At 40.7% G+C, this 72,089-nt stretch overlaps 1 protein-coding gene across 2 annotated transcripts; it reads left to right on the top strand.

The window, feature by feature from the left end:
- The first annotated feature begins 22,749 nt into the window (after window positions 1-22,749).
- On the top strand, window positions 22,750-57,006 carry SLC25A36 (solute carrier family 25 member 36). 2 transcript variants are annotated; one of them, XM_052802919.1, is made up of 7 exons: window positions 22,750-22,914; window positions 33,250-33,420; window positions 38,398-38,475; window positions 41,223-41,323; window positions 49,152-49,218; window positions 51,762-52,051; window positions 52,784-57,006. In XM_052802919.1, the coding sequence occupies exons 1-7, from the start codon at window positions 22,874-22,876 to the stop codon at window positions 52,975-52,977; spliced, it is 942 nt and encodes a 313-aa protein (XP_052658879.1). In that variant the 5' UTR covers window positions 22,750-22,873; the 3' UTR covers window positions 52,978-57,006. The 2 variants fall into 2 exon arrangements, with proteins under 2 accessions (XP_052658879.1, XP_052658880.1); XM_052802920.1 differs by lacking the exon at window positions 22,750-22,914 and adding an exon at window positions 23,698-23,776.
- The last annotated feature ends 15,083 nt before the right edge of the window (window positions 57,007-72,089 follow it).

Here is a 72,089-nt window from a genome sequence, read left to right as displayed (position 1 = left end):
GCATACTGAACTCAAAACATAGCACTGTACCAGCTACTAGGAAGACAGTTAACTCTACCCCAGCTGAAACCAGGACAGGAGGGGAAAAGTCTTAGCTTATCTGCCCTATCTTCCTGGAAACACAGGATGGGTCCCTGTGTTAAATAAGGTTTTAAATATTTCTAGGAAAAGCAGAAGGTTTTAACTGAACCTAAGCCTTACAGATTTTGCTGATAACAGAAATAGTTTTTCACATTCTTAATTCTTCAAAGTACATCTCAACATAGCTAATGGTACAGCAGTGTATTCAGTACTGCACTACAACTTAGCCAAACTCAGACTTAGCTCTTTACTGTTCCTTACTATCCTGTAGGAATTATAAGGATATCTGCTTTTAGATTTAAATTTCCAAATATCAGACTGGCAGTTTTAATAGCAAAATTACATATCATTAAGACTTTGTTCTGCTACATTTATATTTAGCATAAATTCAGGCATACTGCATGTAAATGCATGCCTGCAAAAAAGTAAGTTTATCACAATCTAGTCTTTGATATTTTGACAAAAATTTGGAGCCATACCTTTAATGCTGATGAATGTGCATATCTGACTATGTAAGTGCCCAAAGTATGTTGCCTTTAAAAATGCATGTTTTACAGGATGTCATAAAAAGGGCATCAAGCAATAGAAAGAAAGGTAGCAACTGGCTTCCTCTGCACTGAACCTTCAGGAATAACTCAAAAAGCCTTTTCCAAAAGCATCTACATAGTTATGGCTTTGGAGTCAGCAGGTGTGTTTGAACCACTTTCTTAAAGCTTACTAGTAGGAATGTTTTAAAAAGGAAAATGGGAAAAATATCCTATGCACTGAGCTAGTCTTGTCCAATGTAGCCACAACTTCATACTGCTTTTGCAATATACAGGTATCTACTTCCACTACAAGCAATAACTTAAGTAGACCAATATTACAGTTAAAACAAAAGTTCATGCATTTATTGAGTTATAATAGTACAGAGCAGCCACTTCACAGTTTCACTGCAGTTTTCTCCACAGTCTCGATTGTGGCTACCACAGAGTTAAAACAAGGAGTGTGCAGAGAGCTCCAAACACGAGAAATCCAGTTTGCAGTGCTAATTCACCTGGGGACTCTGCAGGAACAGTTCCATCTTCTGCTATAATATGTTAATATAAATGGATGTGTCAGACATTAAACATAATCTGCACGCTTGCTGTAGGCACTTCCACTTGCAGGGCACTAAAAGAAACATTGTTAGACCGGGACTCCATTTGCTCCAAGCCTTGCCTCCATCACTGACTGGACGCAGGAAGAAGAAGCCTTCTTTCTTTGCATACTTGTCCTGTGTTTGGAGGAACGGACAGGCAGGAAGACAAAACACATTAGCGCAGAGATAGGAAGGCTTTTATTGGCTTAGCAGAAATGCAGCCTGTCTCTTTGCTCCTGTCAGGAGGTAGAAACAAGCATTTCTGCTAACCTCTGTACAATCAGTAAGTTTCCACTCTCTAGCAGCATAACAATGCATTTTTGCCTCCAGGAGGAATGTGAGAGCATCGGGTGAATAGGAGTGGTGCAGAGTCCAAAGGGCTCCAGCAGACAAACCAGTCGCTCGTATTGATGAGAGCAATATAGCTAGATAAGTTGAAAACATCATTGGAAGGAAATGGATTTTGCTTATCAAGGCAAATACAAGAAAGCGAACTATTACCAATTATAACTGCTCCAGTTCTAGCTCACGGAAGCACTCAGCACTGAATGACTTTTTTAATCCATCAGGCTTTATCTGAGCCTAAATGCCAAGGAAGGAGGACAGGCAGTGTGTCAGGCCTGAGCTTAGCTGTCCCACTTCTCCCTGAAATTTCTGTAAATTTAGAACTTCCTAAAAGCTGTCCTTCTCTTCTTGTATGAGATTTAGTAACTTCTTTGCTCTTCTGTGTGGCAAAACTGAAAGTTAACTGGTTAGACTCCCTGCATAACATCTAATTCTATCATGTTCCCATTTTTTTAACGTTACAGCGCCTGAAAATGACACAAAATGTTTATGGCAGCCACTGCAGTCTGTCTTGAACCAACTGTAGCTTTTAATTTCCTGCACTGTGATTCCTGTAGGAGGAAGAAGCTTTCGGCAATACCAGACACAAAGTCTTGTCCAGCAGAACAGGTCTTGCCATGGATGGCTCAGCTAACCTGTGGTATGGCACCATAAGTATTTGAACACCTTGCCAAATGTTTTTTTTATATAGAAATCCCAAATGCATTTTGGGGTGATAATTTAGTTATTGCAAAGGTTACCACTCATTTCCTTCTGACGTTCATCTTAAATATTTGACAGTGCTAGCAATGTCATTCTAACCTGCTAGTCCGAAGCAATGCTAGTGAGAAGCAAGCTTTACCTCTATAGGCATTCCCTGATGTCCACAATGAACTGCTACAACAGTATTGTAAAAAGGCTGTTTTGGCCTTGTATCTTGACTGTCCCCTCAGTAACTGAAGATGAATAACTGCGCATTCTGGTGATGACTCAAAAGTATCTCATCAGCCTTGAATACTTCACTGCTAATGGTGTTACTGACTTGTACTGTGCTGAATGCCACACTTGACTGATGACACTACAGCTTTTGAAGACTCTGGGTTTAAGGTGCTGAGCAACATTTTTGTGGCAATGCCAACATCAGTTTCATGTAGGTCCCTGTAACTGAATACAGATGGTGTAGCATATTACCAGTACATGTTAGGACAGGCAGAAAGGTAGCTAAGGTTCAGCTCAGTTGAGCTGGAGGCACATTTTTGTTGGAATGAAAGCTCTAACAAGAATCACAGTGGTATTCCCTTAGCTACTAGACTCTACTAAATATCCACAGTGCCTCTTTCCCTCCATATAAAACATGCAGAGAGCAAGGCCTTGTTTCTGTTCTGGGCCTTGCCCGTTATCTGTGATTAAAAACTGAAGAGCTGCCTCACACTTTATGAGGGCTGATAGCGCACCTCTTGGAAGCTGTGGGTAGCAACAAACTAAGCAGCCAGTCTAAGGAGCGGTGTTATGCAGGAGCATGTTACATTGGTGTTACTGGAATTCTCTGCTGTCAGTGTCTGTATGCTCAAAGGACAGAGTAATTTCCAAAGTAAAGAGCTAGCTTCTCCCACTGCCCCTATGAAGTTTGATCACTTAGTTGGCCTTCAGGGTATAGCTTTGTCAAACATATTTCTGTTGAAGCATTCAAAGAGTACTGCAGATGACATAACTCCTGACTGCAACTCTCTAATTCAAGTATACCCTTAAACACATGTATTGGTTTTGTGTGGCAAGGTTTTGGTAGCGGGGGGGGTTACAGGGGTGGCTTCTGTAAGAAGCTGCTGGAAGCTTCCCCTGTGTTCGAGAGAGCCCATACCAGCCGGCCCTAAGACGGACCCGCCGCCGGCCAAGGCCGAGCCAATCAGCGATAGTGGTAACGCCTCTGTGATAACATTTTTAAGAAGGAAAACAGTTGGGACGGCGGTATTCGGCAGCCGGAGAGAGGAGTGAGAACATGTAAGAGAAACAACCCTGCAGACACCAAGGTCAGTGAAGAAGGAGGGGGAGGAGGTGCTCCAGGCGCCGGAGCAGAGATTCCCCTGCAGCCCGTGGGGAAGACCATGGTGAGGCAGGCTGTCACCCTGCAGCCCATGGAGGTCCATGGTGGAGCAGATATCCACCTGCAGCCCGGGGAGGACCCCACGCCGGAGCAGGTGGGTTCCTGAAGGAAGCTGTGACCCCGTGGGAACCCCGCGCTGGAGCAGGCTCCTGGCAGGACCTGCGGATCTGTGGAGAGAGGAGCCCAGGGAGCAGGTTTTCTGGCAGGACTTGTGACCCCGTGGGGGGCCCACGCTGGAGCAGTCTGTGCCTGAAGGACTGCACACCGTGGAAAGGACCCATGCTGGAGCAGTTCGTGAAGAACTGCAGCCCGTGGGAAGGACCCACGTTGGAGAAGTTTGTGGAGGACTGTCTCCCGTGGGTGGGGCCCCACGCTGGAGCAGGGGAAGAGTGTGATGAGTCCTGCCCCTGAGGAGGATGAAGCGGCAGAAAATAACGTGTGATGAACTGACCGTAAACCCCATCCCCGTCCCCCTGTGCTGCTGGGGGGTTGGTAGAGAATCCGGGAGTGAAGTTGTGCCCGGGAAGAAGGGAGGGGTGGAGGGAAGGTGTTCTGAGATTTGGTTTTATTTCTCATTACCCTACTCCGGTTGATTTGTAATAAATCGAGTTAATTTTTCCCCAAACTGAGTCTGTTTTGCCCGTGACGGTAATTGGTGAGTGATCTCTCCTATCCTTATCTCGACCCACAAGCTCTTTGTTATATTTTCTCTCCCCTGTCCAGCTGAGAAGGAGGGGGAGTGATAGAACGGCTCTGGTGGGCACCTGGCGTCCAGCCAGGGTTAACCCATCACAACACAATTAAAAACTCCCATGACATTGTGGTAAATATGTTACAATACATTTAGGCTGAAATATATTGCTTAGTATGTTGAAGATGTTTCTTACCCTGCGTCTAATAGCTCTAGTTGATTTGCCCTTTCCATTCTTCTGGGCAGGCTCCAAGCTGGGGGACTTGCTGCTGGTGCAACAGCTACTCTGCTCAGCTACCAGGAAGGCCAAGTGGGAACAAATATGACAGCTCTTCTACCTCCTACTGTCACTGCAGGACCAAAGCAGTAAAAAAAGGAAGCCAAAAGGGTCTACCAAAAAAAGGTCTATGCAACAGTAGCGATAGAAGCCAAAATAGCAGATGTTCCGCCCCCTATTTTTCGGTTATAGGCTGGAGTAAAGGGAATTGTATCTTTTGCTTAAGTACCTTTCTACCAGCTCTTTCTGAAGGAGGCAGAAGTCCGTGTATCTAGAGAACTTATAGTATAGTGTCTATCTAATATTAGGCAATTTAAAGAATGCTCAACACATCCTGATTAGAAATCAAGTGAGCTAATCACCACAGCAGTAATGCAGCATTATAGCTGGTCTCTTATGCCCAGAAGCACTTAATAAATCATTTTACAGGATATAGTGAAAAAAAGTACAATCTAGATAGCTAGCACAACACTGCAACAGAAGGAAGGACCCCTGCACCTCCCAAATCACCTAAGAGACCCAGTGCGTAACGTCACATAGCAGAATCTGTATTCTTGTATTGTTGTATTTCATTGGTTTTTGTTTCTAGTGGGGCTGTGGCTGGAAGGAAGTGCACAGCAAAACTGGGACACCATTACCTAATTCATCCTCTCGAATTGTGCCTCTACTTTTCAACAGTGACTCACTAATAGCCTAGGTATGCTAATATTTACAACCCACCCAAATAATTTTCAACCTCTTACCCGACTAGTAACTTTTCTTGAAGATGTTTTACCATACAAGCCTATAGGATTCCCTACTTTCAAGAATTACTTTTGTTGATAGCATTAATATCTGTTCGTTGCAGACTAGTCTTAGCCAAGACAATACGGCCTGCTTTTTTTTATAGTGACAGTTATCTGCAGCTCTTTGATTTCATGTTGAACTGAAGATATGTTTAGTATTTCTGAAGACTAAGCTCTTCAAGGAACTGCGTGTGATACATAATAGAGAAATAAAAACAAATTTTAGATCATATGTGTGTGATTTGTTCTAGGATGAATTAGAAAAGATAAAAAACAAAAGTCCTCAAATGTTTTATTCTTTTTAAAAGTCACTTTGGAAATGACTGAATAGCCTAGGAATGGAATCTTTACAGTTATGATTACTGAGAACATTTGGCTTCGTAAACTTTACTGTCTTCGCCCTCATCTGAAATTCTCTGTGCTTGCTTTAATCCCAGCAGTGATTTTTCTTACTTACAAAAGGCAGAAATAGTAGTCTGGCACCTTAGGCTGACTGTTAAAGGGGAGGGGGATTTGTAAGGAAGATCCAGATATCTATCTGCAAATTAACTTTGGTGCATTCACTCAGCCCTTGACAGTGCCTAACTGTACGCATTCTGGGAGCTCAGTTCTCCACAGCACTCTTCTAATTTTATGTCGGTATAAGAGGCTGTTAATAAGGCTGAAACATGGACAAATCTTCTTAGTCCCATTCTCTCCAAAAAGGCAAAAGATTAAAGAGGGCAGTTATAACTGCGAATAACAATCTGAACACTTATTTTTAAAAAATCTGCTTTATCTAACTCACACTGAAGAAAGCACTGCTTTTACACATGTTGGCTGGGATATGGTGTGTAGTCCGGCTGTCCTGGGTAATACTGGCACAACCCTGATCTGCCTGCTTATAGCCCTGACCAGTGCCCACGCGTACTGCAAGCAAGCAGGAGCCTGGCTGGTGAGTGTTCTCTGCTTTTCTGCCTCTGTAATTCTTCTGTGCTCTTATTGATCTAGGGGAGAAAAGGCGGCCCCACAAATAAACAATGATTGATCCTCACATTCACCTGAAGGCTCAGCACAGCAGCTCTAGTCTCATTTTGCGGCTTTTCAGTGCTGCAGCAAGAGAGGAAAAGAACGTGGTAGCTCTTTTCACACTAGACTGTTCTAGGTGGTGACAACCTACCGTAGGAGAAGGAGGAAGGTGGCACAGCCACTCCCACCCAGAGAGACAAGCACATGTCATTCATACAGTATTCTTGAACAGACTGCTGGCTGGAATAATCTCCAAGTAATTCTTCACTATTTAGTGCTTTGTAGAATTCAATGAAAGAAAAACCTCTGTTGTAGTCAGAAAGTTAACCCAAAAAACAACCAATCACCCACACAATCCAAGTGAATTTATCTACAAATCCAGACATCTCTGTATGAATACCCTTTGGTATCATTCGGTCAGCCTTATTCCTGACTGTAGCTCTCTACACAAACCTCCCTCTTGAACAAGGAAACATATGTGGCTCCATCTGTCTCACAGCCGGCTATGCCTTCTTGCACTATAACTGTGCAGTATCAAAAACAAAGAAATCACCATCAACTACCAGAGAGTGTTGCATTTTGGCTCACTTTTCTAATAAGATATCTGTAAATTTTCTGAGCTGCAACCAAATGACCGCTTCTCTTGTGGAGCAGAACACGACCCCATAAACCCCCTTATGTACGTCCTGCTCCTCTGCAAGCCCAACACTACAGGCTCTTATAATCAGAGCAACCAACCTGCTATCTACTGCCAAACCACTTCTCAACAGATGTTCTGATTCAGCATATACTTTACCTGTTAAACAACAGCCTCAATGGTGGCACTTCTGACTACTGGAGGCATCATTATTTGGGGCCTAAAAAACAAGGCTGGGAGCCAAAAGATCCCCTTTGCCCTGGAAAGAGATACACAGAACAAAACCGCATCTGAGGAGATGAAACCATGGTATTTCCCAAATCTATTGGATTACAAGGCAGTGGAGGAGAAAAGGATATTTATATGAAACAGCCTGGATAATAAAGATCAGTGGATAAATACTGTAGTTCCACCCCACAGGAGAAATTATCATTGTTGACAAAGCCATGTAGGAGATAGCAAAATGACGTTCAGTTTTGAGCCTCATGAACTAGAAGTGGCACATTGTTTTAGGTTAGCTCAGCTTTATTCAAATTTAAGTATTTCTTTCAAACATATGTTGACGGCGAGGCCAGCAGCGGCAGCGCTCAGCCGGCGGATAAGCGTTAGATCGAGGCGGACCGGGAGGTTCCCGGGGAAGAGCGGAGGGACCCGTCCAGAGCCGGCGCCCCTCGCGAGGCAGGCTGACGCGGCGTGGCCGTTACCAGGGGCAACCGCGGCAGATTTAAACGGCCCCGAGGAGCGCCGGCGAGCAGGGCGTGGCGCGGCAGAAGGGGCGTGGCGCGGCAGTTGCGCGGGTAGGGCGCAGCCCCTCTTCTTCCCAGTTTAAGGCGGCTACTCAAGCGGTGGGCGTCGGCCCAGGGGGAGACCCAGGTATGGTTGCCACTCGGACGAAAGCCGTTGCTAGGAAAAATGTGGTGACGCAGACAGAGCTCCCGTGTAAACATGCAGCTGTCCAGGTCTCTGGCTGCAGGGAGTGCCTGAGTCTATCACCAGTGCTGGAGGGCAGCAGGGGCACGTCCTGTGTGAGGTGTGACCAGGTGGATGATCTGCTCAGCCTGGTGGCAGAGCTGAAGGAGGAGGTGGAAAGGTTGAGGAGTATCAGGGAGTGTGAGAGGGAGATAGATTGGTGGACCCACACCCTAAAATCCCTGAGGCAGAGGCAGCAGATGGAGGCTCCGCAAGAAGCAGAGGACCCCCTGCCCTCTTGCCACCAGGCAGGAGGGGACGTAAGAGATGGAGGGGAATGGACACAGGTCCCTGCTCAGGGAGGCAGGCGAATCCCCTCCTGGTCTCCCTCACCTTCCCAGTTGCCCCTGCGCAACAGGTATGGGGCTCCAGAACTTGAGGACCAGGTCAATGAAGATCAGGGTGTAGGTGAAGGCCTATCTGGGGGGGTGCCTAGGCTCAGTCAGGCAGCCCCACGCATTCTCACAGCCTCTGAAAAAAGAAAAAGGAGGGTAATTGTCGTAGCCGATTCCCTTCTGACGGGGACAGATGGCCCAATATGCAGACCTGACCCATCCCACAGGGAAGTCTGCTGCCTCCCTGGGATCCAGGTAAAAGACATTACTAGGAGATTCCCTGGTCTGGTTCAGCCTTCTGATTATTACCCGCTATTAGTTGTGCAGGTTGGCAGTGATGAGATTGCAGGGAGAAATCCAAAGGCAATCAAAAGGGACTTCAGGGCACTGGGGCGATTAGTGGAAGGATCGGGAGCGCAGGTAGTGTTTTCCTCAATCCCTTCAGTGGCAGGGAAATATACTGAAAGGAACAGGAAAACACCTGGTTAATACGTGGCTCAGAGGCTGGTGCCATTGGTGGAATTTTGGGTTTTTTGATCATGGGGAGGTTTACATGGCACTGGGCTTGCTGGTGACAGATGCTGTCCAGCTGTCTCAAAGGGGGAAAAGGTTCCTCGCTCATGAGATGGCAGGGCTCATAGACAGGGCTTTAAACTATGTTTGAAGGGGGGAGGGGATAAACCTAGGTGTACCAGAGGTGAGCCTGGGGGTGGCATGCCAATGTTGGGGGTGGATTCGATAGCCCAACTCAAATGCATCTATGCCAATGCACGCAGCATGGGCAATAAACAGGAGGAGCTGGAAGCCATTGTGCAGCAGGATAGATATGACTTAGTTGTCATCACGGAAACATGGTGGGACGGCTCCCATGACTGCAGTGCTGCAGTGGATGGCTATAAGCTCTTCAGAAGGCATAGGCAAGGAAGGAGAGGTGGTGGGGTGGCTCTCTATGTTAGGGAATGTTTTGACTGTACAGAGCTACCTGACTGTGATGACAAGGTGGAGTGCTTATGGGTAAGGATGAGAGGGAAGGCCAACAAGGCAGGTATTGTGCTGGGAGTCTGTTATAGACCGCCTGACCACGTTGAAGAGACGGATGAATCATTCTACAAGCGGCTGGCAGTAGTCTCAGAATCGTGTGCCCTTGTTCTCGTGGGGGACTTCAACTTTCCAGACGTCTGCTGGAAGTACAACACGGCAGAGAGTAAGCAGTACAGGAGGTTCCTGGAGTGTGTGGAAGATAACTTCCTGACACAGCTGGTAGGTGAGCCAACCAGGGAAGGAGCCTTGCTAGATCTACTGTTTACAAACAGGGAAGGACTGGTGGGAGGTGTGGTGGTCGGAGGCCGTCTCGGGCTTAGCGACCGTGAAATGATAGAATTCTCAATTTTTGGTGAGGCAAGGAAGGTGGTCGGCAAAACCACCACTATGGACTTCTGGAGGGCAAATTTTGGCCTCTCCAGGACACTGGTTGAGAGAGTCCCTTGGGAGATGGTCCTGAAGGGCAAAGGGGTCCAGGAGGGATGGACATTCTTTAAGAAGGAAATCTTAATGGCTCAGGACCAGGCTATTCCCGTGCACCGCAAGATGAACAGCTGAGGAAGACGACCGACCTGGCTGAACAGGGAACTTTTGCTACGGCTCAAGAAAAAAAGGAGAGTTTATCATCTCTGGAAGAAAGGGCATGCAACTCAGGAGGAGTACAGGGATCTTGTTAGGTCATGCAGAGAGGAAATTAGAAAGGCAAAAGCTCAGCTAGAATTCAGTCTGGCCACTATTGTAAGAGACAACAGAAAATGTTTTTACAAATATGTTAACAATAAAAAGAAAGCCAAGGAGAATATCTATCCTTTAATGGATACAGAAGGGAACATTGCCATCATACATGAGGAAAAGGCTGAGGTACTTAATGCCGTCTTTGCCTCAGTGCCTTTCTGTATTGGGTTTGTGTGGCAAGGTTTTGGTAGTGGGGGGGTTTACAAGGGTGATTTCGGTGAGAAGCTGCTGGAAGCTTCCCCTATGTCTGACAGAACCAATACCAGCCAGCTCTAAGATGGACCTGCCACCTGCCAAGGCTGAGCCAATCAGCAATAGTGGTAGTGCCTCTGTGATAACATATTTAAGAAGGAAAAAAAAGTTGCAGGGCACACAGAAATGGCAGCCAGAGAGAGAGTGAGAACATGTAAGAGAAACAACCCTGCAGACACCAAGGTCAGTGAAGAAGGAGGGGGAGGAGGTGCTCCAGGTGCTAGAGCAGAGATTCCCCTGCAGCCTGTGGGGAAGACCATGGTGAGGCAGGCTGTCACCCTGCAGCCCATGGAGGTCCATGGTGGAGCAGATATCCACCTGCAGCCCGTGGAAAACCCCATGCTGGAGCAGGTGGGTGCCTGAAGGAGGCTGTGGCCCCATGGGAAGCCCATGCTGGAGCAGGCTTCTGGCAGGACCTGTGGATCTGTGGAGAGAGGAGCCCATGGAGCAGGTTTTCTGGCAGGACTTGTGACCCTGTAGGGGACCCACACTGGAGCAGTGTGCTCCTGAAGGACTGCATGCTGTGGAAAGGACCCACACTGGAGCAGTTCATGAAGAACTGCAGCCCATGGGAAGGACCCACGTTGGAGAAGTTTGTGGAGGACTGTCTCCCATGGGAGGGACCCCACACTGGAGCAGGGGAAGAGTGTGATGAGTCCTGCCCCTGAGGAGGATGAAGTGGCAGAAATAATGTGTGACGAACTGACTGTAAACCCCATTCCCCATCTCCCTGCACCACTGGGCAGGGGTAGGTAGAGAATCCAGGAGTGAAGTTGTGCCCAGGAAGAAGGGAGGGGTGGAGGGAAGGTGTTCTGAGATTTGGTTTTATTTCTTATTACCCTACTCTGGTTGATTGGTAATAAATTGAGTTAATTTTCCTCAAGCTGAGTCTGTTTTGCCCTTGATGGTAATTGGTGAGTGATCTCTCCTGTCCTTATCTCAACCCACAAGCCCTTTGTTATATTTCCTCTCCCCTGTCCAGCTGAGGAGGGGGAGTGATAGAACAGCTTCGGTGGGCACCTGGTGTCCAGCCAGGGTCAACCCAGTACACTTTTCCACCTCTAAAGAAAATAAAGTTCAAATACAGAGGCTCTTCTCACCCACTCTCTTAATTAAAAGTCTGTACCATTATTATAGTTGGGCTGTTCCTTCCTTTCTTTGCAACAACAGGTGGTTGTTAGTAACTAGAACTTGATTTATAGTAACTGTTAGTAAATTATAAAAAAATAATTCAAAATATCTCCTCTAATGGAAGACAGACATAAACCTCAAGTTACAGAGCATACCTCCCATCAGACTCCACTTCCTGTGAAAATGTGGCCAAATATCTCAGAACTTCAACCTTGTGCTCTAGTCTGCATAAAACAGTAACAGACAAGGAATCAAACTTCTACTGATCTATCCTCAGAACATGAAGGACAAGAAGAAATAAAGTCAGTACTGTACTACACAGCTGGATTTGGGAACATTTGTATTGTTTGGAGATACTTGAAGCACATGTATATTATATAATCACACACAGATGGTTTTGTGAATGTGTAATAGACTGCTGCTTCACTCACATGGCAAACTAGAATTAAGGTAACATTCAAATATAACTGGAAGAACATTGTGGGAAAGAATAAAGAGTATATTCTTAGGCAGAAATTCTTGTCTCTTGACAGATGGAAATTGAAAAGATTCTTTTTAAAAAGAAAGATGGAAACTTTCATAGTATGATTAAAAATAGGGGGTTTGAAATATAGGTCACCAATCATGCTGGGTTATTGTCCTAGGTTCAGCTGGGATAGAGTTAATTTTCACAGGAACCTGGGAGGGGGCACAACCGGGACGGGACATCTGACCTGAACTAGCCAAGGAGCTATTCCATACCATGTGCCATCATGCTCAGTATATAAATGGGGAGCGGGCTGGGACGGGGGGAGGGGTCTCTCGCTCGGCTTTCGGTGGGGGAAGTGGTGGAGCGTCGGGTTCCGGGTGGTGAGCAGTTGCACTGTGCATCACTCGTTTTGTATATTCTTTTATTAGTACCGTTGTTGTTGTTGTAACTTCTCTTTTTGTGTTGTCCCAGTAAATTGTCCTTATCTCAACCCTCGAGGTTCCGGTTTTTTTTTTCTTTTCTCCTTTCTGATTCTCCTCCCCATCCCACCGGAGGGGGGCGGGAGGAGTCAGCGAGCGGCTGCGTGGTCCTTTGTTACTGGCTGGGCTGAAACCACGACAGTTATACAGAATTTCTACTTCATTTATGGGGAGAAGTACATCCTGTTAGACATATGTTTTTATTATGAAATCAAGATAATCAACGAATTTTCCTCATCACTTTTTCATAGATAAAAATTAAATATAGTTCTTCCAACCACAGTTACTAAGAACCTAACTCCAAGTCCAGTCGAGACTTGAAAGACTAACTTGTTAAAACCATCTCCATTAGACCTCACTGCTATCACATCACAAAAACCACTGCTGTTTCCACAAGGCCAAATTCATGCAAGCTGCAGTTTCACCAAGGCTAAGGGACTCACAGCATGATATGAATGCAACTGCTTGAGGCTCATTGTGTCTGAACTTATAAAAAACGTGCAAAAGATTTTCCAGAGTATTTTCAAAGAAATAGGGGAGGATATGTAATTTGATTAGATTGTGTTTGATTAGAGAACAGGTAAAAAAAAAAAAAAGAAAGAAAAAGGTGAGTTTGTGCTTCACAGGAGAGGAAATAACAGCTCTGAGAAAGGAAGAGTTACTGGGGCTTTGTATCTGGGGCCGTGATGTATCCCCAGAACTTACATGAGCCTACGTCTGCTACATAAACTCCAGAACAAGTGAGGATTTCATCTGTTTGACCTGATGCCCTGTCCTAGAGCTACCATTAATTGCTTATCATAATCTTGTTGAGCTGTTCTCAAAGTTCAAGTAAATCAGTATTCCATAAAGTCTTGAATAAAACAGATCAACTTATAAATTTCATTTTTTGCACTGTTAAACATCTTTTAAACTGGCATTGCTTACACTGTAAGTAGGTTATCTCAATTTCTTAGAAGTGCCTTTTCTAGGCAAAGAATCACTCCCACAGGTTGTTTTGGGGGCAGAAAATCAACTACAATTTAATAATCTATCATCCTTTAAAAAAACCAAAACAAAGCAACACAACAAACTCTGTTGCCCCCCCCCGCTTCCTGGAAGTAAATGAAGAGACTGTCAGAAGAATCTGGAACATGACAAGCCCTTTCCATAGCCTGCAGAAAATAATGAAGACTTCACATGTTGAAAATAAAATCTGAAACAATATTTGCCTCATTAGGATAAACAACCTATCAACAATGCTCAACATCCTCCATTTGTAGCAGCAGCTAATGTAACAGTTTTCGTTTTAGTTATAGTTGCTACACTTCAAAACTGGGGCTCTGAGCTTTGTGTCATATGCTTAATATCCAGGGTACAACCCAGGAAAAAAAGACTATACTGTACAGCTATGAACCAAAACTTTAAATGTACTATCTCTTGAAAAAAGCAAAGCCTCCTTGCAATACTTCCTTAATTAGTTCATTACCAATAATGAAGCTTAGCTCCCTAATGTACACCTGAGTCAGCAAACTCCTTGCCCAGGTTTAGACAAGCTAGAGAAATAACATCTCCAGATGGAAATTAATTATTAAGCCACATTTATCAAGTGAGGGCAGCAAGGTGGCTGACTCGCTAGGCAACTGCTAGTGGCCCGAAAACACTTCTATAGCCTTCATGCATGTCTAAGATGGTTGGATTTGCTCAGTTGTCCAAATCACGCTGCTTACATTAAACCTTAAAGGCCAACACACCACAGAGACCAACATGTGCTGCTGTGATCCCTCCTATTCACTTATACCCAGCCTTTTCCAACAAATACAACAGTGAGATGTGGTTAGTAACCACAGTACTACTAAGTTCCTTGGTTTTGGTTACTCCAGCTGTGCAAAACCTATGCAGTCACACATTCACCTTTTCTAAATGAGTTGGTCTTCCTTCTGCCTTTTCATGAAAAACTGCAGAGGTTCTGCTTCATTCTATTCAGGAGTGAGTATATTTCTCAAATCTTTTAAACGTTTGACATCAGGAAGCTAATTTCTGATCCATTGGACATGGTTTATGCACCACTCTCAAAGTAAGGTAAGGACAGAAGCCCATGCTTTAGAGATGGGCTGAAGCAGAATTGCGTAATGGATTTGCATCTTTCAAAAGAAGGATGCCTTCACATGGTAACCTACCTGTCTTGTCACAGTTTGAGACTCATCTGAGCATAGGGTGCATACAGCACTTTAAATCTTCCACTGTAGACTCCAAGTGCTGTAGAAAACCACTCTCACTTCTTTTCAACCTGGATTTATTCATGACCTCTGGTAACTCTGCTAATATTGACCTTTAGCTTATGTAGTATTTTACTTTTCTGGTCCCTGTAGTTTATTCCCTTGACGTATTTATAGGCAGCAATCATATCTTGTCTTAGCCTTTATTTGCCCAGCCTAAACAAAACAAATCTCTTAAGTGTTTTCTGATATGATAAGCCATCCATTTTCCAGATAACCTGAATTGCTCTTCTGTACACCTGATTCAGTTTGAATACACCTGTCTTGAAAACTGACAGCCTAAGTCATGCAAAGTGTTCTCCACAGCTCTCACAAGGGCCAAGTACAATAGAATTAACTGCTTCCTTGTCTCTCCAGTAAGTACCTGGATGTTCCCAATTCTAAAATCCAATTTTCGACGCATAGGGCTTATACTTTCCCTAACAAGCACCTTCAGGTATTGATATGACCTATCCTGCCTTCAATCTTTGTTTGCAAATCATCCTGCCTTCTATTCTTTCTCAGTCTTACATATACCACTCTCCCAGTCCTCATTTTCATGCCATTGATATCCCCACCCCTTTTTTTTTTTTTGAAGATCAGCTGCTCCTCTCTTCTTTTTTCCCTACTTATTATCCTTTTCCCTGTCCTCTTCTGCTTTATCTTCTGGATAGTTCTAAAGAGATTCTGTAAGCTGCAAACTTCAGATAAACAAGCCACCGAGCAATAGACATACAAATATATGTGTCCTCAAGGAACAAAGGCTGCTCCATTCTCAAGAAAAAGAAGGCCTACACAAAGTATAGAGGAAGCTGTTTACCACAGTATCCCTGCTGGCTTTCTTGGTCAAAAGGTTATTTCTAAACCCATCAGTGATCTATTCAATGGCTTCAGTTAAACATCTGACTTGTCTCATTCTGCAAGTACTGACTTGTGAAATGGACTTAAAAATATATTCATATACAGATTGATAGAAGAGTATTAATAAAATCAGAGCACTTCTTTAATTTCTCAGAGTTAGGTGGTCAGCTTTAGCTAGGATGGAGTAGAGGTCCTCCAACTTTACACCATTACACCAATTCACTCCTTCCATTTCAAAAGAGCAGTACAAACACACTCCTTTTATTCACTTTCAGAATCAGTACACTTTATGAGCTAAAAAACATTCCTTGTAAAGTCTTGCTATGATTCCAGATCCACAACTTAAAATATGCCGAATTCCTGGCAACAAAAAACCTAATCTCATCATTTATGTTGATAGTATTTATCACTCAAGTCTGAGTCGCACAAGTCAGAAAATGAGTTATTTATGGTACAATCTTAAGATTTGGGGGTTTATATGTCTAAAGTTCCCTTCATTGAAAAGCTCTCTGAACATATTAGCAGAGAGAAAAAGAACATTGTATGTGAAAGCATAACCATCATTTTCCCCCATTTTGAGCAGTTTATGGAAACAAACTTGATAAACCATCAGGAAAATGGTATCTAAATGAAAAAAAACCAAACAACAAACTCTCTTGATCTCATATACCATCTACTAAAGAAACCCATCCAGTTTCTTCCCAGAGGCTTACTTTACATCTAAATTTAACCCTTCTGCTAGGTCTTCATTAGCAGTAATGAAGCAGTTCAATTTCTCAGCATCATTAATAAACAGTAGGTCAAGTCTCATTTCTCAGCCAGACACATAGGGAAATTGATGCTGGCTGTTTAATGAGCTGTCCTTCATCCATTCACAAATCTTGAATCAAATTACTTTTAAAAATGCACTTAATGGAACAGAGAAAAAGAGTATGAAAACAGGAAGCCCTAGTCACCCACTACTCCTTTTCCAAAGCACAAAAGTTGTAATTTAAAGTCTCATTTCTGACTTCCTAGTGAGAGCAGCTCACTATTTTCCCCCTTGGAGTAACACCCCACTCACACTTCCTTGCTACCAAGTCCTCAGGCTTTATCTCACTTAGCATACTTGTGTGTACCTCATCTGAGCTGCAGCTCACCCTGCAGTACCAGCTACCTTTAGCCATTCCCACTTTGTTTATCCTACCAATTTCCTCATTAGGTTCTTAAGTAACTTCTGCTGTTTAGTGTTTTTACCACACAGAACTATCTGCGCTCTCTGACACCTTACTTGCTAAACTGTCACCTGCACCTCCCTCTTCTCTTTAATCTAGGACTCTTGCACTCTAAGGCTCCAAGTTTACACTTAGCTTAGTTTAGACCCTTCCTCCACAAAGGAACTACTCAGTATTTAAGTTCTGATACAAAACTGATAAATCCTCTGTAGAAGTTGATGAAAACATGCCTACTGCTCAAAAAAACCTCAACGGAAAACTCTTGAACACAATTCTTGTCTTTCATCTTCTTATAATTAATCTAGCTTGTAATCCTTACCTTGTTCTTTGCAATTCTTCACTTCACAACTGACCACTATCCACTGTAAATGAATTGATACTGAAGCAGAAAGGTAGTTGTTAAACATGCAGGTGATAAACATGAAGGGACCTCATCAGCTCAAGGGCCCACTAACTTGCACAAAGACTGTGCAAGAAGACAAGTTCTCTGTTATTTTCACCAACAAGGCAGTGAAAACAGACTTGAACATATATGAACCTTCAAGCCCATCTTAGTTCCCACTGATACCTACTCTCACCTTCCAAGATGCAGGCATTTTGCTTTGCCTAGCTGATCTAAAGAGTAGTTGGAGGAGGCAAGTAGCTAAGAATAGTGCTGGGGAATACCTTTTGGACATGCCTGCTCTGTGCTATGTATGCTATAATGAAAGGAAGGAGAATAACTCTGGGCCCAGAAATGCTATACATGACTGACTGAAATGAAAATCTATTGTATTCAGATGAAGAACAAATACATCAGAAATAACATTCCTAATAATATTACTGCTGAAAGCAGTGGAAATTGCAGGCATAGCCTCCTTCTGTAATGACATCCATGAGAGGGGAACATTACAAAAGTTCAAATGCGAGGATTCCCTAATGGGATAGCTTCCCAGTACTTAATCCCCTGGAAACCCCAAACACAACCATCTGTGATAACACTTTAGGCATAGACACTTTGTAACTCTGTACTGACTCTGGCCCTGCAACAGGGTACCTATGGGTTTAAGCCCTGGAAAACCCTGCCTTTCAGCAGGCATATTCCTTCTCCACTCCCACATCATTCCCTGTGCAGTACATGATACACTCAGTCTTATTCCTTCTGAAAGAGACAAAGGAGAACCTCTCACATCCTCAGGATAGCTCACACCAAGTGCAAGTACACAAAGTATTATTTTGTGAAACTTAAAGAAAATATGGTGTATTCTACCAAATGAAAAGTGCTCTGAAAATGTCTCAAATCATATGGGTTGAGTTCTTAGAAATAAAAAATACTTTAAAAGGAGAAAATGAAGTTAGTGGCCACAATTCTGTGAATAGTCTACATTCATTCATTCTTCTATATGCTCTTGAAGTATTAGGAAGACTAAAGGAAGTGAATAAAAACTTAAATTCACAGGCTTGAATTCTGAGTATTTGTAATTTTTAATTCTACACATCTTATAATTCCTGAATACATGCATTTAGACGGAATACCTTAAGAAATCTACTCTAGCTTTTCATCATGATTGGAGAGAAACAGAGCATGGTGGATGGAATGGTCATTTGAAGAAGGCATAAAAGAGATTAGGGAACAGTAGTTCCTAGGAAGAGGAAAAGTAGCATACCACAACTGTGAGTCTTACTGTGTTTTGAGCAACTTCCATAGATTGCCTTGGTCAAGGGAAGTTGGTTTCTTCCATCTCACTACTCAGCATCTCAGGGCTGGCAAGTTGATAACATAAGTTGTGCCTCGCGAGGCCCGGAAAGCATGGCTGACCTCTGCCTCCAGCTCTCAGGAGCACCAGAGGCCACAGACAGCATGCTTTATTCATATGTTATTGCCTGAGCCAGGGCCTTAGGTGAGCTCTGTGTCACTGTCTTCTGTTCCCCAACCTCAGTTCTCCATTCATCAACATGAAAGGGGTTTTGGGTTTGGTTTTTTATTTTGTTTTGGTTTTGTTTGGTTTTTTTCATTCACACCAACTTGAGGAATTTGTCAGACTGAAGGATCCTTCCTACTTTTCAAGTCCCCCAGGGATACAGATTTCCCTTTCTCCACATGACCATGTAATACATACATCCATTACAGCACGATATAAATAAATAATTTTATCTCACAGCAGGAAAATGTTGTAGAAGGAGAAGGAAGTGCATTAAAATGGTTCAGAATCAAAACTCCCAACTGAATAAACCTTGTTTTCACATTTCTTGAAGGAAGAAAATATATTTCTGTGAGCTTGGTTAGGAAAGGGAATAATGTATCGCTTAGATAAACAGAGCGTCTAAGAATGTTAAATATTTTAAAATAAGTTGCTTAGTACAAATACTATTTCACAGGGGAATTGTTTTCTATTGGTTTACGAGGGCTAACCTTGGCACTGGCAAAAGATAGCAAGTGCTTGTTTAAAGTACACTAAAGGGTAAACAGAGCCATGACTACACTAAATCTATGTTTCAAATGTGGAGTTATGATCTCATTTCCTGTGTATTTTAAACTTGTGTAATGTTGTCATATAAATATTAGAAAAACAGAGGGTCATTACAATCATAATAATAAGAGGAAGAATGCAACACAGTAGTCCCGAATAGAAAGACAAATGCAATTTTTAGAAACCTAATTGAAAAATAGCAGCAGAAATTCTGCTGCATGGAAAAAATATATTAACCCACCTTAAGCTACCATAAAAGAACAGGAAAAAATAGCTATATCATGAAAGGTAGAAAAGTTTCTGTATTGCTCTTTTTTACACAGAAAGCCATTGATGAAATTTAAGAGAGGGTGTTTTCTGTTCAAAGACTACAAGAGGAAAAGTGCAGCACATGCTATGTGGATGGTATCCTGAGAAAAATTCAGAGCTAGAAAACATAGAAACAAGGGCTTAATTTTTTGTCATGCATTTTTCTCCTTATTGCAACTTTGTTGAGTCCTATTACACGCCTTAGTTACACCAAGCAGGTAGGAAAACTAAGTCCAAAACCCAACAGAACGTTTGGTTTTTTATTTTATGATTTCTGAAGAAACAAGAGGTAAAAATGACAGAGGATTCAGTAGAAGACTTATGCAGGTCTTGCAATAAAATTATGGAAAAAATAAGAATCTTACAAAGACTCAGATGAATAAGATCTTTTGAAAATGGGACCTCATGCAATTTGGATGCTTTTATTTATGTTCTGGGCTGTCAAGTGTGATCCCACATGGCATTTCCTCTCCACACTTACCTCCCCCTGATGGATGAAAGGGGAAATTCTCTCTAAGAATCCATATCCATCAAACATTATGGGATATGCAGTCCAGCCAAGCATAGAGAATAGAAGAAAAAGTATTCTTAAAGACAGTTCTCAAGAAATGCTGCAAATCATTTTGAATCAGAGTGCTTCAGACTCCTAATAAAAATTGAAAATATTTCAGTTCAGGCCTTTTAAATGTTTCAATGGAATATCTAAAGTTTCTATAAAAAGATAATTTTTTTAAAAAATTACAAATCTTCTAATAATGTAAATACAATATTTCAATAGCGCTACTTATTCTTACTATTCAATAAGCATTCATAAAAATCATCACATGACATTTTTCCATTTGTCACAGTGCAAGCCATAAGTGTCAGATCAAGTTAGTAGCTCCCTGATTAGGAGGTCCCCTACACAGAGACAGAATAAAGCAGAGTCTTTGTCTGGTATTTAATATTCTTTTGAGTTTACTGGGACATGTGCTCACTGGATGGCATCACATGGCCTGCAGAAAACCCATCTTCTGTTCCCTCTTAAGCTCCTGAGGGAACTGGAAAAAATTTGGACTCATGACCTCAAACGAAGTATTTGGCCTATGACCCTTTATCTTTCATGCAGCATTTAATAAAATCACTGGTAGAGTTTTCCAGTGCGCTCAGAATAATTTATCTGTTTTAATTAACCTGACTATATTTACTCTTTCCCGTGTGACACCTTGTGCCAAGCTGCACATGATCCTTTCTCACTTTTTGAATGTTAAGTTTAACATGTCTCATGTACGTATACTACAGACTTCTGAAAGTCTTGCCTGGCTTTCTATTTTGGAACAATTCTCACTCATTTGTTCACTAGTTTCAACCACATGCTGTGTGGAGTAGCAATGCAGAACACCCTGCAAAATCATTGTCCTACTTTTATTTGTCTCAGTTCAATGTAACCACTTTTTCCCCCAGCACCTCCACATCTCGCATTTCTCCAAGCCTTCTCCCACCCAACCTCCTCCTCAACTCCCACCACTCTTGCAAAATTTCATATTACGTTTCTAGCTTACTTGTGTCTTCCACATCAGCTCGTCTTCTTATAGGAGGCTTTCTTGTTTTAAGAAATGACTGCTTCAAAATGCATGCTTGTTTTATTAATACAGAGAATAAAAACTGTTGTGCTATTATGAAATAGCTCCTTATATTTTGGAATAATTTTGTATTTATTACGTGGACATTCATGACAATTTAACTAGTCACTTATTTGCTTTTAGGTGCTTGGACTTTCAAAACGTTGACTTGGACAAGGTTTATACATGTGATGTTAAGAATTTTCTTGCGTCACAGTATTTATTTTCCCTTACCCATCTATTTTTTAAGAAACACAAGACAAAAGTCATCCAGTGAGTCATGACACTCACATCAGAAACACTCCCAAAGAGTTGATGTTTGGGTGCCTCTTTGAGTACATGCATGGCTTCAGTGGCTGAGTGTGAGAAATACACTCACGCTGAATTTCATGAATTTTACAAGTTCGTTATAGAACAAAGGCAAACAGTGCTGGGTGCATGGTCAAAACCAGAAGCGCACTGGTTATACCCAAACTGGCCTTTTTATACACTGTGTTTGTGGCGTTTCCAAGGGGTTATTTTAATATTTCAGGTATCTATTAACATAACTCCACCCCAGACCACCCCCACTTGCGTGTGTCTCTTGTGGTTCGGAGGGGCCTTTGGGGATCTGCAAGGGATGAAGTCAGTAGTCTTCCTCTGGCTGCACTTTTCACCCTGTCGTTTTCCTCCAGTTGCACTTTTCAATATTTTCACATTAAACTTCTGTTTTTCCTTTGTTCTTCTCGTATCTTTCATGTCAAATAATCTTTGACCCCAAAAATGCTGTTCTCATGCTAACAAATCACTCCTTAACTTCTTGTGTTCTCAGTTTCACTCGTCCTTGAGTCTGTATGTCTGTTTTTCTGTGTTTTCACAAATCTATCTACACATCCTTTAATTACTTGAGTTACAGGATGTCTTATGTCATCAGAAGAAACTATATATTCTGCTTGTGCCCATTTATTGCCTACAAACTATAAAATACAATTGATGTCTGGAATACATCAACTACATATTTCCCACGTTAAGGCCTAATTTAGTGGCAGTGAGGCAAACATCCTTTCGGTATGTAGCTTATGCAGTAGTTAGGCAAATTTCAATGTTCTCGTTTTGCGAAAGCCAATATACATTTCACACTGAGGATATGACCTATAATGCAAAAACTAAGGCCACTGCACGCCTTGCTGACACCACTGCTTTCGGGCGCTGAAGGCCCAGGGATCGTTTTTCACGTCCCTCTTCCCCTGTTTTCCGCAGCTGCTGCACGTGACCTTCCCTCAGGGCCACCCGCGCCTCAGGAGGGGAGCCCGCGGCTGTGGGCCCCAGCGAGCTCCGCACACAGCCCGCCGGAAGGCAGGGCAAAAGGAGCGGAGACCCCCAAGAGAGGCGTTTACAGCAGGGACCCCCGAGGGCCTGGCCCCTTACAGCCACCCCACGCGCGCACAGCTGCCGCCTCGAGACAGCCGCTCACGGCCTCCTCGCTCAGCTTATGAGGCGGAGCGAGGCGGTGACGTCGCACCCCTCCAGCCAATGGCGGACTCTGCTTACCTCGGGGGGGGGGCTCGTTGCCTATTCATGAGGAAGGCCCCCACGCCCGGCGGTTGCCGCAGCGGCTCCGAGCGGGAGGCGGAGCGAGGCCGCTGGCCTGCCCTCCCCCCTCCCCCCGCAGGAAGCCTCGCGGCCGCGGTGCGTATTTATGCTGAGCCCTGCAAAGAGCGGCTCGGTCGAGCGCGGGGCGGAAGCGCCCGGCAGCCCTCCTTCCCGCCCGGGCGCAGGCGACGAGAATGAGCCAGAGAGACACCCTGGTGCATCTCTTCGCCGGCGGGTAGGTGAAGCCGCCGTCCGGCGGGGGAGCGGGCGCGGTACCGATCCTGGCCCTTCCGCGCGGGCTGTCAGGTGGGGGCGGCCGCCCCCCCCCCTTCCTCTCCCACCGGCTCTGCTGCCCCAGCAGAGCGGGACGTGTGGTGGGCGCCGCCCTGCGCCCCATCCCCCGGAAATAGCTTCTGCGGGGTTTTCCCGGACCTCCTCCCAGTGGCTGTGGGGCTCTTGCCCCGCTGCTGAGCCCGCCGGCCCCGGCCTGGCGTAGGAGGTGGGCGGGCGCGCTGGTGCGGCGGCCGGGGGCTCGGCCGCGGCCTGGAGCGGCTGCCCGGTGGCGTCGTGGGGGCTCCGTGGGAGGGCTGCGCAGGCGCCCCCGGAGCGCTGCGGGATGCTGCCGCCCCTCCTCTGTGCCTGGGGGGGGGGGTCCCCGCCGTGGGGAGGGGGCCGCTGAGGCGGGGGGCGGTAGGCCGCGCCGAGGCGCTCCCGGCGCGCCGCTTCCCGCCCGGCGCCCTGAGGCCCTTCCCGGGCCTGCCCCGGGCCGGTTGCGCGCGTTTGGGCCTAGGTCTGTGCGGGGCTCTGGCCGCCCGGGCAGGCGGCCCTGGCCCTCGCTGGGAGCCTGAGCGCGCTGCCGGCGTGCGGTGCCTGCCAGGCCCGGCCCCGGGTGTTGCGTTTTGTCACGGGGCACGTGCGGGTGGTAGGTGGGCCCTTGGGGGAAGCGGGGTTGAAGGTTTCCCTTAAAAATAACTCCTTCCCTCTGATCGCCATTCCAGGAGTTTGTCCGTTATCTGGCGTTTCCGCGGAGAAACACACTGAGCCCCCTCTGCGTGGGCTCCCCCACCGCACTGGAGAGGCTGCCCAAACATGCCGCCGTGCGTGTTGCTTGAATGCATTTCAACGCTCTGGTGTGTACTGCTTTTAGGTGTGGGGCTTGACATGGTCATGCAGCTTTCCGCCCACGAAGAAGAAATTGGAGGGACGAATATAGCTAGACATGAAGATGTGGCACATGTAGCCTTGGTTAGGTTTGAGGTAACTCTTGTACCTTTGCAGGTGTTAGTCTCTCTTCATCTTTTTAAGCTTTGTAATGCTCAGGATGTATGCGGTTACACAGCCTGTGGCCCCTCCAGGTGTAGAGTGGGAGGAGCACCTAGCTTAAAAGAGAAAGTTGGAGATCCTGTTTGGCTTAACTATAAAAGTGTGTTTGGGTGGTGAGCATGGCTGTGCTGAAGTGGGAGAAGTGGCAGACTGAGAACATGCTTTGCATCCCATGAGAGAGCTTGAAGCTTAGATTTCCGTTTGTGTTCCTTCTTGACAAAATGAACTCACTGCCTCTGGACTGGGGTGTTAAGGTGGAAGAATAATACAGTGTTTCCTTTGAGCAGGTCTGGGTGAGTTTGCAGTGTTACACACCTGACTTAGAGTTTATGTGGGTGCTTCTTCACCCCCCGAATTTTTGGCACTCTATTTAAGAGGAGAGTGATTGTGCAGCTGGAGGCCCAAGATGTAGTAGTGTGTAGTCTTCCTTCAGACTTCACATCCTTGTAAACGTTCAGAAAAGCAGTAGAAGGAGTGCTGCCTTATTGTAGTGCTTTTACTTGATAGCTCTGCATAGGGGAGATTACTGTGCAGAATCGTGTAATGGTAGAGAAGGTTTATAAACTTGTAACTTAAGACTGGATGAAGATTGCTCAGCTCAACTTGTTCATTCCTATTTTTTGCAGAGGAGTCCGGTCTACAGTTAGCTGCTGGCCAGTTGGGTCAAGGGTTATACTGTGAGGAAAAGGCTGAATGACGTTCCCTCATGTGCCAGCCACACGTTTCCTGTAACCTTAGTTCAGCAAAGCTATTGGTGTGTATTTGTCACATTTAGCAGTAGAAAAGTTAGTTAGGGTCATCTCATGACTTCTTTGTGAGCATGGTGAACTACAGATCACCTGAGTGATCTTCAATCTTCAGTGAAACTTTAAGAAGAAGGAAGGAAGCTTTTTCCTGTAGTTTTCACTAGAGACTATATGGAAATAACAGGACTGTCTCAATCTGCTGGCCTTTTTTTGTAATGTCTAAGTTCAGTCTTCAATTTCTGCTTTCTGTAATGAAATTGTAACTGATGACATTGCTGTTTTAGTAGTGTAGGTGGGGCCATCCTGGGGTTTTTCTGTAGCTGCCTAGGTTGTTTCATGACCAATTCAACAACTGTCTGCAATGCTTCTGGGCCATTACAGGTTTATGTTGGAAGTTAGTTTTATATTTATAATAATTTTTTCCCCTCATTCCTTTTTTCCTATCTCTGCATCCTTATCCCTTTCCAACAGGTTTGATAGACTCTTAGCAGTGCTGGCCACTGGGGCAGTGATGGTGAGGGAATTACTCAGCAGTTACTACTTGCTTTGTTTTTTCTAAAGTAATTCTTAGTCAAGTAGTTCCATTTTTAAGAATCCCATCTGTGTTTAATAACTGCATGTTAATTGTAAATACAACCAATATTTTGTCACATAAATACTAAGTCTAAAAAGAAACAATTTAGTACTCATTTTGGAATAGCTTTAATGTAGTTTCTTGCACCATCATTGAATTCAAGTGGTGCATTTTTTCTAGAAAAGAAAGCTCACTGAATGATTTTGCTGGATTAGTTCATGCATTAGCCAATACAACAGCAAAGTACTACTTCATTTACATGAAACTCCTCCCTGCACATACTACTTGGACCTCCTTGACTTTTTTTAAATAGGATATTCTCTGAAGTTCTATATGTAAAAATAACAGCAGTTGCATTTAGAAGCAGAAAATGCATAGCATGAGAAGAGCATCACACTTACAGGAAATGAGGTAGAAAAAGGAAGAATTCCTTTTTAATAAAAAAAAAGTTACTAACTTAAGAACACATTCCTTAAAGTAAAGTAGTTTTAACTGATAGAATTTGTAAGCAATTGGTTCTATGCAGTAACTTTGCTGTCCTAAGCGTAGTTTTCTAGGCTGTATTCAAAACTGCCACTGTGCACTCTATACTGAAGAGTAAGTGCAGAGAGCATACCTGAATGGATTGGTAGTGTACCTGGAGTTTAGTTTCATGCTGTGACACATTTGAAATCACTTACTTAGCTCATATTTTGTCATGATACCCCTATTTGTCAGGTTCTCTTTCCACAAACCATAGTTACCACAGCTCCATTTGCTAGTAGTATCTTGTCCTGGTGGGAGCAGGATCTAGCTGGACACCTGTAGTGTTGGATCATGATACAAAATTGTGTTTCAGGTGAAACTCTTGGGGTTTTTTCGTTTTGTTTTTTTTTCTTCTGAGCTACTTGGTTGCATTGCTCAGAACTCTTCTGTTTCAGGAATCAAACTGTAGATTTTTTTGCATATCTTCTGTTTTTCCATCTCCTACTCAAATAGCAGCTGTTGTCACTGTAGACAGCATGTTGGTAGTATAAACTCGGGTGCTTTTATTCCAAACCAAGAAGAAATCAATTGAACATTCTGCATCCTTAAATTACAAAGTCTTGTGATTGAAATGTAGGCTTTAGATGAACATTTTAGTTCAAGTATGTAAATTACACACTTACATGCTTTTCTAGTTATTAGACTACTTAAAACAACAAAAAAAGTAATAAAAAGACCTTAATGTTTTGCTTTATAGGGAAGATTAATATGTTGTGGATGTACCTGCTTGCAATCATAATTGGTACATTGAAAGAAAATTCAGGTGTTGGCTACAAAAATAATTTCCAGGTTTTCATGATTTATTCTTCATTTCTAGAAAGCTTATGACAGTAATTCTGTACCATACAAACTTCCATTAGGGCATGGGAACTTGCCTGGGCTTTGGTCCCTCAGCAGAAGAGGGACTGTTTTGGGTTAGGAGATGGACAGCTGCTTTTCTGAGTTCATGGTTGGATGGTCTCAGGTTTACTTCTTAATTCTTTCTTTACTCTTGGAGTTTCTTGCAGAAAGTTGGCTGTTCTCTAATATGTGAGGGAGTCCAGGGGAGAGTCTCTTGTTTGTTTGTCCTGATTATAGAACTGTCTCAAACTGATCTGTAAGGTACATCACTCTGTCTGACAGAGGTTCTTAGCAAATCCCTGCAGTGGCTGAAATAGTTCAGATTCAGAAAATATATGTAAGATAAATGTTTGAATTCTTCAGAAAGATCAGATGCTGTTGAAACGTGTGAAGTAAAGGTGAAAGACCCTTGGATTTTTTTGATTTAAGAAGATATTAATGAATAATGTAGCAGGTAGTTGGGTGACAGGGACTTTTTTTTACTGCTTTTCAGAAAATAGCCACTTGAGCCATAACTAAGCTGCCAAGCTCTTGGACTCCCCTCTACCCTAAAATACATTCCTGCCATAACCCTGGATGTCTTTCAGAATGAGTTCTTCCTGTTGTAAGGCATAGAAGAAGGTTAGTAGTTTCCTTTCCAAACTTCAGGTTATTTTTGTGTTCAGATACTCTTCTATGCCGAATAAGACAGTGTTTAAAGCACTGAGTAGCTTGGGTTTTGCTCCATGAGGTTACCAAATTGCATGAAAACTGCTGTCAGTACTTGAGAAACTGTGAAGCTGGTGTTTCTCATATTTCCTTCTAGATGACTGATGTTTTCAGCTGTTTTTACTTAATACATATGTTGTAAATATTTATTTACCCTGGTTCTTAATAGAAGCTACATGGTACATGTTGATGATTGTTTTGGACAATGGGACCCAGTGATGCTTGTTCCCCTTGTGGTGTTTTTCATGTTTTCACTTGTAAATTTCTGTATGTCAGCACATCATGGGAATTTTATTTTTATGCTGTTAATTAGAAATAGCAAGTTCGATTAGTATTTTTAGTTTAAGGATGTTAGCTTTGTTTATGCTTCCTAAGTTTTGGCAACAAACCCATAATTGGTGAATAAGGGCGTTAAGGGGTTTCTGGTGGCCAGTACTTGTAGTCATCACATTAATGCTAAAGATGGAAAGGTGTATAATGTACAAGTTTAGCAGTGTAATAACAGGAGAACCCTGAAAATTCAGGATTAATGAGACACATTCTTGCTATTTCTGAAAGTTGTACTTGCTAAAGCCCTTAAATGCCCTCAGAAGAGGGATATGGTAAACTTCATATCCAAACTTGCAACTTCATCTGTTGATATGGAAGTTACTCATGTGTTAGAAGACAGCTTCATGAAATTTTTGATACATTTGGCACCTGAATTTGCAGTAAATGGTGAAGAGACTAGAAGGAGTTCTGTTTGGGTTGGGTTTTGTTTCTTTTGACAGAATTTTGAGCTCAATTTTCTTGCTGTTTCTCTTGGCAGCCAGTATTTGCATGGAACTTTCATTTTCATACAGGAAAGAGAAACAGCTGGTAAAATACATGAATGAATGAATGTAGACCCAAGATAACAGGGTCAAGGGTTATCTTTGAGTCTTTGAGGCTGTGGTTACAAATACTGTGAAAGGTGAATCTGAGGCTAGCGCTATACGGCCTCATCTTTTATTTTTATAAATTACATAATTATCTGAAGGAATAAAAAAAATTCTTCCACTGACAGTTTCAATTCTAGGTCAGCTGATGCCAGTTTTGGGAATATTAATGTGCTTTGGTGCATTTATAGACAGTCCAGTGGCTGAAGTTGAGACTCTAACCCATGCTGGAGCTGTCTTTGCTTTTACTCGCAGGGATGTAAGGTAACAGTAGAAGATAGTCAACTACTCTGGACAAAGGCAGTGATTCCTTAGCAGATACCCTCAACTTGCAATAACAGAAGAAGGTTTTCTTGTGCAACCATCTCTGGAAATAGACCCTGGGATTTGAATGCCAAACAGGATTAGGTTTTTGAAGCATATGCATATTTCTTTCCTTGCAGTGTCTCACAAATAATATGAGTTTATCTGGGGAAAATAGTTGTCAATAGTGTGTCTGTGTTGCTAGCAGAGTTTAAAGGCCAAATAGTTCCAGGTTTGTTTCTATTTATCTGGTAAGGTGATGGATTTCTAAATGCACATTAGGGATCAAATTAAATGTTTGTTGTTTTTTTTTTTCATGGGTGCTCTCTGGAATAAGCTGCAGTTTAGGAGAGCATTGCCATCTTCCTGCATTCTTCTGTCCGAGAGATGTCAAGTAGACAACTGTTCTTAGTTTTGCTGCTGCTGTTTTAAGTTTGCCACAATCCTGCAAGTTAGACGATAACTACTTGTCTCTGTATCTGTTTCACTGAGTGCAATGTTTCTTGTGCCTTCTTGTACAGTTTAAGCTACAGATTTGATTCTCTAACTTGACTGTGTTAATAGTAGTGGGATTTTAATCTTTCTTTTTTACCTGTGTATTTATTTTTGTGGATTTACCTACTGATCTTTGCTCTTCTGCCCTTCAGATTACTTGGGACCTACAGGTGGATTCTCATGCCCTTGTATGATCAGGTGTTTCTGATGAAAGTCAGCTTTGCAAGTTTTTCTTATACTTACTTGGCAAAGCTGAAAAACGCTTGTAGGAAACATTGATTAGAGGCAAATGTCAGATTTAGGATAGGTAAGATGAGCAAGTGGTCTTCTGAACAGCATTCATTAGAAACTGCTTTAAATGTTCAGACAGAGGAGTGTCTCGGGTTTTGCCCTTCCAATTTATACTCTGTCAGCAGAAGTGTATTTGCTTACCTACTTGTTCTCACAAGTCACAGTTGTTGGAGCCTAGTATATGACTGGAGATGCTGAAGCCCAGTGTAGTTTTATGTAGTAGAAATTTCTTAAGTAGTTTACAAAATCCCATCTATGTTACTGAGGAGAAGAAATCTAATGATTTTCTAACTCTTAAAAAATATTTTTTGAAACTGTGCTACTGCCTAATTTGTCTTAAACCACAAACTAAAAAAAACTCCCCTTAATTTGAGCTGGTGAGGAGGGTAGCAGGAAGGCTGGCAGCAGTCTAGAACACTTTTGCTAAGCTGGAGCTGGTGACTGGCTGTTAATGGCCTGCCAGGACTTGGAGCACAAAGAAGTAGCTGTTTCTTTCACAGTATTTCTAGTGTGTTAAATAAACAAGGCCGGAAATATTTCTAAGTAAAATACACTGTCATTGATGCTGGTAACAGAAGAGCTGGCATGCTGCTTAGAAGTTGTTTATTTGTACAGGGTGCATAGTTATTGAATTCATTTAGTGGTTCAGTTCAAACTCAGTGGATCTTGTGACTACTGAGCAAGGTCTGTTTCCTCAACATTTGGGGACTTTTTCTTCCACTCTTTAATTCCAGATGCTTTCTTTATTATATGGAGCTTTTTGAGGGCTGGGAGAGTGAGGTATTACATTTTGACAGAAGAATCTGAAGTTGGGGATTTTGCGAAGACTTGTTTGTAAGCAATACAGAACCACATAGCACTATAAAACTCTTCTGCTTTCCTCATTTATAAGTAGCAATTTGAGATCTTGAAGATAGGGGACAGAGGAGAATTTTAATCCAAACTATCAATAGTTAGTGGCAAACATTCAAAATATTCACAGGTTCAGTTGAGACATCTTAAACTGTTTAAAGAAGAAGAAAAAAAACCAACAAAAAACCCAAAACAACCACCCAACAACACAACAGTAAGAAACTGCCAAGAGAGCTGATTAGTTGAAATTACTTGAATGACAGAATGTGGTGCAGGTAAAGGATGCACAGTTCTTAAAGGGAGGCAGGTGATCTGCTGCTTCCTTATGATGCATGTAAAAATAGCGCTGGCTGCTGTTACATCAGCTGGTTATCACTGAACAACGCTTGATGTAGGCAGAGTTAAAAAGAACGAGCATTGAGTAGCTGTGTGTCTGCCCTCTTCCCTAGTAGTCTAGTAATCCATTGCTGAATGAAGAATTTCTAACCCATCCACAGTGAATGTCTGACAGCAGTGCTGTTGCAGTCAGGCATCCCTTGTGGTGATTTGGGTGTGGTGCAGGGGAGCATGCAGGATACAACCTCCAGGTCAGCGTTAATCTTCAACTTTGGAAAATTTTTCCAGTGTGACGTAGCTGTGGAGCCAGTAGCATTAAAGGTTCCAAATTCCAAGCCCTGTTGAAGAATGCTGCCCAGGTTTTTTCCTCCTCCTTTCTTCCCCCTTCCATAGTATTTATCTCATTAATATAAACCATACCACGTGCTTTCTCTTGCTATTACTGTTGCTTGAAAACAAGTCCTCATGTGACCTGTCCAAAATCAAATGCAGAAAGATCTTAAAGGGAGTAGGCTTGAGGAGATCAGAAACAGAGGGCTTGCAAGAAAGGAAGTAAACTCTAAAGCTGAATTGCTATATTGCCTGCACAGTCGCATTACCATACAGCAGTATCTGCTATTGAACTGCAGGAAGCACAGTAACTTGCTGTCTGTCTTGAAGATGCTCAAGCTCTAAAGCTCCATGTCAAGTTGGTTTTCAGGGCTGGCCTACCTGTGGTTCTCATGCATTCATGTCATGAACCTTAACATGTTACAGACTCCTACTGCTTCCAATGCTGGCTGAAAGAAATATTAGTGCATCTAGTCTGTCTCTTCATGCAACTCTTATTTTTAAAAGTCTATTTATGGCTTACCATTAGAAGAGTAAACATGCTACTCTAAAAGTGATATCAGTCTGTTACTGCATGTGTGCAGTGCACACCGGAAGACTGTCTTCTGTGAGAACACTTTTTTCCAGACTGACAAAGAGACTTGATTTCTTTCCTCAGTTAAAACTTGGCAGAGAGTAGACTTCAGTCTAATGTTGGAGTTAGGGGTGGGACAAGATGCCATTAGGCTTAGTAATAGGATACCTCTAGGTCACTAGGTTTAAATGGAACATTAAGTGAACATCATCAAACATTATCCTACTTTGCAGGTGTTTGGTATTGTCAGTTCAATTCAGACAGATTAGTTTTTTACGATGCAGTGCTGTGCTGACAACTACCATTATTTCTGGTGTTCTCTGCAGTAGAAGAGTGAACAGACTAAAAACTACCTTCTGGTGACAGTTTATAGGAGATCTTGAGTCTTAGCTATTATTCCTAATTTGTACTGAACTCTCCTTTGCATTTTGGAAGACATTATTTAAAAAATACTACTAAACAAGTCTTACAGGTTTTTAAAGGTTTCAGGGGTGTTTGAGCCTCTCATGTTACAAGAAAACAGCTGGTAACTGTCTTGTCAGAATCAAACACTAGTTATTGCATCAGAGAAGTGAATGCTGGGCCCTTTGAATTTAGTACCAATTGTATTTGTGTGTTAGTGGGTTTCAGACTGAGTTGTTAGTAGTCTTAATTAACACCCTAATTTAAATCTAGGTTTGGTTTTTTTGGTGTTTGTTTTTCTTTTTTTTTTTTTAAAGGGTCATATAGTGTCTTGGTCATAGTTTTAAGAAGGGTATTTGGCAAAGTTAAGAATACTGATCTCAGAAAAAGTTCAAGGGAAGCACTTTTTTTGTAATGGTAATGTCAAGGAATTTGGGGTTGTCTTTGGAATCAGAATTTGTGGATTTGATGTTTTTCCCTCAGAGGCTGTATATGATCATAGTTAAACAGATAAGTGTAGATATTAATAAGTGGATTATGAACAAGCACCAGAAGAATCCTCTGAGCAGAGATGCTAAAAGGCAGTATGTTCTTGGCTCTGTTCTGCTCTAGCAGAATGGGAGTAACTCCAGTGTCAGCACAAGTTATGCACAGCTTGCCTTGGCTTGCTCACAGAAACGAGTGGCAGACTGAAGCAAAATCTGCTAGTCTTCACCTGGTTAGCCACTTAAAGCTCTTTTATCTTCCCAGGTTCTACTCTACAGTATTCTGTACTCAGAATCTAGTCTGTCTTGCTGTAATGGGCAGAACTCAGGAAACACTCAGAATCGTTGCTTTCGTGGTACAATACCCAAAATGCAAATGGAGTTCTGAAGATGTCTTCATAAGTATTTTAATTTTATTAAATTGCCACACCGCAGGTTTTACATGTAGCCCTGTGTGCATAGTGCATAAATCTTTTCTACCCTTAAGGATTTTTGGCATCTTGTTTGTGGTCAGGAGCGCACTAAACATTCAAAAAGTTAAAATTTACCATAAGAAGTTAAACATTTCAGATACTGAGCTAATTTCCAGAACTGATTTGAACAGCATGTACTGAAGACTGTACACCTTTGCTACTTTGGGAAACTATATTTTTGTCTGTTTAAATTTTCTCTCCCAAGTTGTGGGGTTAAACTGATTTAACAGTTTGCTTGCCTTAAAGGGCAAATAACTGCAGCATTGTCACGCATGTTCCAGTTGTTTCTTCACCTTTTGCAATTTGACTGTGTTGAGTATAATGTTAATTATTATGTGAATGTATCCTTCAGTTTCTTTGCAGTTAAGAATGTGATGATCCTATTTCTTTTTGCAGATGTGGAGGTACTGTTGGTGCAATTCTGACATGTCCACTGGAAGTTGTGAAAACACGATTGCAGTCCTCCTCTGTGACTCTCTACATCTCTGAAGTCCATCTCAATGCTGTGAATGGTGCTAGCATCAATCGAGTAACTAGAATTTCTCCTGGACCTCTCCATTGTTTGAAGTGAGTGTATATGTTACCAGGTTTTTCATTCATTTGGGGGAGGGAGGAAGAGAGGTGTGTTGGATGAATCTGTATGAAGGATTCAGGCTCTTATGTCTGTCATGATGCTACCATGAAATGACTTCCCATATTTTGCCTTTTAACTGTAATTAAGTTTCACATTCCACTTTTCCAAATGACCTTCATACTTGAGTTTGTACCTTGAATTAGCCAGAGCAATGTATACTCTGCACAATTTACAGCTCCAAACTACATCCACAAAACTCACTTGGAGCACTGTAACACTTAAGTGCCAGACTCTATTTTCATCCTAAAAAAGTGTTAGTATAAGACTCTTTAAACTGTTTAGTGTCCAAATTGTAGATGTTGCTGAATATGGAGGCAAGAAGCCCTATGAAAATTAACTCAGTTTCTCTTAGTCTCTCTCAACTTTCACCACTCCATACCCTTCCTACCTTTTGGTATCTTCTGTTGGATGTGTGAGTAGTAACACTTTTTTAGAGCTAGTAAGAGATAGGTAAGGCCAGATTTTGCCATGATCTGGGATGTTGTGATTGCGTAGCACCTCACTGGGGACTGCCTTTCCTCTCCTTGCCACCAGTGCTTGTGATGTTCAGTAGCCAGCAGGAAAGTTGTATGGCCACAGTTAGACTGCTAGTAAAGACCACAGGCAGGGTTCATTTTACTCTGGGAGACTCAAGCTAGCCAGTTATGGGGAGGCACCTTCAGTACTTGGGAATGAGTGGGGTTTTCCTCCAGAAGGAACCTACTACTGCTTCTTGCATTAGAAAGAATTTGGTAAGACTCAGACCAGCTATCTTCTATCCCCAATTAATCAGTGGGAAGTAGTTTGTAGAGAGCCCCGTCTGGCAGTTGCAGTGTAGGATTTAGGCTTAATCTGGTTAGTGGATAGGATTTGCTTAAATGGAGGTTGTACCCAAGTAGCTCCTTGAATGGAATATAGTTCTTACTGTGGAAATTCTGATTCAGAGCCTTTTTACATATAAGAGTTTGATGGGTGAACGTGTTTGGAACAGATATGTGGGAAGGAAGGGCTCAGATTGTGACAAGGAAGGAGACCTCCATCCGAAACACTTGCCTTATTGGCTTCTCTTGACGGAAGTTGAGCCCTTCAGCTTCTTCCCTTTGTGTTAGGTTATGAATTTATCTTCTGTTTAGAAATGTATCTGAATGAATACCAGGATGAACAGATGTTTGTTTCACACCCCTCTGCTAGAAGCCTGCTATGCTTTAAACCCATCCCTAAAACCTAAAATAGCTTGGTCTTCTCAGGAAGCAAATTCAGACTGAGGTAGAGGTAGTCCATGATGAACTTCATTGGTAGGGCTTGTTTGTTTTTGTTTTTTTAAATCTGCTTCTTAGACCTTGTCGTGGTTTCAGCCCAGCCGGTAACAAAGGACCACGCAGCTGCTCGCTCACTCCTCCCCGCCCCCCTCCGGTGGGATGGGGAGGAGACGGAGGAGAGAAAAGAAAAAAAAACTGGAACCTCGAGGGTTGAGATAAGGGCAGTTTACTGGGACAACACAAAAAAAAGGTTACAACAACAACAACGGTACTAATGAAAGAATATACAAAAAGTGATGCACAGTGCAACTGCTCACCACCCGGAACCCGACGCTCTGCCACCGAAAGTCGAGAGCCCTCCCCCCGGCCCGCTCCCCATTTATATACTGAGCATGATGTCACATGGTATGGAATAGCTCCTTGGCTAGTTCAGGTTGGCTGCCCCGGCTATGCCCCCCCCACCTCCCAGGTTCCTGTAAAAATTAACTCTATCCCAGCTGAACCCAGGACAGACCTGTTATTTGTTTATCTGTGATACAAGAATGTGTATCTTCTGCTGCTTTTGTTCTTTGCTTAACAGGTGTTTTCTTCCAGGTTAGTATCAAACAACTGAGATGCCAAGTAACTTTTCTGGGTTTCAAGGTCTTTAAATACAGTAAATATAAAAAAAATCCCGAATGACATGGCAATGGATTGTGACAATAAAAATATGTAGGTGTAGGACATAATCATTCTTGGTTAAGGGACTAGGGCTGTTTAATGGGGAAATCAAACTGGATGCCTCTTGTCACTCTCATGCTTTTACTGTCACTTGATATTTTCTGACTCGTAGGTGTCAGGGTTTGGTTGTCGCTTCTCATATCAGACTCAGTGCAGTGTTCCAAGGCTTACAATACTCAGTCTAAAAGCAGGGTGAATCAGGCAAATGATGTCAGAATTTCAGTTAACTGACAGTTGTGGAATCACTTCTGCATCTTAAGCATCAACAGAGGTGATTTCAAAGGCATCTCTGTCAGGAAACAAACTCAGAACTGGGGTATAGGTGACTGCATTCTCTGGCAACAAAAGCGAATTCCCTTATTCTTAAATATCTGGTGTATATCATATTGCAAATGCCTCTCATAGCTAGTCTTGTTGAGTTTAAACCTGAGGTCTTGATGATGGAAATCTGACTGGCCTCCCAATGCAGGCTTCCCCATGTGACATAAGCAGGTCAGCTAAGGCCATGTGGAGCATTTGTGCTGCTTTTCCAACCATGGATTTGCCATTTAGTGCTTTCAATAAACAGTGCAGGCACTGGGATCTGCTCTTTAATGCAAAAAGTTTGTGTCTTATTTTCAGTGTAGGCTCTGGAACTCCTGCAGCTGGTGTCTGTGAATGCACAAGAGCATCAGTAACTACCACCATTATAATCTTGTCTCCTGCAACTTTTCTGTCACTCTTTGTTGCTCTGTCAAGTCTTGGGACACTGTAGATCCAGAAGAAACAAATAGACCTGATACACTTCACTCCTAAGTTTCTCTTAAGACACTGAGGTTCCTGCTGCTTTGTATACATGCATGTGTTGTATGTGCAACACACGATGTTGTGGTGGTAGTGATTTTTTAACTTGTGTTCTGAGTGGATGCAGATCATGTTAATTGTGTTCAGCTTTGCTGTAATCTGATGCTGTGCCCATGCTGAGCTCTGGAATATGGTAAGACTTTTTTAATAATTTCTTCTGTAAGTGTTAGAAATGCTTTTAGGATGAGACATGTCTAAGTAATTTGTGTTTCCAAAGTGCTTTTGAGTATGTGTTCAATACTCCAATTATTGCTGTGGAGCAATGCTACCCACATAGTGAAATCATATCTAATTGTTATGGACGCAAAGCTAAGATGTTGCTGGACACGTTATATGCCATCATTCCTAAATAGTGATGGTAACTGTGCAAAACCACTGTTTTATTTTTGCTTACTGGAAAAAAAATGCAAACTTTCAGTTTGATTTAGCAGCCAAACTGTGGTGAATCAGCTGCTGGAAATCAGAATAGGTTTGGAATCTCCTTCAGTGCTATAGATGGCTTTCATGTGTTTGTTTGGATAGTAAATTCCAAACAAAATAACCATTTATACAAGGGTAGTTTGGTTTGAGTAATTGACTTGTTGTTAACCTGTGTGTGTCTCTGAAGAAGAAATATACAGAGCTATTTGTATGTATTGGCTGGTGTTTCTAAATCAATAAGCACAGAGTTCTGTTTTGCAACATCTAGTGAAGTAGTTAATTCTTAACTTTAAATCTGCTTCTAAAGCAATTGCTAGAGCAATTTGCAGTGATAGGATGCATAGTCCTTGTTTCTCCTCCCATGTCCTGCCATATGTTTTAAAATACCGTATCTGATTAGCATCTAGATTGTTGGACAGATTGATTTTACTAAAACTGAATATTTATTAGTGGATATCCTCTTACTGTGTCAGTGTACCTTGCTGCATAATGGTTTTCCACTCTTTCTCGAAACCACAGTTACATGGGATAGGTATTCCAAACACTTAAGTGCTAGTAATGCCTCTTTTTGAGGTCTCAATTCACTGCTCGTATCCCTATGTTTCTCTGTAAATCCCACAGAGATGGAAGGTGACACCCCCCTGCCACCCAAGGAGTCTTTCCAGAGTTGTGTTTATAGTGGACCTGTTACCACAAGATGTTAGGGCTGTGCTGTGGCTGTGACTCTTTGTGCTTGGGTAGGAGCACACAGGCAACACTTCAGAACTGGTATCCCTGCCAGCCTCAAGGAAGGGCAACTTTCTCACATTGGAGGTTTCCATTTCCTTTTACTGTAGGCAAAATAATCACTGTATCGTACAGAAATAATAAAGCTGAGAATGGGTTCCTAGTTGAATGCTTAGTGGTTTTAAATTATTTATGGGGATGGGGAAGGCAGGACTTTGTATCTGAAAGGCTGCTTTCCTCTAACTTCTGACTGTAACTTCATGTAGCATACTATTAGGAGTCTTGTAGACTCAAAGCAGGGTAGCACATGCAAAGCCATGTTGAAGTGTCTGTCATTTTAAGAGTAGATAATAGGTTGTGAAAGATGTCCCTGGCTGGGCATGATAAGCAGTAGAGCTAACATCTTCCTGAGCTGCTCTCAGAAGGCATACGACTTGCTGTAACTGAACTTTCATAAGTCTCTCTCCTCTCTTCCTCTCTTGTCCTTCACCCCCGTCCCTCCCGCCCAAAAAAGTTCCCAAACATTGGGAGCTAAAGGATGATGAAAGGAATGTAGAATAGAATCAAATATTTTTGTCGCCTGAACAATCTACAACCTACAGGAATGTGAACATTTGCATGCTTAGTATTTTCTCCCTGATAAAAGGACACTTTCTTTAACTTCATAATGACAGATAACTCCATGTATGTATGTGTTCCTATCTTTGAGGAAAGTCTGTACTGACATCATAAGGCTTTACTTCTGCATTTAGTTCCTGGATTCCTATGGCATGTCAAGCAATAATAGAATTTTATTTTATGCTGATTCTAGGAAATGACTAATCTTTTGTGGTCAGGATTGCATTGTCAGTTATTGTGCAAGTTTTACACAGAGTAAAGCTTAAAATGATGTAGTTATGGTAGTCAGTGCATTCCTTCATTTTGATGTGAATGTTATAGTATTGTCACTTTTTTGTTTTCTAGGATGATCTTGCAAAAGGAAGGTCCTCGTTCTCTGTTTAGAGGGCTGGGTCCTAATTTAGTAGGCGTTGCTCCTTCCAGGTAAGTGCAAACATGTATGGTAAATGAAATAATTTTGATGAAACTTAGGTTGCTGTACATTAAGGGATTTAAGGTTTATTTGAAGTGAATTTTGCATCTGCAGCTGTAAATAATTAATAGCAAATAACCTTTGGTTCCTGGGGTAATATAGTTTTCTGAGAAATTGAGCCACTCGTGTATGCCACAGCTCCAGTCCCACATCACTGCACCAACTGTCTCAGCATTTAATATCCTGTATACTACTATAATAGTATTTACTATTGTGTACTATCCCTTATGCAGAGCTCTGTCCGGTTAAGAAGGAAGATGCTTAAGTGAGTTGCGTATGTAAACAGGAAGTTTGTACCTTTGAAAATACAAAGGTAGATTTAGCTGTCAGTTAATACATCATCTTCAGGAAGCAGTTGTGTGATTGTAGCCTCAAAGCACTGGGTCTTTTTTCCTGAATTCTGATGAAATACAGACTACTGTCCCCTTGCAGTAGGAAGCCTGTTCTGAAACTTCAAAAAGGGCAAGACTCGGTAGGATGACACACTTACCAGTTGTCCCAGAGAAAGCAGATCCAGCAGTGGGCTGGACTCCAAAGGGTACTGGGGCTGTGTCAGAGTGTGCAGTGGACAAGGATGTAAATTTGATCTAATTGGCAGTGGTATTGCTGCTGTCAGTTGCTCTGCATCAGCACAAGTGCTCTAGCTATTCGGCTGGTGCTGGCAGTCAGAGCAAGGTGCAGATTATGCCAGAGTTTGAATTGATCCTTACATACAAGTGTTAGCCTAAGTTCAGTCCAAAAATAGGAGAATATGTAAGGAAGAGTATGGAGACAAAGCTGTGTAAGACTAATATAACTACTTAATTCTGGATGAAGCTATAGTTGTTTTCTGGCCCATTCTTACTCTATTCTGTTTGAGAAGAGTCTTTATGCAGAGGGAATGTATTCCACAAAGGTTTTATTCTTGCCTTGACTTAGTGCCCCGCTTTCCTTTTTTTTTTTTTTTTTTTTTTTTCCCCTATTTCATTTTGGTCTGAAGAGGAGACATTCCTGTCTCCTGCACACCCAGCTGGAGAGTATCTTTTCTGGTTTAAGGTCTTTAGATGCTTCTGGAAAATTTTATTAAATTGGACTTTCCATTCAGAATTGATCTATTATGTAGATCTGAAAGATGAGGTGTTCTGTAGATCCTCTGCATGAATAAGAGAAAAACATAATTCAGGAATTGGACTACTTTTAGCACATTTTTTTAAAGAATTAGGAATACCTGAGGTATTTTCTGATCACTAACTTAGCATTGCTGTTTGGAGAAGCTGAAGTAAGTCCAGTAGCTTTCTTTGTCTTGAAGTGCTGATACTCCACACATGTCCTACTCTGAAGAGCCTGTACTTTTGTTTGATGGTCCAGTCTGGTCTGAATGTTCAACATTGCTATTAAAAAAGTAATATCAATTTTTATACAGCAATGGATTCCATTTTATACATGACTATCCTCAATGGAAAGTATCCTCAATTGCAAGTCAATTTTATGTTACATTTTGTAATTCCCTTCCCTTCTTCCCCCAGGTGAAATACTTTGCTTGTTCCCCACCCCCAAATGTCAACTTGATAAAATGTGTGAAGTCTTATAAATAAGCACATCCTCATTCCCCATGAGCAGACTCGGTCTTCATCCAGTACTTCATTTCAATTAAGCATTAGCTAAGTGGATTTAAAAGCAGCTCTTTGTTTAAACAAGCTGTAGAGAAGCATGTTTCATAACACATCCAGTATATTTAACTGAGTTCAGATTCTGTTTTAGAAGTTACACCCATGAAGCAAGCACTTCATCTTTTTTATAATAAATAAAAACATGTTTGCACAGCTAATGAGGTTAATGTTCTGTTCATGAAAACTTGCATGTTCATTTTTTTTTCTCTTGTAGAGGGTTGTCTAAGTTTGAAAAAAAAAAACTGTTACAACCTTAAATGTGAGTTTTAGATGTGCTTAAAGTAAGTTTCTTAGCTTTAATGAGTGAAAACAAGCATTTTCCATAATACATTGCATTGGCATGCTGACTTTTATGTCTAGCTTTGTTTTGATACCATCCCAGTCTTGACTGTAGTACAAGTTTTCAAATTTTTTTTGTAGTTCATTCAAAGAAAAAAATCTGTGTCTATTCTAAATACAGAACTAAAGAAACAAAATGTGGATCCCAGCTTTGCAGCTGTTCTAGCATTTAAAATATAAATACTTATAACTACAAGTTATTAATACTTACATCTTAAATGCTAGAATAATATAAATATTTAAGTGTGCTGTTTGTTTTTTTAAAAAAATACATACTTGCTAGTTCTCTTGAAATTGTAATGCTGTTGAAATGAGTTTAGGTCAATTAGAACAAATTTGATCTGTTGTTAAAGAAATACAGAATACTGTAACTTCAGTTCTCATTTCAGCAGTATTTTGCTTCTGTGGCTAAACTTCCTAGAGTCACAAAAATTGCTGCCATATTTCTAATTATCTGTCCTTCTCCTCACTAGTTGTTAATTGGAGCTGTTGTGGAAGAAAAAGTTTTAAAGTATGATTTTTGTTGTTGTTGTTCTTTTCTGTTCCTAGAATAGTCCCACTACTTTGCAAGAGTTACTCCTTGAGTAGTTTTTTACTGAGGAAGTAAGACTTGAACCAAGATCATCTTAAGTTAGTGAAGTTAATGGCACTGCTCATGAGGGTATTGACACAGAAAATGTAACATAACTTGGATTTTGTTCTAATTTTAGAGCGATATATTTTGCTGCTTACTCAAACTGCAAGGAAAAGTTGAACAGTATTTTCAATCCAGATTCTACCCAGGTACACATGATTTCAGCTGGTGTGGCAGGTAAGGATCTGTAACTTTTTAGCTTAATTCTAGAGTCATATCTACAAATGAGAGGTGGCAATAAATGTGGAAAAACAAAACCAAAACAGAAAATGTTCAGTGATTGAATGATTTTTTTGTAGTGGTTACCTTCTTTGGCTTCTCATTAAACAAGCAATCTGGAGAATATGTGCATAAAACTTTGCACTTACTGTTAATAAAGATCTTTGTGTGTGTGTGAATAGTCTTTTCTAGGAAAACTTGCATGCCTGCTTTTTCAATTATAAATTTGTGAAATGTAAAATGAATACTTTCAAAACAGTAACTTTTTGCTCTGCAAGCTATAAACATCGTTTGCGCTGAACTCTGGTTTAATGCTTTTTAATGTGGTTTTTTTTACCATTACTTTCTGTTACAGCTTTGTATATCTGACTTATTTTTGTCTTTTTGAAATATATGTAAAGATATTTGTATAAATTATATGTAACAGTCTCTCTTCCTTTGTTCAAATACCAGTCTGTGTGAAGCTTGCTCTACCACTAAAGTGACGTAGAAGAGCAGATTTCCGTAGTTTTCATATATTTTCATCTCTGGAAATAAATTCCTATTTTGAATCTGCAGTGTAACTTTGGTATATTTTAGCAGCTACCAATATTTGTTGCTTGATTTGTATGTTCTGTGCTTTGGGATCATTAACAAGGAGAGTTAAAGGCAACTGAGCTGAGTTATGATCATGGACTTGTGCTGGGGAAATCAAAACTTGGGCTGGCAACACTTTACCTATTGTTGCCTTCTTACACAAAAACTAATTTTTAAAAGTTTGTTTTTCTGTATAGGTCATAGACATTTCACAGATGAATTCTGACAATTTTATGGTAGCCTGTTGAAGTTTCTAATTCCTGTCAAATTTTACAACCAGTGTATATAATGTGAATACTAGCAATCTGGAATGGACTACCAAAGGTGATGTCAGAATAGTGAATAGGATTGGTTTTCTATTTAATACTTGCTAATAATCTGATACAAAGGAATTGTTACATAGCATAGAAAATTTAAGTGATATTAGCTTTATACTTAAATGACACACTAATGCTCATCTCTAGCGCATGAGAAACGCGATGGCAGTTTTTAATCTCCTTAGAGATGTAAGGAGAGCTGTTTTATCTTAAATGGGCAAAATAAAGTTCAGATGATGCAGTATTTTTTTTATCACCTGGAAATGCGTGTTTTGTTTGTAGGTGAACAGCATGGGGAATGGGATGGAGGGGGATTTCATGAAAAGTTCATCCTAATCAGTTAGTTAATCCAGGAAAAATGAATTGTCTTCAGCTCTTTGTCAAGGGGATAAAATGTGTCTTTAAATATGTGGTGGGGGGTGTGTGTGTGTGAAGTATAGGTAATAGAAACAAGCGTATCCTCAGTTGAAGACAAGTTGTGTAACTCATGCAGTGCTGCAGACAAACCAAGGTTCAGGGTGTTCCTTATCTTTGGAAGTTACTGCCTTCATTCTGTAATGAAAAGAACATTTATGGAGATGTGCTGTAGTGACTTTTCCCAAGTGCTTGCAGACACAGACCATAGTTTGTCAAGGAGTCCTGTATCTGCTTAGCTTGCTTCCCTTCAGAAGATTGGTGTTTACGTATTTGTACTTAGGACTGCAGGAGACTGGGGTAAATGGATTTGAGCCTTAATTGCTGTTCACCTTTTTTACATTTGTATACAAGTTTTAATATTGAACAACTTCTGTGGTTATCTTTCTCACACTTACCTAGTTCTGCAGTTGTATTCCTAAACCATATAGCCAATGAAACTGAATGCCTAGTGCAGGTTCAACACTACAGGTCAAGCCTTTTTCCTTTCTTGAAATGTCTTGGCATTGTATACTACAGACATTCTTTGGAAGACCTTTAAAAGAAGGTTCTTTGACAAACAATTTCTTGATACTCAGTACTGGTGGTATTCTGATTTATATGAAAAGGACTGTAGTTAAAATTAACAGTGCTTTCTTGGGAACGTGCTAACCTTGTTTTTGTAATTCTAATAGATTTCAGAAAATGCACTTAAACCAGCTATTAACAGTTTTACCTGCAAGGTTTGTATTGCTGTATGATGCAAATCAACTTAAGGAAATGGCAAAATAACAGGGACAAGATTGAATGTGAGCTCTTAATTGGTTGACTTAAACAGGTTAACATGGAAGATCACTGTAATATTTGCTTTGGAACTTAAGATTTCAAAATTGACAAGGTGGATAAACACTTCTAACAATTGGCAAAAAATAATAAGTATTGGTTTTTTCTTTTGCAGCTGCCATTGGTTTCAGTAAGGAATTGAGTAACTCAGTCTTAAATGAGGGGTGGTGTTTGGTTTTTTTTTTATATGACCTTTCTGTTACATAAAGGCTTCTAATACCTAATGAGCATGAGGTGGTGTTTGCACTTATAAAACTTTTCCTGTAGGTTGCAAAATACAATAATGATGCAAAAATACAATTTTTAAAAAAATCTGTAACTGTTTTATGAAAGTACTGTAAGTAATTAACTTCAGTCAACTTCAAATACTGTTTACTTGTCACATGTTAATACATAAGTATCTCAGGCTAGACTGATGTCATTGTTAAATAAAGATTGTTTTATGTACATGGCATTTTTGTGTGTGAGAAGCTGAGGTATGGTATTTTAAGCTTTTTTTGTTTTAGGCCTGATTCTTCCTTCTCAAGATAAAACATACATTTTTGGTTTTTATTAAGATTCTTTTAGTAAGTCTGTTTTATCCCAAGGAGGATGAATTGTGCTACATACTAGTAACTGATGCCTTATGCAATTAGAAATGAATGTTTTTCTCTTGCTGTGTGCTAGCTTCCAGCATATAATTCACGTCACCTTCATACCTAAAATATTTGTGCATTGACATGAAGAAGTACTTGGCAATCTTTTTTCTTTTTTTTTTTTGCTTACTACTTGGCATATCACATGGTTCTCTTTTTGCAAACTTGGACAGTGAATATATATGAAGCATTAGAGCATTTGCTTGTGTGAAGATAGTTTATCTCTGTAAATTTCAAAGTTAGGCTAAATTCTCAGTTTCACTCTAAACTCTGTCTTCTCATTGTGCTTACTCAACCTCTTTCGTCACAGAGAATAAAAACTGAATGAGATACTTGATTCCTATATGGCTTTCTGATTTGCCTTTTTAAAGATTCATAGCCTCATTCAGACAACATGGTTGAAATCTGCAAAACAACTTTGCCTTGTATGCTACTGCTGTTCTTTCTAGAACTCTACTGGCAAACCAACCCAAATATAGATTTTATTAAAAAAAAATTGGGACCACTTTGTTACTTCCAGAGATACCATACTTTTGCAACTTTTTAGTAGTATGTACACAGTTACTTAATACCAAATAAAATGCATATTTAGTTTATTGATTACTGATATTAGATAGTTTGATTTCATAAGGCATCTATCTTGCTTTTTCAGTCCTAAGACAAGGCTAGCTTTTTTGAATGATATTTGGGAGGGAGTGGGGAGGGAAGAGGGTTTACTTGTACATTTGATATATAGGTAAGTATTTGGAGAGATAAAATTGAACTGCTGCAAATGAGCAGAAATTTCAGTACTCAGTGCATTTTACACAATTATTTTAGTATCTGTGGCCTGTTCTGATTATTTTTCTTTCTTTTTTTCCTAAACTTTTACCTGAAAACAGTTAGATCTCACAATAACTAATTCACAAATCCTTCCAATGGGATTCGATTTGTACACATGTGTCTGATGAGGTCACTGCTTGTTGTTATGATACAGAAAAGCCTGTGTCTATTTTAGGCATTTACTGTACATTTCTCCCGTGAAAAGAGTGAGATCGTGTCATCTCATGCTCCCCATCCGCAGGTCACTTCCTGCAGAAATATGGACTAACTTAAACCTCGTGAGTACTGAACTGAGCGTCTCTTGCAGCCTCTAGTGTAAGAACCACACATTGGGTTTGTAATATCTATTAAATAAACAAAATAAGGGGAATTCACTTTCATTATCTTGAACTCAGATGATGTGCATTGTGCAAAGACATCACTTCTCCTTAACTCTAAGAGTTATTTTTTCTGTGCAGTTCAGGGAAAGGTGGAAAATACCTTTCACTGATAGCTGCTACTTTACTTAGCTCTGGCTAGTTGAAAGTCCCTACTGGGTTAAACAAGGCCTCTTGGGTTTTTTTTTTTTTCAGTATCCCAGAGCTGCCTTTAAAATGCTGCAGCTGATACTCTGTGTTGTCACATTATTTCAAAGACCTCTTTTCTTTTTCTTTTTTAATATGTATATAATCTCCTTTCTGTCTCTATCTGTTTTCTCTTTTGGTTTGTTTTTATTTTACTACTTTGGATTTTTAATTCAGCATTCCATATTCACGTGCGTCTGTTATCAATTACATTGGCATTGGCTTATAGATTAAAAAAAAAAAACAAACCCCTAACCTTTGAAATATGATGCATAATAGGAATACCTGGGATCTTACCTGTCAGTAGCTGGTATAGCTGAAAAAGTAGATTGAGATAATTCTTTCCATCTGAAACTGGGATACGATTTCATAGAAAATAAAACCTAGAAAAGTACAGAAGTTTCTGGTATTGCCAAATTGATCTACACTTCTAATGAATCTGGAATCTTTCTTGAGGATACAACACGTTATAATGCTTTACAATGCTTATCAAAGTTCACTGAGACTTTGAAAAAGAAAAAAAGAAAAAGGAAACAATTGATAGAGCTTCATAGTAGTTGTTGAAAGCCCCCTACCTTTATTTTTTTAACATGTACTTTTGATACAGATTTTCTTTATTTAAAAAGAAAAGCTTATCTTACCAAAGATTATATATATAATATATAAAAATGTTATATTTCATATTTTGGAGTGCTTTCCTTGGTGTCAGCATCACTCAACTCTTAATTTATTTTTCTTCTTCCACCAACTGTATTTACTACATTGCCTATAAGAATTGAGCTGTAGTTGTTTCATCTTGAAACCCGAATTATGGAAGGCTCTTTGATTTGAAAGCTTTGGTTCAGTTTTAAACTGAAAGACGGTAGATTTACATTAGATATTAGGAAGAAATTCCTCTACTGTGAGGTTGGTGAGACAATGGAACAGGTTGCCCAGAGAAGTTGTGGATGCCCCATCCCTGGAAGTGTTCAAGGCCAGGTTGGATGGGGCTTTGAGCAGCCTGGTCTAGTGGAAGATGTCCTTGCCCATGGCAGGGGGCTTGGAACTAGATGATCTTTAAGGTCCCTTCCAACCCAGACCATTCTGTGATTCTATGAACTGTCATGCAATTTAGGCTTATGACAGCCCTAGAGAAAAAAATTGGCTATGCTGCTAAGCGTCTGACCCTACTGTTATGGGTGCTATGCTTAATGTTTAGAGCAACCCAGGGAGTACAAGTTTGGACAGAGTAGGCTGTGTCCTGTGCCAACCACCCTTCACTGGCAATTTCCAATATACTCTTCCCAGCCTGTCTAGAAGTATCAGGCTGCTGCTGTGGGTGAATACAGTCACTACTGCCACTCAGACACTGCCTCTGATCTCACCTAGATGTTTCCTGTTCTAGATCTAGGATCTACAGAGGCTGGGTGTTTGGGGTTGAATAGGAAGGAGAAAGGGCTGAGTGGATAATGCTCTAACATACAGTCTAGCAGTAACAAAATTCCAAAGCATGCAACTTAAATAGGAACACAAAAGATTTTTTTGGTCTTGTTCAGTTGTAATTAGGAACTAGTTTTGTTTTTTAGAGAGAAGTCTTTCCTGGAAAATGTGTTGGTAGTTGGAAGTTAGTAATTTTTCCCCACCTTATTTCAAAGCTTTTGTTGCAGTCCTGTGCATTCCTAGTGCTCTTCACTGTACTATAGATGTGGAAAGATTCTAATTTGAAGTAAAAGAAAATTAAAGCTTTCTTAGTGCTAGTATAAAGAAATAAAAAATGCAAGAACAATGTTTCCATTCTGTTTAGTTCAACCCAGGGTCAAGTGCTGTTGGAATCAGTGGAGTTTCTATGGCATTAAGTGACAGATCAGAAGGGCTCTGGCTAGTTGACCTACAGAACCTTTTTTGCAGATGCAGTATGTTTTAAAAACATCCCATGCCTTGTTATGGCAGAGTAGTTCCCTGATGCTTTGAGTTTTTACATAATTATTTACCTATAAGAAATGCAGATATAAAACACTTTTGGCTTATTAGGATTTCACTCCATTGTATGAAGGGCTATATATGTACCTAGACAGAGAAGAACATGAGTAATGTATCAGAAAAAAAGCCAACCGCAAACCTTTAGTACATACCCCAGGAAGTTACTCAGTTAAGAGGTTTGAGTCAGTTTAAAAATCTATTTAATTAAAAGATTAAACTGAAATCTCTAACATGTTTTTTTATTTTGGTGTAGAAATATAGCTAAATCTTAGTACCTGCTAAGCCTTGTAGTTTGTCTTTAAAACTGTAACTGAAACTCATACTGACCTATTTAAGATTTGGGGGTGGGGATAGAAGAAACCTTAAAACAGTTAAGATCCCCTGGCATTTCTCTGAGAATTGCAATAATTTGTGTGCAATGTAAACCTAGATTGTGATTGAACAGAAGTAACATGTCTGCAAGCAGTTCTGCTAAATATATATACATAAGCTGTTAATGATCTCAATAAACAAGCTCATTGATAGCCTGTTCGTTGTATAAGTATTGTGCACCAAATATGCACTGAACAAGGTAACTCTTTGTTGCTTTCCCACAACCCCAGTCCATTCCCTTGCAGGAGGGCAGCATGTCTTTGTAGTAATATACAAGTGATGTGTGTCACTTAGAAAGCAAGTGTCTAAATTTATCATCTCTTGCCTGGCCATGTTCCAGCTCTTCCCTTTTTCTCTTCTCTCCTGCAGACATGACACCTCATTAATGGTGCATGTGTGGTTTTACAACTCTAGATAGTTTTGGTTTTTTATTTTACTTTTTTTTCAGAGCTGCCTTTCACTCTACTCTTTTCTTCTCCACAGTTGTGCAGAAGTAAGAGTGATTCTTACTTCTTTTTTTTTTTTTAAATTTGTTTCCTTTTCTCTTTTTCTTCCTTTTCTTTTTCTTTAGTGGACTGAAAATCAAAGCTTTAACCCTTAGCCCTTATGCAAGCCTGAATAGTTGCTGTCCGTCTGGGTAGTTAGAAGTCATACTATTTACTTTAACAACTTAAACACTCATGCTTGTAAAAGTATTCCTAGGCCAACCAACAATCTCTGCTTTGAATACTAAATAAAACATTAGCACTCAGATTTAACTGTTCTTTATAGTTCAGTATTAAAAGGTCTCTTAACTTACAGTAATACATACCTTTTAACTGCACCAAAAGTAGTATTTATTCAGTCTGCATGCTTTTAAACTCGGATTGTATTTCAGGTAGCAAATTAAATTGACACAATGTTTTATACCATCTCAAATTGCTATAGCTGTATCTGCAGTGCATTGTTATTGACACGTTTGCCAAATTGGCTAGTATTAGTCTAGCTAGCTTTGCTGTTCTGTAGTGTGAAAACAGGGTTGGTATGATTAGATAGGCAGAGAAATGTACACAATTTGGCTTATTTTAAATGGGGTGTCTCTTGCTAAGAATTAAATTTATTCAATATTAATGTAAAATTAAAAAATAAATGTTTATTGGCTGTATGGATTCATAAAATATCAGTAAAGGGCTACAATGGGTACTTTCTAAAAATCAGTATAGTCCGAGTTTTTGCATCCACTATACCTTACTGTGTGCGTTTCAAACTTAGATGCAGTTGCTCCTGTGATGCTATCACATCTAACTTTTCTTTTTAAATATTTTAGGTTTTACTGCGATCACAACAACTAATCCCATTTGGCTAGTAAAGACACGATTACAGCTTGATGCAAGGTATAGTGACAATGGGAAATATCACTGCTGTGATAAGATTTCACTTAAATGTTGTGAATCTGTTCAGCATCCCAGAATGGAGTGATTCTTTAAATATCTAACATATCAAATTAGAAAGTTGATGCTGATCTGTCTACAAGTTACACAACCATTTTTCTCTATTTTAATCTCTGTGTTCTGAGGCATGCTTGAGACACTAAAGTAGACTGGCCAGCAAATTTGGAATTAATTACAAGGTTAACAGTCTCATTAAAATAATGTTCTACCAACCATATGCTTGTATTTTCCTTCAGTAATACATTCTCTTTGGTTTTGGCTGTTGCACTAAACATTCCTGAAATAAGAATTTTTTTTTTTTCTTTTTACATAAAATGAGCACTAGCCTATAAAAAGAGGAAGACTGCTTTCATGAATCAGAACACAGGAATTGACCTAATGGGGAATAGTCAATACAAGTTGTTTGGACTGCAGAATCATTTACAGAAACTGTTTATTGTTACAAAACTTGTAATGAAGTAGAATTTTATGCAAATAGGGAGGAAGAAAGACCTTTATATTCCCATCTATTTAAAACTGTAGGGAGAGACTGATATGGTGCAAGTGCCTCAACGCAACTGTCTTGTTTGCTGTGTAGGCTTTCTTACTGAAAACTTAGTATGCAGTAGAAAATTCTTTCTTCAGCCATCCTATATACATTAATGAGCCACATATTCCTGTTTTGGAGATCTGTTGGACTTTCTGTATTAAGTGCATATTAGCATTTTTCCTCTTAGCAGGCATATTGTCAGCTGCAAGGTGACCGTAGTAAATATATCCAAGAACTAGTTTTACTATGAAATCTTTTGGGATGCCATCATATGATTGGGGTGATAATTCCATGACTAATTCCAGGGGGTTCTTGGTGCTATGTGCAACATGTTGGCATCTTGTGCCTCTGCTTGTTTTTTACTGATTAATCAGTTAAATTGCTTAAACTATAGGGCTTTAAGGATATTAGGGAAAATTATGATTTTCCTGTGTACATTATTTCTGTACATTATATCAAGCACACTATTCATGTGGGATACCTGAAGAAGGATCTTCCAACTTTGTGTAGGACACTGCAATTACATAGGCTAGTCTAGCACATAACTGCATTCTCGGCTCTTCTAATTCAGTTTTTATTAGAGGCATAAAAAACACTTGGCCTGTGGGATTATCCTGGCCTGATCTTGTTTCTGTTGAAGTTCTCAAAAATAGCTCTGATCCCATTAAGAGCTGGTGAAGGCATGTGTTTTGTCTCCAAAGTGAAATTGCTTTGGCCTTCAAGACAATGTCGTGCATCTTGGGCATCAGAAGAACAAACTCTTACAGCAGTCTGCCAGGGCACCTGTCCAGGTGTACTGGGGACATATGGAGACTGAGATGCCCCTGGAGCTGTAGGTCCAGCTGTTCTTCTCACCAGTTGTTCTTTGACTCTTTTCTGTTGCCTGTCAGCAAATCAGTGCCAGCCCCCCAGTTTTCTGTAGCATCTGCCACCTAGCTTGCTCAAGATCTGATTTGCATCTATGTGTGCCCACTCTTTCTTAATTGTGCTTGGTACCTTGTTTCGTTGCTGTCTGACATTGCAGTTCAAACCGTCAGGACTTAAATTCTGCCAGAGTGATGCCTCATACTACTTACGTAATAGCTGCTGCCACTATCTTGCTTTGACAGTATGCATATGAGTTACCATTACTTCTTACAAGGTTATTTGCTGTTTTATTCTGTGACTTGCTCACTCAGGAGACCTCTGCTGGCAGAATCCATGTGCTTCAAGTGCCTCTACTCGCTGCTGCAGTGAAGCATATTTTATGCAGTGTTGTAATGGTTTTGCATAGCTGTATGTGGTATGCTAAGTATTTCAGTATGCACAATTTCAGTAAGCAAGCTAAAAATAGGAATAAGATTTTATTTACCAAATACTGCTTGATACAGTCATGTCTAATGAGCGTTTTCCTTGACATCAGCAGTAGCTTAATTGAATCAAATAATAGCTACCTGTGTTGTATTGGTTGGTATGCTCCCTATGCTCCCTTTCGTATGCTAGTTGTTTGCTGATAGCTGTGATGCTGTGAGGCCTGCTGTAATTATCATGCTATGGAGCTGTTTGAGGCAAAATTGAGGGGAAATCCACTGTTGTGATGAAGAAAATGAGCGTTTTGTTCATGAGTCACTGACATTGACAGTTCATTTGGGAGTCTGTTTTCAAGCAATTTAGTCCTTTTTTCTGTAAGACTTGGGGATGCTTAGAGCTGTTCAACTCGCAGTGTGATACTTTTTCTTTAGTCACCATATAAAGTTTGGCTTGGATTCAGTATAATGCTTTACCTGTGTTTAGTGCTGAAGGCCTTTGAGACTTTTACTTCAAGTTCTGTGTGTTCTTAAATGTATCTGAATTGGAGCCCCTCAGCATCAGTGTGAGATGTTCCCTAAGTCCTCTTGTCACTCAAGCAAAACTGTTTAATTATTTTCCAGTCTCAAGTTGCACCAGCTTGATGTCTGTCTTGTTCTCTCCTTTTTAGGAATCGTGGAGAAAAGCGAATGAGTGCTTTTGAATGTGTCCGAAAAGTTTATCGATCAGATGGTATTAAAGGCTTTTACAGAGGAATGTCAGCATCCTATGCAGGCATATCTGAGACTGTTATTCATTTTGTTATTTATGAGAGTATTAAGAGAAAACTACTGGAGCATAAGACTGCTTCTGCCATGGACAATGAGGATGAATCAGCAAAAGAAGCTTCGGACTTTGTTGGCATGATGATGGCTGCTGCCACTTCCAAAACTTGTGCAACATCAATAGCATATCCCCATGGTAAGTGGGGCATGTACAGCTGAGAACCTGAATCAAATTGATCAAAGGGGAGTCTTTTCAGTGATACTTGTAGCAGACTTTGGCTCACTTGCTCAAGAACTATTTCTTTGTCTAAAACTTTTCACATCAGATTCAGCAAGTTAACATGAGTATAGTATTCAGAAATGGAAGTATTTTTGAGTAGATATCTAGCATGGCCTCTTCTTAGGCAATGCTTATTTTTCCAAAGGATTTGCCAGGGCATAGCCTAAAGTACTTAAGGAGAAGGTCCTTTTTCACTTGGAATCTCTCAATATAATCAGCAGTTTCACATAACTTGCCAGCAAGTTCTTGTACCTCTTCTAGGAAAACAGGCTGTCTAGTTTGGTTTTCAGTTGCACTTAGTTTTCCTACAAAGTAGTTGTGTATACATTAAGTTTGTTAATGGATTGACTACTTCATCAGTGGCAATTTCCAAGCTAAAATGTAAGCCCAAACAAGAGTTCTCTTCTGGATTTTAACTAAACAAATAAACTTTTCTGACTTAGATATCTAATACTGCCAAAAAATTAACTTGTTTTCCTCTTGCACATACATGGTTTGCATCTTCCTCCTCCTTTTTTAAAGAGTTCTTTTAATATTGAGAACTTGGGGAGCGGGAAAGATTTCATTTTAGTGTAAAATCACTAATTGGTTTCTGGGAAAGATAATGAGAAGTGGTGAACATAACTGCATGTGGTTTTCTTTGTACAGAGGTTGTACGAACAAGACTAAGAGAAGAAGGAACAAAGTACAGATCTTTCTTCCAGACACTATCTTTGCTTGTGCGAGAAGAAGGGTATGGATCCCTCTACCGAGGTTTAACTACACACCTGATCAGACAGATTCCAAACACGGCTATCATGATGTCAACCTATGAAGTGGTAGTCTACTTGCTTGATGGATAGCAGTGTGACAAGGCTTCCTAGAAGAAGGTGGAAGATGGAGAGACTGGAGTGGACCACTGAATGTCAATTCAAAGGAAAGTTGTATCAGGAACATGCAGCTATGGACAAAACAGAAGGTTGATTGTGGGCAACTATGAATAATTTTGCTGCCTTATTGTGTGGTCTCTTGGCAATGTGACAAATGGGAACTTCCCCTTAGGGAATGCCTTTATACATCTTTGAATTCAAAATTGTTACTTTTTTTTATCTGTTAATCTAGACAAGGCCATTCAGTCATCTTCAGAGACCTGATGGGTGAGGGGGGGGCTATAAAATATATTCTTGGGCAGCCTTATTCACTTCCCTTAGTAATTGCTCTCAACTACATCCTTTTTGTTCTGTTTTACTGCACAGTAACCTGTTGGAAGAGTGGAGAAGACAGTACTTTCATACCTTTCCATACCTGAAATTTCCATTCAGTTACTCTGAAGATACATAAAGAGACTGAGGTAGCAGTCAGTGTGTAAAGTTTTCCATGTTGCTACCTCAAGACAAAATATGGCGCAGGTACCCAGAACAGCATAATTTCTTCACTACAAAAGGTGATACTTGGGTTTGGGTTTTTTTTCTTTTTTAAGTTTGAGCAGTGTTGTAGGTTAGTGAGAGAGGATCTGATTGTTGAACTCCTCAGGTTATCAATCTGTTAATATTGGTGTATGTGGATTTCTAGTTCTGCTGCATCATCCTTTTCTGGAACTTTCCTTCCTTAAGTAAGAGAGACCTATGAAATGTTCTCCTATATCATCAGTTTTCCTTGCCAGCCTGTCAGGTCACTCACACAGCTAAGAAAGCACTTGCTGAATGCTATTTCATAGCCCTTTTAAGGATTCTTAATGTGATGAGAAATCTCAACTAGTCCAGCCTACCATTTGTGAATATAGGATTCAATCAAATGGTTTCATGCTACCTAAGAATGAGCTGTATTACCCTAAAACGTCTGGCAAATCCTGACTTGGATTATTAGTATCTATATGGGAGTACAGTGGGAGAACACATATCACCACGGGTAAGGCAACCAGAAAGCAGAAAACAGTTGACATTGTGGTAGATCTTTTCAGTGCAAACAGCCTCTGTGCAGAATGATGGAGAAAATTGTAATTGAGATTTTCTTGTTAGCGTTCCCCTTGATAATTGCTGTGTCACTTCTTCCAACTTGAGCCTGTATACTGAACTGCGGCTGACAGTATAACCTTGTCCTCCAAATTGTCTGAATATTCAGGCATTGTTTTGTTCTATAAGCCAATTGCAAAACAATGCTTTGCATTCAGCAGTGAGGCTTAGCTAGTCTATTCTGTCATAATTTACAGGGGTTTCCAAAATAATATAGCTGGAGTGTCAAAATCAGAAGCTTAATGTTCCAAGAACTTGTACAGCTTTCCAAACATGTGTCTTTTATCTGCACCTTGAGTACTTCTCAGTCTGCGTCCATGATCCTTATAAGGAAGGTGATCATTATAAATTGGGGGCAATAGCTTTCTGCATATAAATGCTGCTGCACTGGTGTGGACAGAACTGTGCTATCAACTCTTCCAGTCTGGTACTTAAGTACACTTAAACTGTGCATTGTGTGCAATGGCTTTATTTTATGAATGACTCCTTATGCACTTTGTGGCCTTCTTATGGCTTATAACTTTTCTTCTTCTTACTGGTTATCTGTAGTCAAACTGTGTTCAAACCATGCACTTTGGTTTTAAACGAAGTATATAGTTTGATCTCCATGTAAGCTGTGCAGGATAAAACATTTTATGCTGTAGATCCATAGTATCTCTGTTGCAGAACAATCAGTCTGGGTTTTTTTCATTTGCTTTCCTTTATTTTGACCCTTGTCATGTTCTCCACACAGTCTCAAAGTATTTGAATATTTCATTTAATTCTCTGTACTAATGGCTCATCCTTCTAAAAGCCACCTATAGTATGTACAGTGACCTTGCAGTGGAGGCTTAGCTGCATTGACTTCCTTCTCCTTGGAAAACATTATCTTACCTTTTAAGGACAGATAGCGTGGTCTGTGATGTGACCAAAGGTGAACTTGATAGTTTAGAAGTGAGGGGAGTGCTTAAATGTGTGTTCTAAAATGGTCTTTTTCTAGTGATCTCTCTAGGAAAGGTCTGGAGTAGTCATGACTCTGACCTAAGTCTTGCTGTGATGCCATTGTTGAGATAACTAAGTGCAGGAATAGCTACTTGCTGTAATTTTTGTTGTGTAGAAAGTGGATTACTCTTCAGGCTATCCAGATTATTCAGGCATAGCCAAAATTTGAATTGGCAAAGACAATATTCAGCTTTGGAGTTCATGAATACAGTTAACACTTGGATTATCATAGGCTTCATGAGAGTTACTCTCCTCTTGTTTATTGGATATGTTGTCCCTTGGTTACATGTTCATCTCCCATTAATTCACTGGGTACCATGTGTGTGCCTTGTCTGGGTGAGAACAGACCCCCTGGAGTTAAGTAGAAAAATGTTAACAAGGATAATTTAATATGGGAGACAACAGCTAAAAATAGACAATCAGCTTATTATTCTACCTTTTTAAGGGGTGTTTTAAGCAATGTTTTAAATTTCAGGGGTGATCTTTTTGGCTTGCTTTACATAACAAAACATAAACCCAAAGTTTCTTGGGATTTTTGTTATTTTTAAACTACCAGTACATACAAAGTTACCTCTGAAGTATTTCCCAAAGATCTTTGAATTATTTATATAGTTTTCTTGATATTTATTATAAAAACTCAAAAGAAATAAGAAGATGCTACATTCATTAATGTCTTTAACTACAGAACTGAAAGGAGTGCATTTAAACTTTCTTGTAACTTAGATGGGCATCTTGATTTGAATGTAGTTTATTTATGTCACACTTTTCTGTGCTAGAGGAAAAGGTCTTGGACTTTAATTAGTTTCCTCATATTTCCCTTGGCTAGATGAAACTTAAATGTTATTGCAAGCTGTTAATTTTGACTCGGCAACCAGTTAACAGATTTGGGAAATACTGTGAGACTGCAGTTTCTTGAACCAGTCAAAAGATGGCACTGGAGCATGTGTTCATTAGAGGTAAAAGGAGCTCCTCTGCCAGGGCCTGCCTAGCTCGGTGTGTTACAGTGCACTGGTTGTCACTGAGTGTCTGTGGCGTACTGGGGGGACATGGCAAGGTGCCCCGAGTTTGGAAGGCTATAAAAAAAAAAATTTCAGTGAATGCAGTCACATTTCTCAGCCCCTCTATTATCCATTTGGTCCCTGTAAAGCTGTGTGAAAAGAGGTGGGTTGTGGTATGTTGCAGAGGGCTGAGCCCAGCCTTTAAACTGACTGATAGATCTCTGTTTCTGTCTGAATTTCGGATCTGCTAGCCTATGTTGTTTTAAGTAGATTTACGCTAGGGATTTATGGAGTTTTTTGGTTATGTTAATTGTAACTGAAACATCAACCTGTCCACTTGTATATTGACATTGCACCTGCCTAGTTCGCTGTTTACATAATACACTCCATATATTTCCTTTCTGATTGAGGTGTTTGTTAGTGACAGTTTCTGCTATTCTGTTTTTGTTCTTATAGTGACATTTGTAACATTCCTCAGACTGTAGCATTTTAAAATAATGCTTCCAGAGATGAAAGATTGGAGAGCCTTTATAAATGTTGCTTCCTGTTTAAACTGTTTAAATTTGGAAAACAGGCTGGACACTGAAGTGTGCCTAGGTAAATGTACTACTTTTTTCAACTTTCTGTTAAGACTCTGTTATGTAAGTTTTCAGTTCTGCTATTTAAGAGAGTCTGCCTACCGTGCATATGTGAACATAATTATGCCCTTGGAGTCATAGCTAAACACTCACAAAGGACAGTTTGAGAATACTTCAGTGCTCATGTGAGGTTTGCTATTATTCTTGCATACATGTAGTTGGCTGTAAACTATGTGCATTTATTCTGTATTTATATCGTTAACTTTTTTGTTTGGATTGCTTTAAACTTCAAAGTGAATTAAAATTATGTGCTTCTATTCAAATGTTGCCTTTTGTGCTAAACTGTACACTATTTTTAACCTTGTAATTATTCTATTATTGATAAATAGCAGCACCTGGACAGTTGTGATTAAAAATGAGCAATTCATTAGGAGATTCCAGTGAATCATTTTATCTGGTGCCATTTTATAGTAGCAGAAAATAATGTACCTGTATTGTAGCTATAATATGTTCTTTTTGGAGGAGTTAGTGGATGACTCAAGTTGGATGTGTTCTTGCAGTTGGATTTGAATGCTGTTACCTCTGCAGAGCTAAGTGTTAACTGTCTGTCAACTGAGATTCAGTAACTAGTGATCAGAAAACTCGTGTCCATTTGAAGGGCCAGCTCGCACAAACCACTGCTGACAAAAATTAAGGGCAGTAATTCCTTAATGTTCAGACTTAATTGCATGTGCAGTTACAACCAAGTCCTTGAATCTGTAACATTTTTAGATATCGCTTCTCTTTACAGTAGGCATTTGATCTGAAGTCTGTCCTCAGAACTTCCTCAAATCATTCTGCAAATGTATACATAGGTTTTGGTTGGTGATTGCGTGCTGTGTTTTTTTTCCCCCCTGTGTGTTCTGGAACTGAATCCTTTGCAGCCTTTAATATGGAGCCAGGCTTGATGTCTCTGATTTGACTCTTTCAGCTATTCAGAACTATTCAAAACTTGTGTTAAAACAGCACATCTGTGATAACTTTTTTCTTTTCTTTTCCTTCTGTAGGTGTTAATGTGAATTGGTCTACCTTGCTCTGCTTCTGAGACTTTCTAGCTTCCAGGTCAGCCAGGCTTAGAGGTGATCAGTCTTCTGGAATCAGTACAGGCAACCAGCATGCTTATCCCTGATGCATGTGAAATTATGCTTCTAACTGGCATAATTGTAATTGTCTGTAATTAATCTTTCACTTTAACTCTCCTAAAGAGGCACATTGGCAGGGCAGAGCTCAAGTTAAATGTTTGGGGATGCTTTGACATTCGTGCTGCTTTACAACCCCTTCTGCTGGAGGGGTTGTATTAAGCTTGCCCTGGACAAAAAGCATGTATATAAAATGAAGGTATATTTAAAGTCCTAATTGAGTTATGGCATTAATGCAGTCTGACTTAGATGCAACCTAAAAGTATGTGAGGTTTAACAGTGATCTCTTTCACAAAAGAAAGCCCTTGAATTTGATAATGCACTTAACACTAAAATAAAAAGGTACTTCCAAAGACAAATACTCCTCGTCTTCTATGTGCTATTGCCAGCCAGTGTGCTTTGTGCTGACTCAGAACATTATTATCTTGCGCAGCTTCTGTCAAAGGCAGGAAATGCCAGGATAGGAATCTAGTTCTCATGAGCAAATTGATGCAAACAAAATGGTGTATTGAACTGTGGAAGATATATTGGAGAGGAGGAGCTTCTGGTTTTTTAGATGGAATATTTCAAGGGATGCTCTTAAGACTGGTTGCACTCATGCAGAGATACTTGTTAATGATATAATTGTGTGAAGTTAACTAGAAGCTTTCAAAGACAAGCTCCAGATGGTGAAACTTACTGCTAATTCTGGGTAGATTTCTGCCCAAGAGAGTGTTTCCTCCCTTAACTGTGGCTGTTTAGAAGTTGGTAGCTTTTCCTAGTCCTGCTCCTGCAGCAGACACTTGGGATGGGACTGAGGATGTAAATGTTGACATTGTCTGGAGCGTAAACAAAACTCAAAGCAGTCTGTTCTGAGACTTGATCATCTGTCCAAAATTCTAGAAACAGGTATGCAATGGTCAAGTGTGACAGAAGATATTTTAAGGATTCTGTTAATTTAGGACTGTCGCTATATAGTTAGAGACTAGATAATGTAGAACCAGTATTTAAAATGGAAAACAATTAAATGAGGAAACTACAGGCTCATGTGTCTGTAGCAAGAAGAGCTCGAAGTACATCCCTCTTCCGCAAAGTGTGTTATAGACATAGAGGTAACTGGACAGTAAGCAAGAGTTGATGTTAAAATAAGCTGATAATTATTTGTGATCATCTGTATTTTTAGATGAAGTAAATGCAGGAGATCCAATCCATATGGTTTTTGGTGGAACTGTGTGATGTGGAGCGATAAAGGAAATCTCTAGACTATTCCAACATGCATAAGGTCTTAGCTAAAGAGAAAGTGTTTTGTAATGGGAACTGTTGGATTGGTGGCTAATACTACAAGTACTCAATCACCTCTGAAGAAGACTTTTGCAAGAACTGGTCTTGGTATTGTATTTAGTATGTCTGTCAATTGCTTTGGCAGAAAGACTTGGGCTACATTAGTGTGATTTGTGAATGACCAATTTGAAACAATTTGCAGTACACTAAGTTTTGAATATGATTTAAAAAAAAAAAGATTGCTTTGACCAGCAAGGTAAGATTAAATAACAGTGCAAAATGCATATTCAATCAGTTACAAAATACTAATGAGATTTTTTTGCTATAAGTCAGGAGTGTAACTTCCTCAGTTGGAATGGAGAGAAGAAAAAGACTCCAGGTATAGTCTGTCCAACAATGATCACTGTTACTCACCTATTTAAAAAAAAAAAAAAAATTAACAGTTCCAGGATGCTAAAGGGAAGCATAAACAGCACTGTATGTGCAAATCTTGAGCTGACCTAACTTGGGGTATGTGCACAGCTCTGGTTCATCACAGCTATGAAAAAGAGAAGGTTCTAAAAAATGATCAGGGAAAGAAGTGTGTCTCTCTTGTCAGAGCATAAAACTGTAGCTTAACCTGATAGAATCTGAAAAGGGATATAGCAGTTTTACGTAAGAAAAAACACAAAAGTACTATGGGTGAAAGTAATAAGATACAACACTTGATGCTACAAAATGAAAAAGTATTTGCCAACTGTTATTACATCTAGCCTGAATGTAAGAAAGCTTTTAATGATCAATGCAGAAGTCTTAGATAGTAGTGAGAACAGGAAGGAAGAAGGCACTTCAGAATGCCTGAACAGCATGTGAAAGGGATGCCATGATCTGGTGACCTGGGATAGCAGAGACCTAAATGATCTCTTCTGTGTGTTTAACAGGGATTAGGACCTCTGTTTGTGATGGAGTTAATCACCCTGTGCTTGTGGGGGGTGTGTGGCTTGTTTCAGCAGGATTTATAGAAAAGATGAACTAGGGCTCATCTTATTTTCTTTTTTTGTTTGTTTTTCCTCTCTCTCCTTCTTCCTTAAAATCAGCCAAATCCCAAGAACTTGTCTTTCCAACATCCCTCTTCATACATATATCTTTAAGCAGTTTATCACTTTAGCTGAACAATATGATATATTTTGTTGCTGATCTGAATTTTTCCTGGTCTTCTGCCACATGTTGCTTTTCTGCAAGTGTTATATATTTGTCAGTGTCTGAGGAATGACACTGTTGTATGCTAAGATGTTAGGTAAGAATACATTCCTCCCTCATGGAGCATGCAAGGAGTCGAGGAGATTCTGGTGTAAATCTACTTCATTTGACCTAAACTGGGACTGAAGTTTGCCAATTCTTATGCTAATATGAATAATTTTATCCTTGTTTGTTACTTTGTTCCTGCTACATCTAGTTGTATTGGTTCCTGGTCCCTACTGCAGTTTAATGAGTTCCTATGGTATGTTCCAAACTAATCAGTTAAATACAAATCACCTTCTGTTTCTCTTAATATTGATTACTGTTCTGACTTGGGATAAACGTTACAGGGAACATTCTTCTGGGCTGGTTCAACTTAATGTGTTCCTGTTGCATACAGTTGTTTTCCTCTAGTTTCCTAGGGAAAGGATTTTGTAGATTTAAAATGGATTGTGATAATGAACGTGCCACATCCTCTTTAGATACAGCCATCCCACATCCATGAGGTCCAGCAAGACTCCCATGAAATCATTCTGTGCTCATTCAGGTTAGGCTTTGGCTAAAAGTAAAATGAGGGAGTATTGCAGTAACAGGTACAGAAGGAAAATCCAGCACTTCTGAGGTGACATCTAACTTGGCCTGTATGCAGTCTGTATATGTAGTGAGGGCAAGTTTCTGCATTAAGCAAGGATTTGGGAATATTGAATGGGGGGGGGGGGGGGTGAGTGGAGGTGTTGTAAAGGTTTCAAGGGAACTTGTTGGTGAGAAGCTGTACTTTCCATGTTACAGATTAAGAATTTCTCTGGAAGACATAAGAATCTGGAAGTTAGACACATCTGAGTTAGATCAAGAGTAAGTAGTGTCTTTGCCATAACAAGAAGAAACATGTAAAAATACACTGGAAGGAATGAGAAGGCAGTGTGATTGGGTTTATTTTCAGTATTGTTTTCATGATCTAAGGTTAGATGTGTAACTATTTTTAAAGTAATTGAAAAAGTGGTCCCCTGTGCCAGCAGTTCCCACGTAAGGGAATAAAGCTTTCTAAGTACAGCTTTGCGGAATTTTTATCCCAATTTATCTGTGCCAGATTCTTCCAGTGAGAAGGTAATAGTATGAATACTTTTCAAGGCTGCATCTGGCTTTGGGCTGTCTCTAGTGCCTCATCATCTCCAGAAGAACGTCCAATAGAAATGTGTCTGTGGACTCAGATTGCCCTCCTCTAAAAACAGAAGAACAGGTCTCATAGGGCTGTTCAGTGTTCACTGAGGGTAGACTGGCTAAAATGAATATCAGTGAGAGCCTTGTGGATACAGATACTGAAGGGAGAGCACACCTCTTGAGAGAAAATTCTCCCTGGTTTCTCTACTTTACCCTTTGGATAGAAAAAGGAAGTGAATGCCAGAAAAGGAACAATTCTGTTCTTAGTAAGAAACCCCTAGTAAGTGTGAATCTCTTCCCAGAAGTGGGACATTCTGCAAGGAATTCTGTAGGATGTCAGAATGGATTTCCCTAGACATTCCCTGTTTTCAGCCATATCCAGGAGCAAGGTCTTCAGAAGAAGGGGAAGAAATTGCAGTTTCCTTCCTCATTCTCTGGAAATAGCTGAAGACATATATCCTGTTATTATTCCTTTCACTGCCCACAAATACTGTTTACTACTGAAAATTCTTACTGATGTGCAAATAACCTTTTTTTTTTTTTCCTCTGGCTGCTAAAGGCAGGCAAGCAGAATTTGTTTCTAAGCTGGCAAATTTTCATTATAGTTCTCAGGTGCTTTCATTCTGTCATTCCTTGAGGTATTTGTTTTCCTTATGTGTCTTCTGAAATGTGGCTATCAGTAAAAGTTTACAGAGTTTATATTATCTTGCTCTGCCACTACAAATGTTTCCTGCCCTTTGCAGTGATTGAATGACTTGCAAGTTGCTTTGGGGAGCTCCAGCTGGATTTGGGCTGGATATGTTTAAAGACTTGGGAATATGGTTTGAATTAATTGAAACAAGAATGATCTATTATCATTGAAACATTTTCCGAAGAGACTAGTTGAGGGAAAATACTGAAAAATGACAACCATCCAGCTATACTTGTAGGGTGGTCCAGTATTATTCCCTAAATCATTCAGGCAATAGACAAAGAATTAAAGCACCTTTTTTTTGCAATACTAAAAAAAAAAAAAAAATCATAAAACCAGTATAAAAAATATTGACCTTTCCCCATTAGAGAGAAGAATATCTGCCCTAGTCCCTTACTGTTATAAACCAAGGGGACTGTTGCCAAAACTTTATAGCTTGGATGTAAATGGAATATTACCTCTTGAGCAACAGCAGCTTAGAGCTGTTAAACCCACACATACAGAAATGCCTTAACCACACAGGGGTGAAGCAGTTTGAGCTTTCAGTTCCCCATTGCTCAGTTCAGCTAGAACTATACATCCTTCCCATCACCTTCTTTCCCAGGGTAAAAAAATTGTTTCTTTATGGCAGGGCAGGGACTCTGGAGTGGTCCTCAGACACAATAGGATGTTTCTGTGGGACAGCATTCTGATAATTCTCAGGATCTGAGTTTTTTACTTGGGCTGTCACTTAGCTCACCCTTCCACCCTCCCTGAAAAGGTGTGCAGAATTACTTTGGGAGGGATGGGATTTTTAGAGGTGACAGACATGAAAAGACACTGAAAGGTAAGTAGGAGGGTTTTGGCTTGCTGGAAAAGACCGAAAGACATAACCACCCCCACTTCCCAAATATCTCAAGAAAGATAAATCTTTGAGAAACTTAGAGCTTTATTCCTCCCTAGCTATGACAAGACACCTCTCATTATTCAAATGGAGAGTTGGCAACATGTGGTAGCAGTATCTGCCAGGCTTTCTGTTCCTTCCTAAAGATGAAACAACATTGGGATTCAGTGCTGTAAATCCCTTCCTAAAGGATACAGGCAAAGAGACAGTATCTGGAGAAAATGGGGAGTTGCTGTGGTTTTGAATGGCTTATTTGAGTCCTTGGGATGAATGAGGCTTTGAACTGAAATCTCTACTCAGTGTTACATACTATATGCAACTTACTCAATTATTGCAGTCTTTCTAGTTTGCATGTTCTGGGGAATGAGTAGAGGAACTTTCCTTATATCTGGTTTCTCTTCAGCCTTGTGTCCAAATACAACTTCTTCAGAAGGGACAGACAAGGTAGAAGAGGTGGTGGGGTGGCTCTTTATGTTAGGGAATGTTTTGACTGTACAGAGCTACCTGACTGTGATGACAAGGTGGAGTGCTTATGGGTGAGGATGAGAGGGAAAGCCAATAAGACAGATATTGTGCTGGGAGTCTGTTATAGACCACCTGACCAGGTTGAAGAGACGGATGAATCGTTCTACAAACGGCTGGCAGTAGTCTCAGAATCGTGTGCCCTTGTTCTCGTGGGGGACTTCAACTTTCCAGACGTCTGCTGGAAGTACAACACGGCAGAGAGTAAGCAGTACAGGAGGTTCCTGGAGTGTGTGGAAGATAACTTCCTGACACAGCTGGTAGGTGAGCCAACCAGGGAAGGAGCCTTGCTAGATCTACTGTTTACAAACAGGGAAGGACTGGTGGGAGGTGTGGTGGTCGGAGGCCGTCTCGGGCTTAGCGACCGTGAAATGATAGAATTCTCAATTTTTGGTGAGGCAAGGAAGGTGGTCAGCAAAACCACCACTATGGACTTCTGGAGGGCAAATTTTGGCCTCTCCAGGACACTGGTTGAGAGAGTCCCTTGGGAGATGGTCCTGAAGGGCAAAGGGGTCCAGGAGGGATGGACATTCTTTAAGAAGGAAATCTTAATGGCTCAGGACCAGGCTATTCCCATGTGCTGCAAGTCAAACTGCCGAGGAAAATGACCGGCCTGGCTGAATGGGGAGCTTTTGCTAGGACTTAAGAAAAAAAGGAGAGTTTATAATCTCTGGAGGAAAGGGCGGGCAACTTGGGAGGAGTACAGGGATCTTGTTAGGTCATACAGAGAGAAAATTAGAAAGGCGAAAGCTCAGCTAGAACTAAATCTGGCCACTATCGTAAGGGACAACAAAAAATGTTTTTACAAATATGTTAACAGTAAAAAGAATCCCAAGGAGAATATCTATCCTTTAATGGATACAGAAGGGAACGTAGCAACCAGTGATGAGGAAAAGGCCGAGGTACTTAATGCCTTCTTTGCCTCAGTCTTTAATAGTGAGTCCAGTCATCCTCAGGGTACTCCACCTCATGAGCTGGAAGGTAAGGATGAAGAGCATAACATACCCCCCTTAATCCAGGAGGAATTACTTAGGGACCTGCTACACCATCTGGACACTCACAAATCTATGGGACCTGATGGGATCCATCCAAGAGTACTGAGGGAACTGGCTGAGGTCCTTGCCAAGCCACTCTCTATCATCTATCAGCGTTCCTGGTCAACAGGGGAGGTCCCAGAGGACTGGAGGCTTGCCAATGTGACTCCCATTTATAAGAAGGGTCGGAGGGAGGATCCGAGGAACTACAGGCCTGTCAGCCTGACCTTGGTACCGGGAAAGATTATGGAACAGTTTGTTTTGAAAGCACTCACATGGCAAGTCCAGGATAAGAGGGGGATCAGGCCCAGTCAGCATGGGTTTATGAAAGGCAGGTCCTGCTTGACCAACCTGATCTCCTTCTATGACCGGGTGACCCGCCTAGTGGATGAGGGAAAGGCTGTCGATGTTATTTTCCTAGACTTCAGCAAGGCCTTTGATACTGTCTCTCATGGCATACTCCTTGAGAAGCTGGTGTCTAGTGGCCTGGATAAGTGCACTATTCACTGGGTGAAAAACTGGCTGGATGGCCGAGCCCAGAGGGTCGTGGTGAATGGGGTGAAATCCAGTTGGCGGCAGGTCATGAGTGGTGTTCCCCAGGGCTCGGTGTTGGGCCCTGTTCTGTTTAATATCTTTGTTGATGATTTGGATGAGGGGATTGAGTGCACCCTCAGCAAGTTTGCAGACGACACCAAGTTGGGAGGCAGGGTCGATCTGCTTGAGGGTAGGGAGGCTCTACAAAGAGATCTGGACAGGCTGGATCGATGGGCTGAGGCCAATTGTATGAAGTTTAACACGGCCAAGTGCCGGATCCTGCACTTCGGTCACGGCAACCCCATGCAGCGCTACAGGCTTGGGGAAGAGTGGCTGGAAAGCTGCCCGGCAGAGAAAGACCTGGGGGTGCTGGTTGACAGCCGGCTGAATATGAGCCAGCAGTGTGCCCAGGTGGCCAAGAAGGCCAATCGCATCCTGGCCTGTATCGGGAACAGTGTGGCCAGCAGGAGCAGGGAGGTGGTTGTTCCCCTGTACTCGGCACTGGTGAGGCCGCACCTCGAGTCCTGTGTTCAGTTTTGGGCCCCTCACTACAGGAAAGACATGGAGGTGCTGGAGCGTGTCCAGAGAAGGGCAACCAAGTTGGTGAGGGGCCTGGAGCACAAGTCTTATGAGGAGTGGCTGAAGGATCTGGGGCTGTTCAGTCTAGAAAAGAGGAGGCTGAGGGGAGACCTTATCGCTCTCTACAACTACCTGAAAGGGGGTTGTAGTGAAGTGGGTGCTGGTCTCTTCTGTCAGGTGGCTGGAGATAGGACAAGAGGAAATGGCCTCAAGTTGAGGCAAGGGAGATTTAGGTTAGATATTAGGAAAAATTTTTTTACTGAGAGGGTTGTCAAACATTGGAATGGGCTTCCCAGGGAAGTGGTTGATTCACCATCCCTGGAGGTATTCAAAAAGCGAGTGGACAGGGTACTCCAGGGCATGGTTTAGGGGGCATGGTTAATGGTTGGACTCGATGATCTTGAAGGTCTTTTCCAACCGAAATGATTCTATGATTCTATGATTCTAACTTTGAAGGGAGATGGAATAAAGCTGCAGCAATTCCTAGGCCTGTTTGTGCACTCAGTGTTGCCCCTCTGCTCAAGCCAGATACAAAAGTAAGTTGGAGAAGGGGGTGGGTTTAAACTGTTAACAAGGAACAAAGAAACTGCCTAGCTCTCCTCCTGATCTGACTTTGCATCTATTTACTAGATGCTTATTTCCTTGTGTGTGGATGGATATACACTTTTTCTTTGAGTTGCAGACTTCTGTTGTTAAAATGGATGGAGAAAGCAAGATTATCTGCCTAAGTACATTGGTTTTTCTACAAGAAAACTAAAGTCAGCATTGCAAAAAAAGTTTCTAAGAGTAACATCCTGAGCTGACAGACTAAATGGCATTCTTGGGATTGAGCAAGAAGCCTGGTAGTCTCTGCTGAAGGTGGGGTAAAAGCAGAATGTCAGCAGTCACCCTGAAAAAAATGAGGGCTATATGTAAGAGAAGGCTGAATGATTTTCATACTGAACCTGGCTAATTCACTCTCCTACATGAAATTAAGGCCAAGAAAAAAGGAAAGAAAATTGAGGTATTAGTGAAGCTTTGCGTAAGGAAAAACGAACTATCTCCCAGCTCATTCCAGAGCAGGGAATAGCCTAACAGTAATGTTTTCAAAGTGGCTTATTATGCCTAAGTAGGTTTAGGAATGAAGTTGTGTGTTGTTTATTTGGAAGTCAAAGAGCAAACTTGCACTGAAATGAGAATATTGCTGTATGCAGTAGACCCTAGCGTGTAGACCAGAGCTTTTTCACATGCAGTATGTCAATATTAGCTGTCTACTGGAGTGTTTGGATGAAGGCACCACTGAACAGACTGATTAATGTTGCAGGTTTTTCTTGAGCTGTGATGGATGATTGCATTCAGGCTTCAGCATGTAACAAACTTGGAGCATTTTTTTACCAAAAATTACTTGGTGATACTGCAGCATAATGTGAAGATACAGCATTAAGTCCTCATGATACCGTGTCTCTTTCATGGAATACTGCAAATGAGAAACTTGAGTCACACTCTTCTTCTCCCCATGTCTGAAGTTGCCTGTACTATATCAAAATGTTAGATTAAATTGCAGCTTCTAATGCTTGATTTAAGAAGAATCCTTTCTTTTTATATCAAAATGAAGAGTTTGTTTAATTTAGCTTTGTGTAATTTGCATGCCCAGATTCCCTTGTACTTGATGGAACAAGGTGCAGAAGATGGAGGAGCCTTGCCTTGCTATTCTGATACCTTTGGAAAGAGCTTGTTTCTCAAAGGAGCATGTCAGCCTTAAGTAACTTGGAAACTGGAGAGCTTCCTTTGTAGCATAAGCATTGAAGCTGAGAAATTTCCAGGCATTACAGACCAGAGAGAAGGTAGTTATACAAAAGTATAAGCCTTTGTAGTTGATGGATTTCAGATAGCTAAATGCCCAGTGCTGTAACCAAAGCTGAAACCTTACTGACAAACACTGTTGTGAAAAATCTTATGTACTCTACAAGTTGTTGCTATCAGCACATCATTCAACATGAGTAGAAAGTACCACAACAGTGCAGTTGTGCAAAACCAGAGATACCTCCTTATGATGCAGCACAGGTAGAATCTACAGTTAACCCCCCTTCTACTTAATCTTAAAATTTAAGAATTGAAAAGGACCTATCTGGATGTGATGCTATAGACTAAAAAGCACTTGGGTGTATAAAGTGAGACTTAGACACTTAGTTTTGCCAAAGACCCCTTGCTGCTTCATCTTGAAGGTAGACAAACTGCAGAAATTCTCAAGCATTTTATTTTGCCAAACATCTGGAAATTATTCTCTGCTTATATCCACAAGTGCCTTAGTGGGACAGGAACATGCAGTTCAGTCCTAAGCTCAACTGAGATCCTGAAACTTACCATTCCTTTTTTCATGTTCTGTAAGGAGCTTGGCCTGGAAATAGGTATGAAATAAAATGCAAGGGATGGCTGCTGCTTTCCTTACTGATAGGGCTGGTGCCATTCTACTTGAGTGGGGTTGGTTTTTTTTTCTTTACAAAAATAAAATAAGTGTAAGAGTGCTTGTAGAAGACAGAAGAGACCTAGATTCAAATTCCTTCTCTGTCTAGAAGCTTGTTGCCTTTCAAAAGGGTGTGACAGGCTGTTCCTGGTTCAGAGGAACCTTTCCTGCTTCTCTTTCCAGCAAGCATCACAGCTGTAAAGAATTCAGGAAACTTGGGGAAAAGAAAGGAGGGAGACAGGTATTGTGCTGGCTGGCTCTAGCCTCTTTTCTGAAGTCACTGGCAAAAATAGAGAACAAAACGAAATCATGGCTTTGCTCCCAAAGAGTGATTTGTCTTTTGCCATAAAGTTTCTTCCTTCTTATGCACACTTTTTTGACTTCCCTTCTGCAAAGATTTTTTTGTTTTCTGCACAGCAACTCCACTTTAGCACTGGAAGTTGAGACTGTCTCTCCCAAGATAGATGAATTTATATGCATTTCAGTTTCCTCTAGTGAAGGAGAGACTTTGATTTGCTGTGCCACTTTCCATGGCAGAAAGCAGTCTGCCTTGCATAGGGTTCTTTGAAAGGAAGTGCATCCAATCTCCCAGGTGAGTTCTTGGCTGTTTTGATGACTGGACAGATAGTGCTCTGTATCAATGGTTTCCTAAGGTTTGGAGGTTAAGGCCTTGCCTCATTATTTGCTCTTCCTTTGCTCTATACAGATTTATGTGAATATTCAGAATGTTGATGGTTTTAGTCTACATTTGGATTGTGAGATCTTGTACTGTCCATACCTGTATGATGACTACACGTGCGGTCAGGAACTTCACTTTGAATTCATGGTCCTTCCTCAGGACAGGAAACCAGCAAAGCAGAGACTGCCTTACCAATGCTTAAGTCCTTTACTGTGCCTGATACGAGCAGTTTGTCCTTCTGTTAGCTTTGGTCAATAGTAATATTCTGTCAAGCAGAGTTTCAGATTGCAATACTTCTACATTTGTCTGGCTCCTTATACTGTGGTCTTAACTACTTTTGCAGGTATAGGATGTGATAAACTTCAACTAGTGTGTGTGAAAACACCAACTAAAGGGGACTCCAAACAGAGGAAATGCTACATTGCAGTGGGAAAACACCAGCACTTAGTTCAGCTCTATTCTGCTAGAGCACTCTGTCAGCATATATTAAGATTGTGCTGAACTGCTTAAAGCTAGTACACAACAGAAGAAAACAAGTAAGGGCAGGGAGGATATGGTAAGAATGCTACATGTATACATGTGGTTTTACCTTATGCAAACCTTCATTTACTGTCTTCCTGGCATTATTGATTGATTCTGTAGGTAGAAATTGCTGCAGCATGCAGAGGTGCAGCTGCATCTCTATCAGCCTCTATAAAGAAATAATTACTTGCTATCCCCAATTCAAAAAGCCCCAAGCTGCCACTGGTAAAAAAAACCATGAAGATATTGCTGTAGTTAAAGAACACAACTGTCAATCTGATAGTTAACACTTTCAGATGAGCACAAATCAAACTAAAACAAACAAAAAAAATTAGAGCCTTGTGGGGAGGCTTGCTGGAGTGAATGTTGGTGGTTCAGCTCTATATTACTATTTTTTTTTCTGTTTAGTTTCTACAAAAAGGACTGATGAGGTGACCATAATATGAGATAATTTAAAAACTCACTAAGTCAGCTAGAGTCTCTTACAGAATTCTGTGGAGGGAATTTGGATTATGATGAATATTATTTTCCTGACATTGAAGAGTGTTAGTCATGGATCGGGACCTCTTTGTGTAAGCCAAAGATGCACACCTGTTGAGAGGAATGTCAGTTGCCTTATAAGCAGGCCCCAATTAATGCAGAATATTTGGAGTTACTACTAATAGATGCAAATTAATTTTCTACAAACTAAGTTAGGTAAATGGTGTAGTCAAACTAATTCTTGGTTTAGCTTCCTCTTCGTTTAGTTTTTGAAGATTTAGGAGTCTTTGTGGGAAGAAAAGCATTTCCACCTGTAATATCTGATTTTATTTAACAGAGCTGTTATTTAGCCTGTTAATTTGAAGTGTTACAAAGTGGTTCATTGCGAAAAAGCGGTGTAACTCCAGGAGACCTAGAAGGACTAGTGAAAAGATGCCTATTTTTGTAAAAGGTGATTCTGAACTTTTGACTCAAAGTGGGGGCTTGTTCTTGACCTTGGGATTTCTGGTCCCTGGACTGATGGTGATTGAGAATATTGAAAACAGAGCTATAGAAAACTACCAATTTTCACTTAATATGAAAACTGATGGTTTTGCAAGTATGTGAAAATTTGATCCAGTGTACAGTTTGCTCTCTCTGCCAGCCAACACACCTATTCGTGGTGTAAATGACTGAATTTCTCCCTCTGGGCAAAATGGTGAATTTGTTCAGGCACAAATATGTCTTTTCATGATGAAATTTTATTCCCCCTTCTATCAAAAGCAGCTTTTTATACAGAAACACTGTTTTCTCAATGTTTTTCTAGTCATAAGAATTTCTGTACAGAAACAGTGGTATGGTGTTAAGGGAATTGCATACCAGCTAAAGCAATTCCAGTCATTGTTCTCTAACCAGTATTTCCACCCCTCCATGCACCCCCACTTAAACTTTTCCAGGTTAGTCGGAAGTCAGTAAGATGGAGTTAATGGAAGCAAAATTACATGAATGCCTAAAAGATTAATTTAATCTGATTATTTCCTTGTTTACAGGCAATCAAATACCTCCTAACATGAATGTAAGGTATGTAACAGGATGAAAAGCCCAAGACTGTCTAAGAAAGCACTTTGAAGGTGAAAGACAATGGTAATATCATCTTACAGTCAAAACTACATGCAGCACAGGTAGTGTCACTGAACAGTAAACCATGAATGTGTCATAACACTTACAGAAGTACCAGATAAATTCACATTCATAAATAACATCTTTCCTGTCCCACAGAACTGAAAGTATGTTTGAGCTCTCTCATCTTTTCCTTGACTATGTGAAACATTATGGGAATTATTTCTTATTTAGGGTAACTAAGTGTAAAGAGAGGTACATATAAATCAGTAATTTCAAGCTCTTAAAGTTGGATTTTAACTTTTTATTGAGCTTTTTATGATGGAGGGTTCATTCTGTATTCATAGTTTCTGATTGCTAATTAGGTTGACATAATTAAAAAAAGCTTGACCCACACTACTTAAGGGGGGGGGGGGGGAAGCATTGTGGGTATTTGGCACTAAACAGCAAGTTTTATAACTAACAAATCAAGTGGACTATCTACTTCCTGCTGAATTGATTTGCAGAGCTGCCTGTCTGAAATGTCCCTGGTCTCCAGAGATGAGGGCATAAGACTCTAGAAAGAGATGAAGTTGTTTAATGTAACTATTCAATATGCAAGCATCATTCAGACAGGGAATTCTAACAAAAGGCAACAAAGCCAAAAGGCAGGTCTCAGTGGAGCCGAGGTATCAACGGAGTGTGGTATTATACATTGGCTTGAATAGCCTGCATAGAGCTTGAATACATCAGTGTATAAAGATGTTAGTGCTTTCTTTTTTTTTTTTTTTGACTGATAAACATTTGGAAGTGGATGTATGAGCTGGAAGAGAAAATCCCTGGTAGGAACCTTGTTATAGGTGCAGAAGAAAAGAATTTGTATCTTTTTTTGTCATGCTTTAGTAAAGTTTCTTTGTTGATATTTTGCTACAGGTTAATGTTAAGGAGAACTTTTGTAGGTGGTAAACCTACTAGATTCTAATAAGTCAGTAAGTTGCTTATGAGGTGAAACCATCTAACATCTTGTCATATTGTCCTATGGCACTGCTGTTCTTATAGATCATAATAAGTCTCCCAAGGATTTCCAAAACTTTCAGAAATGGGACCTTAATGTGTAGGTGTAGTATTACTACCAAGAAACAGTGATT

The sequence above is a fragment of the Harpia harpyja genome, chromosome 12 (genome assembly GCF_026419915.1).
Source record: "Harpia harpyja isolate bHarHar1 chromosome 12, bHarHar1 primary haplotype, whole genome shotgun sequence".
NCBI lineage: Eukaryota > Metazoa > Chordata > Aves > Accipitriformes > Accipitridae > Harpia > Harpia harpyja.
This window is presented reverse-complemented; position numbering and strand designations above follow the sequence as displayed.

Coding starts and splice junctions, on each gene's coding strand:
- SLC25A36 (XM_052802919.1), top strand. CDS start 22,874: ATGAGCCAGAGAGACACCCTGGTGCATCTCTTCGCCGGCGG. Junction 33,421..38,397: donor GGACCTCTCCATTGTTTGAA/GTGAGTGTATAT, acceptor TTTGTTTTCTAG/GATGATCTTGCAAAAGGAAG. Junction 38,476..41,222: donor GTAGGCGTTGCTCCTTCCAG/GTAAGTGCAAAC, acceptor TTCTAATTTTAG/AGCGATATATTTTGCTGCTT.